The sequence below is a fragment of the Gadus chalcogrammus genome, unplaced genomic scaffold, assembly GCF_026213295.1.
Source record: "Gadus chalcogrammus isolate NIFS_2021 unplaced genomic scaffold, NIFS_Gcha_1.0 GACHA126, whole genome shotgun sequence".
In the NCBI taxonomy this organism is placed as follows: domain Eukaryota; kingdom Metazoa; phylum Chordata; class Actinopteri; order Gadiformes; family Gadidae; genus Gadus; species Gadus chalcogrammus.
The window spans coordinates 1-70,219 of NW_026613561.1; the positions used below are offsets into that span (position 1 = coordinate 1).

The 70,219-nt window shown below is 45.3% G+C and overlaps 2 protein-coding genes, 1 long non-coding RNA gene, 1 other non-coding gene and 1 pseudogene across 7 annotated transcripts; 4 read left to right on the top strand and 1 right to left on the bottom strand.

Moving 5' to 3' along the window:
- Positions 1 to 17,421: 17,421 nt before the first annotated feature.
- On the bottom strand, positions 17,422 to 19,063 carry LOC130378961 (gastrula zinc finger protein XlCGF8.2DB-like). 2 transcript variants are annotated; one of them, XR_008895025.1, is made up of 2 exons: positions 18,522 to 19,063; positions 17,422 to 17,850 (listed from the first exon to the last, which is right to left on the bottom strand). XR_008895025.1 is itself a non-coding variant. In XM_056585551.1 (2 exons), the coding sequence occupies exons 1-2, from the start codon at positions 18,297 to 18,299 to the stop codon at positions 17,478 to 17,480; spliced, it is 384 nt and encodes a 127-aa protein (XP_056441526.1). In that variant the 5' UTR covers positions 18,300 to 18,351; the 3' UTR covers positions 17,422 to 17,477. The 2 variants fall into 2 exon arrangements, 1 of the variants encoding a protein (XP_056441526.1); XM_056585551.1 differs by lacking the exon at positions 18,522 to 19,063 and adding an exon at positions 18,289 to 18,351.
- A 2,095-nt stretch (positions 19,064 to 21,158) lies between these two features.
- LOC130378960 (uncharacterized) lies at positions 21,159 to 26,435 on the top strand. 3 transcript variants are annotated; one of them, XM_056585548.1, is made up of 6 exons: positions 21,159 to 21,975; positions 22,472 to 22,555; positions 23,007 to 23,063; positions 23,644 to 23,688; positions 23,881 to 24,055; positions 24,493 to 26,435. In XM_056585548.1, the coding sequence occupies exons 5-6, from the start codon at positions 23,967 to 23,969 to the stop codon at positions 25,415 to 25,417; spliced, it is 1,014 nt and encodes a 337-aa protein (XP_056441523.1). In that variant the 5' UTR covers positions 21,159 to 21,975; positions 22,472 to 22,555; positions 23,007 to 23,063; positions 23,644 to 23,688; positions 23,881 to 23,966; the 3' UTR covers positions 25,418 to 26,435. The 3 variants fall into 3 exon arrangements, with proteins under 3 accessions (XP_056441523.1, XP_056441524.1, XP_056441525.1); XM_056585549.1 differs by lacking the exon at positions 23,644 to 23,688; XM_056585550.1 differs by lacking the exons at positions 21,159 to 21,975; positions 22,472 to 22,555; positions 23,007 to 23,063 and having other exon boundaries at positions 23,508 to 23,688.
- Positions 26,436 to 27,935: 1,500 nt separating this feature from the next.
- Positions 27,936 to 28,126, top strand: LOC130378965 (U2 spliceosomal RNA). Its single transcript, XR_008895027.1, has one exon. It is a non-coding gene; the product is annotated as a U2 spliceosomal RNA (small nuclear RNA).
- Positions 28,127 to 31,097: 2,971 nt separating this feature from the next.
- Positions 31,098 to 31,233, top strand: LOC130378963 (U1 spliceosomal RNA; annotated as a pseudogene).
- Positions 31,234 to 43,911: 12,678 nt separating this feature from the next.
- Positions 43,912 to 46,081, top strand: LOC130378962 (uncharacterized). Its single transcript, XR_008895026.1, has 3 exons — positions 43,912 to 44,455; positions 44,952 to 45,035; positions 45,709 to 46,081. It is a non-coding gene; the product is annotated as an uncharacterized LOC130378962 (long non-coding RNA).
- The last annotated feature ends 24,138 nt before the right edge of the window (positions 46,082 to 70,219 follow it).

Below are 70,219 nucleotides of genomic sequence, written 5' to 3' on the forward strand. Positions count from 1 at the left end.
TATTGTCTTAACATCTCCAGCTTCCTGAATGCATCATTATGATGAAATATCAGGATTTTAAACATCTAGATGTCTCTCAAATTGGAAACATCCGAGAAACCCACAGGGTGATCTGGGGCAAACCCCAGATCACTGTGTAATTTGCGAGCCGCCTCCAAATTAGTCTCTTTGGCCCGCTGTGTCGCCCCCGGTTACCCCTCATGCAGAAAATGTGTCATGCATAGTGAGAAGCACAAATTGTCGTGAGTATTACTCGGTGTGTAGAGACTTAGCTTCTTCTTGTGTATGATTTCATCATAGGGAATGTTTTTTAACTTCAAACGCCCCCCACCCCGTTTGTTGTGGACCCCTGTGACCACCAACTCTAGCACATCATCCGTCAGACCTGTGTCGTTGCTCTGTATGACTTGGCTAATATGCTCCATAAACAAATCCGCATTGTAATCGTCACCCGTTACGAGCACCGCCTGTACATCAGAGGCCAATGAAGGGCCTCTCAGCACCACGTTTAAGACACTACCATCGGCTGCACTTTGCGAGCAGCTTGTTACGACATCCGACAGCCTCTCCCTGATCAAATCAGGGACCTCCTGTAAATTTGCAAGGGATATACTTCTCAGATCAATGGACTGTCTAACCTCAAAGCCGTTAAACCGGGGAAATAATCTGGTATGCAACTCGTCATTATCTTCCCCCGTTACAGCAGGCATCTGTGTACCATCATAAGCAGCACCATCCCCCCCACCGCTACCGTCACCGCTGTCATCATCGTCAACAACAACATCGCCATCATCGCCACCACCATCACCACCACCCCCCACGCCACCATCACCACCACCACCACCACCACCACCACCACCGACCTGTATATTCGACTCTATAGGGACCCCTGCCACAGCCGGGGGGTCCTGAAAACCCTCGCCAATCCCTTCATCACGTTGCGACCCATGCGATACATCGATCTGTGTGGATATGTATAGACTCTCTTGTGCACTATCCCAACCACCCCCCGACAGCGTTAAGTACATCTCGCGTGTTTGCCCCCGCATACAACACACCCCTCGACTCTATAGGGACCCCTGCCGCAGCCGGGGGGTACTGAAAACCCTCGCCAATCCCTTCATCACGTTGCGACCCATGCGATACATCGATCTGTGTGGATATGTATAGACTCTCTTGTGCACTATCCAACCACCCCCCGACAGCGTTAAGTACATCTCGCGTGTTTGCCCCCGCATACAACACACCCCTCGACTCTATAGGGACCCCTGCCGCAGCCGGGGGGGTCCTGAAAACCCTCGCCAATCCCTTCATCATGTTGCGACCCATGCAATACATCGATCTGTGTGGATATGTATAGACTCTCTTGTGCACTATCCAACCACCCCCCGACAGCGTTAAGTACATCTCGCGTGTTTGCCCCCGCATACAACACACCCCTTGTGTCTAAATCTCCTGGCGCCTCTAGCCCCACCACGTCATCTAGACATGGTTCGTTCGAAACATTTATCTGTGCTGTCTGATATAGAGCATTAGCCATACTACGCCCCCATGCATCAGCTGCAATTAACACCTGTCTAGTATGTCCTACGGCCGTATCGCCGGATGCATCATACCTCATTGCCATCTCTTCAAGTTCTAAATCCATAATGCTACCCCCACTATCAGATCTACGCCGTCTCTTGGGATTACCATCTATAGATTTGAATTTCCTTTTTCTAGGACTAATGGCGTTATGCATAGTGTACGGCTATAGTTTTTTAATGCCGATAGATATAAAATAAATAAAATAAAATAAAATAAAATATATATATATAAAAATTATATAAAAAAAAAAACGTTAATTAGTCAGGTATTAAAAGAAAAAAAGTTTTATTACATGCAGTTTAAAACAAAAAAAATACCCTCTCCACAAGATAAAAGAAAAAAAACAAAAACAAAAACACAAATCAAATAATAGCATTCACCGTAAGCTTTGCTAGTGTGTCATTCATCACAACCATCTCGGTACACATTGCCCGATTGGCATTGACGTTAGCTTCGCTAGCAGATCCCAATAACCATAATTTTCGACGGGTTTTAGAAGCTCTTAACAGCGCTTCTGAGCTAATTCTCGCTATGTCCTGCGTGTTGCCACGCACAGCTGCCTCGACCGCCGAATGCTTACGTCCATTACTGGTCTCAGCGTTTGGGGCTTCAGCAGTCATACGATCACGCACATTTTCTTCCCTGATAGCGATGAAGGACTGCTTCGTCTGCTCTTCGAGAGCCTGATATCTATCGTCACCACGTTTACTCTGACGACCAATGGCTAAGGAGTTTACAGCCACCGTTGCAGTTAACACGGCTAATTTATCAGCAAATTCTTTACGCAATTTAGAATCTCGCACCGCTGCAAGGTATTCAGCACTAGCAATTGCGGGACCGGCTGGTAGCTGCGACCCCGCTACCTCATGAGCGATGGGACTCACGATACACGGAGGGTTGCGGATAGGGTCTTGAATGGTGTGTAGGGATCCAGATGCAGGATCTGCAGGCTGGTGGTGTTGTACAGGCTCTGCACTGGTGGTAGCCTCTACGGATGTAGCTGGAGAGTCGACCCACAGAGATGGAGTGAAGTCGATATGTTCCAGCAGCGATGAATCCCAGGACGAGCCCAGGACGTCGTCAAGACCAGCCCAATCATTGACGATCAGCCCTGCTAGTGGCGCACACTGGGGATCTCCATGGGCTAATTTGTAATAGAAAAAAGAAAAGAAATCAGTATCATTCCCATCACACTCTATAGAATATACACATACTTTTTTTTTTCATTTAATTTCCTACCGTGTTGTATAGTCCCATCCGGTTGCACTGTGACGGTCTCTGTAGGCGACGCCGACACATGCACATCCACTTCCCCAATCACTTGGTGGTTGGTATCAGCCCATACAGCACCATGTTGCACGATTTGTGGGTTTATAACGGCCTGAATAACCTGATTATAATTCTCCGGAGCTAGACCGCCGTGGGTGGCGTCCTTGCGGGCCTTTTTATAAGGAATTTGTAGCTGTTCTATGGTCTGCGGTGAGCAGGGTATAGCCCCGCCTATTCCCGCCGCCCTTTTCAAATTCTTCTTGGATAGCCGACTTGGAGTTGGTCCGGGGGTTCGCTGATTGACTTTTGCAACGATAGGTACTAAACGTGGATCAACAACAAAATACAAAAAGTATTCAGGGGTTAGTTTTGTTTGTTTCAGATGTTAAATTAATAGATATTTTATTTTGATGATACACATATAGATATACTAATGGCGGACGTATTAACAACTTACCAAAACTACCGCTTGTCAGTGCATTAGTCTGATCGGCTAGAATCGGTCTTTCAATGTTGAGCCGAATATCCTGCAACCCTGTTACACATTGGGAAAACACAAATTTAATAGTTGTTCTACATGAATATACCATAGTAACTAATAATAATAATGATAGAGAGAGTGTTATGGATCTATATATAACACACTACTATAAAAACAAACAAACATACTTCCACGTGGACCCTGCGGCTGGCTCACGCTCTCACCGCCGGGACCGCAAATCGCTGTGAAGTAATCGCTGCTTCGGTCAGATATAAACAGCTGATTCACATAGACATAGACATAATATAATCATGATACACTCATATGAATACTTACAGTCAGTCGGCATAGTACTGCAGGACGGATCGTTGTTGTTGTTGTTTTTTTCTTCCAGCTGCTACGACGCGTTTACTAGCTTAGAATAGTACGTCTAACGTCTGGGGTCATAGGCCGTTCTCTCCCGTGTCAATGGGGCCCGCATATTTATGCCTGATAAACGCCCATCTGTATCATTCGCACCTAGGCCCCCGACGTCATAGACTCCCGACCAATAGGCACTGATCACACACATACTTCGGTACCGCGGGCCTACGCCCACTCGTCCGACCTTATACTGATAAATAAAGTTAATCCAAATACGGATGAAAAATTACTAAACTATCTTAATAGTATCATGATATCACCTAATATATTGTCAATGTGAACCAAAGTCGGTTTCGTAATATAGTGGGATAGAATATAAAAAGCACATTATTACGTCTCACACACACACACACACACACACACACACACACACACACACACACACACACACACACACACACACATCATATCACTCTGTATAGTACCAGGGTGTCGGTTTCGTAATATAGTGGGATAGAATATAAAAAGCACATTATTACGTCACACACACACACACACACACACACACACACACACACACACACACACACACACACACACACACACACACACACACACACACACACACACACACACCAAATCACTCTACATACATCAAACAGCACTTGTTTTCCAGTACCAACGACTCTCCCCCGTAATCAGCATGGGGGTTGTGTTGTCGTCAAGCATGTGTAACAATCGCAGCTTTTGCATTTCCTCCAGACATTAAGGCCACGAAATATACAACCCCTCATTGTTCAAAGGCATTGAATTACACTTTTATCCTACACTACTTACAAACACATCTGTTATAAGAATTGTATCATATAATGCTACTGCTGTCCACATATTGTTAATAGAATCATAGCCCATGAAACATCTGTTGACACACTCTCTCACACACACACACACACACACACACACACACACACACACACACACACACACACACACACACACACACACACACACACACACACACACACTCACCCACACATCAAATCACTCTACATACATCAAACAGCCTGTGTCTTCCAGTGCCAACGACTCTGCATCCCTTCCTCCATCAAGGGCCTCACGCCGCAGTCCACCTAGACGACCGGCTGTCCTTCCAACGCCCGGTGATCTTCCTTTTAACACCCCTACAGTTCAGCCGATTCGGCTACGCATATCCCTAGCACACCCCACACACACACACACACACACACACACACACACACACACACACACACACACACATACACATACACATACACACACACACACACACACACACACACACACACACACACACACACACACACACACACACACACACACACACTAATCACACCTCTGTCTATACAGATCCCGCACCCCAGCGACCCCTACAGGTTCACCACTGGCATTACACGGATCATCCCTACACGAAGGGGTTTATGGTTTATGACCCGTCATAAACCATAAACAGGAAGTACCTCTGTGAATAGGGGTCCCCCCTTCACCCCCACCCCCTCCCCAAACCGGAAGTGAGTTCAGATAGGAATGGATCCCAATAGCACTTAATATAGACTACTAAGGCTCAAGCTGTTCCTCACTTTTGTGTTTTCTTGAGCAAACTTTTGTTAAAACTGAAGCAGACAAATACATACAAACATCACAAAGACATGAAGCTGACAAAGACAAACAACATGCATGACAAAAACACAGATTATCTGAACATGAACAACCACTAAAGGGTATGTAAACTGATTGTGTTAGATTGGAACTGATTATGGTTTAAAAGATTGGCCTCGATATTGAACATAGAGCAGAATGGATACTACAAAGTTAATTTTAACAGCAATATAAATAATAATAAATAAAAAGCGAACAAAGGAACTTCAAGTAAATCTGCAAAGTGCCTTTTTTTTTAACGATATAAATAAATAGATAGTGCTTAATGAAGCACTTTAAAAAACACACACAAAGACAAAGACAAACACACACAAACAAGCCTCTTTCTCTCTCTTACAGATGGCACAGGAACAGTGGCATCACAGAGGTAAGTTATTCACACACACACACACACACACACACACACACACACACACACACACACACACACATACACACACGCATTTCCAGGTATTTACACAGTCCTCCTGTCCAACTCTGCATCCACGACACTCTTAAAGTGTTCAAAGTTGTCATACACCACATTGTAAAAGCCAGGGGTAGTGGACTTCCTAGTGGATGGACAGTAGGAAAACATTTTCTGCATGCTTCCAGCCACTTTGTCCTTGAAAGGGTTGTACCTCTTCCACTGTCCACCACAGTTTGGCATGTGGCAAGCCCCACATGGCCTTGAGGACTTGTTAGGCATGAATGTCTTCACTGTTGGTGCAGGAGGGACAAGGCTCTGGCTGCAGGATGGCCCACGAAACAGGACGGAGGGGGCCTGTGGCTGTGCGGGGAGGACCAGCAGTATGGGTGCTGCCGACACAGGGGGTGGGCCGTAGGTCAACGCAGCAGGTGGCCTCGGCTGGAGGTGGGTGGGCGCAGGAGGCCTCGGCAGAATGGGGGTGAGCGCAGCAGGCTTCAGCCGGGTGGAGGACGACAAACCCAGTGGGCTGAACGGGCCGGTTCGCTGGAGTCACAGGCTCATCAACAAATAATCTGGAAATATAAAATACACATGTGATCAGTATTGATATGACGTGTGTGCTATTTGCTTTCCACAGCCAACAGGTGAAACAAAGTGCTTATGACAACTTAGCTCCGCTTCTCACCACGTCTCTTTCCAGCCTGGTGATGGATGTGCCGGTACTGGACCTGAGGCCGGTCTGGCGGAGCAGTCGCTCCTTCTGCCACTTCAGCAGCTCGTTCTGCTCTCCCTGCTGGCAGTACTGGAACAGCAGCCACACCAGCCAGCCGACATCATTCTCCACAAGCCACCTGAAGGTCTGACCGGCGTGCTTCCCGAACGTGATGACCAGCTGACCTTTCCAAAGGTCTCTGCTGTCTTGAGATCCAGCCATTTAGGGTCAACAACAGTGCTGCTGCGGGCCTCTGCCACAGACCTTGCTGCCTCTGTACAGTACAGCCTGGCCTCTCCTAGCCGGTACAAAATGATGTTGGGGTACTGGTGTAGCTGTTGATGGCTGACCAGCGATGGTTTAGTGGCCAAGCTCTTCCCGCAGACATCACAGGTAAAGGTCTCCCTGGCGTCTGCATGGATCTTCAGATGACTCGCCAGGTTGGACTTTTCACCGAATGTCTTGTCGCACACGGTGCACTGATGTGTAGGCATGTTCCATCTGGTACTGTAAAACATGAATAAATGAGTAAAACTAAAAGCAGATCATTTAGATTGACAATATGTAGCCCTTTATTATACAGAAATCTGCTGTTGGTGTATTAGCCTAGGACAACAAGCTCGCCAGATTGTCAAGAGATTAACACGGTCGCCAAATTGCTTCATGTTACAATTACTCTCGCATCAGCTGTTGTCTCAACAGTCACATTTACCCTTATTAACACATATCCACATCAAATTGACCAAGAAAACGTTGATTGTCGCCGAAAAGCAACAAGTTTGCAGGTATGCGACGTAGCCCTTACTATTGTAAACAGTGTCGTTAGCCGCGCCTAGCTATCGTCACAAAACACACATTAATCAGCTTATTATTTCAACAACCCTTGGGTGAATATAGTAATGCCATACACCGTTGGAAAGCTTAGATTGCCACGATTAAAACGAGACTTCCCACGGGTAATATGGTTGCTCACCGACAAAACGGCGATAGGTTGACTAAAGTCTACCCAGCAGCTAAAAACGTAACCTCTACGTCTTCCCTTTATACACAACGACCGTGTTATGACACGGTCGTATGAGGGGCCGTTTAGGACATAACTAATTGAGACACTCTCACACACATACCTATGAAACACTCTTACACTCACTACTGAAACACTCACACATACATACATACTCGTCTGAAACACTTACACATACATATGAGAAACACACACGCATACATACATACCTCTGTGGCATATACACATACATATGAAATGCTTACATTCATACAAGTGAAACATTTATACGTATCTATCTGAAACACTCATGCAAGCACATATTTGTGTAAATGTTTCAAATGTATGAATACGTTTTTCAGTTATATGTATGTATGCTCTTACATGAGGATGTGCAAGCGTTTCACATGTAGTATTCATACCAGTAATTTCAGTAGTGACGGTGAGAGCGTTTCAATAGTGAATGTAAGAGTGTTTCAAAGGTATGTGTGCATGAAATTCCAAGGTCAAGGTCGGCATTTAAACCGGAAGGCGGGAACAAAGAGTGTCGGTTTCTAAGCCAACGGTGAAGAGCGTGACATTTCAGCCAATCTAAACCAACGGTGAAGAGCGTGACTGACATTTCAGGTTTTTTGGCTCAGATTGGCGCGCTCTGGCTGTTCAAAAATGCACTCTTTGTTCCCGCCTTCCGGTTTAAATGCCGACCTTGACCTTGGAATTTCATGCACACATACCTATGAAACACTCTTACATTCACTATTGAAACACTCTCACCGTCACTACTGAAATTACTGGTATGAATACTACATGTGAAACGCTTGCACATCCTCATGTAAGAGCATACATACATATAACTGAAAAACGTATTCATACATTTGAAACATTTATACAAATATGTGCTTGCATGAGTGTTTCAGATAGATACGCATAAATGTTTCACTTGTATGAATGTAAGCATTTCATATGTATGTGTATATGCCACAGAGGTATGTATGTATGCGTGTGTGTTTCTCATATGTATGTGTAAGTGTTTCAGACGAGTATGTATGTATGTGTGAGTGTTTCAGTAGTGAGTGTAAGAGTGTTTCATAGGTATGTGTGTGAGAGTGTCTCAATTAGTTATGTCCTAAACGGCCCCTCATACGGTCGAAATCTTTTCGCTTTCTACAAAATCGAAACAGCTTAATACAAAGCGTAAAGAAAAAAAGGTCTAATTATTAACTAGCAAACGATGCAGGGGATAAAATGTACCTGAGTGAATCCTCCGTTGACTGCTGCACCGGGGAATACCACGTGCTGTAAGCTATTTTCTTTTTCAACTCGAGCTCATTGGCTGCAATAGAGTTCCGGGTGTTATAGATATATATTTATTTGTCATTGGACAGAAGTACAACGAAATTCAGTGCACTCACGTACTGGTCTAATTTAAAAAGGTAACATAATAAATAATAAATAAAGAAAGAAAATACATTCAACATTTCGTTCACTCACTGCTTCACCTGTAGTCTCATATAAGCCTCCACTGCTCCAAACTCTATTTGTGAAACATGCAGACGGAATAGTGAGACTGCCAGCAGGCAGCAGCAAAGAGATGTAGCGACCTCGGTTTATTTCTCCAGCTTTCACAGACACACAGGCCGTTTCTCAATTCGTAGCACGCGTACTACGGACTCGATGACTTGCTAGCACGTACTTGGCAAGTCTGTACTTCAAGCACATACTTGCGAGCACGCGAGTACGTACCTGCAATTGGAACAGCAGCGGACTCGATGACGTCACCACCTCTGCTCGTCCGTTAACTGTGCTACGGCCTCATTTAGGCATATACTACTGAACAATATAAACAAATGATGTAAAACAAAATCCCAGCCTCTTTCATTTTCAAATAGAATGTAAATATTCTGAATGAATAACAATTGAAAAGATATGAGTGTCCTGTCATGTGTATAAGCTATACACACACACACGACCTTACATATATATATTGATATATTATTATTATTATTATATTAGGCCTATATATTATATATTATATAAATATATATATAAGTTAAGAGTAACTTAAGCTACAGTTGTAACTTGTGCGTCTTCTCCATATTGTCCGCCCTCGTACTGCTGCGAGTGCGAAATGCATCCTGGGATTTATAGCGGGAGCAAGCACACACGAGCCACCTCCGATGCATGCTCGGTGAAACGGCGATATCGAGCACGCATCCAGAACACTTCCGGGTTTTACGACAGTACTCGCTTGATGCGTGCTTCGAATTGGAACAGTGCTCGGGCAACGACTGATGACGTTTCACGAGTCCACGAGCACACGAGCACGCACAAGTACGCGAATTGAGAAACGGCTACAAACACGCACACAGATTGCTTGGTCTTTTTTTTGTTTCGTCGTTGTCTGTTAAACCGCCAAGTGGAGCGACGTGTCTGGGAAGCTAGCCTCTTGGTCTGAGCATGTGTGTGCATCGCTTCTCTGCCTTTTGGCTAAGACAGTGATCCCCTCCGTTATCTGTTTATATATTGCCTATTTAGTGGCAATTATATAGCAGGTTAGGAGGATATTGCACCATCTTTTTGGTAAAGTGGGGTCAATTACCAGTTGCTGATACCCTTTACCAAGAAGACCATTGTCCAGTTCGTTTAAACGATAAGGTAAGTGGATTTTATTGTTGCCTATATTACTTTGTTTACTCACTGTTTTATTGCTTTTAACCTCTTAAATTTTTAAGAGTGTGGTGTCTCCATCATGTCGGTTAACCCTTCCGGCATGAGGAGGCACCACAGTGTACGTTTTAAATTTAAGTCGATTAATGGAATTTTAATTCAGATGTCGCGGCTTGATTTTTCAAGGAAGCACATCCAAGGAATCCTGAAGTTTACCGGAAACGACTTGAATTGTATTGTTACTCTGCCCTTTAACAAAGGATTCGATGTTAGCTTCGCAGCCGCAACAACCCTCAAAGAATTTTGGACACGCTACGACACGGTAAAAGACCAGTTCTCAGCATTTGAAGTGGAGAGACTAAATGACGATTCCATTAAAACTTAGGGTTAAGAAATTAACCAAGGTTTTCTGATATATGAGTGAGGTATCTCACTATGGGACACGCCCCTCGCGCTGTCCCCCAGAAGCAATTTTACACTACGCCAGTCGTGACTGGCCAACAGACGTGACGTCTGCCTGCAGAGGAGGGGCTCCCTCCTACTACATAAGCCCCGTCGTCACGTCATCTCTTCAGTCTAGGCAAAACACCTCTTCCTCGCTCCGGGCAAGGAGGGTGGTCTGGTGAGATACCTCACTCATATATCAGAAAACCTTGGTTAATTTCTTAACCCTAAGTTTTCTTTCAATATTCATTCGGTATCTCACTATGGGATATAGTAACTCCCGTATTGCCAAAGAAGTACCAGTGCAAACCCATCAAACAGGCATGTTCACCGATCCAACGCTCAAGACTGTGTGAGACAGATTAGGCGCAGTAACATCCAACCTGTAGAAAGTGTGAGGCGTCGCCCAGCTGGCAGCCACACATATCTCTTCCACTGAGACCCCCTGAAACAGTGCCCAGGATGCGGACATGCCGCGAGTCGAATGTGCGCGCAGGCCGATAGGGGGTTCCAAACCCACGCTACTATAAGACATGGCTATAGCCCCCACGATCCAGTGTGATAAACGCTGCTTCGAGAGAGGCTTCCCCATATGTGACGTAGCACATGATACAAACAGCTGCTCCGATTTCCTGAATCCAGCCGTCCTATCAACATAGACGCGTAAAGCCCGCACCGGGCAGAGCGCATTCAGCCGCTCCTGCTCCTGGGAGGAGAAAGGGGGAGAATGGAAAGCCAACAGCTCAATAGGGCGGTATGACAACGCAGAGTCGAATACCTTGGGAACAAACGCAGGGTTCGGCTTTAATAGAACCTTTGAGTTCCCCCGCAAAAACTGCATACACGTCGGGCTAACCGACAGCGCATGGATGTCACTAGTGCGTTTAGCCGAGGCCAACGCGAGCAACAAAGCCGTCTTAAACGAGAGCGTCTTAAGCTCTACCTGTTGTAAGGGCTCAAACGGTGGGCGTGACAGTGCATCAAGCACCGTAGATAAATCCCAAGGAGCAGCCAAGCTCTGCGACACCGGCCGAAGACGGCGTGCACCTTTCATAAACCGGCAAACGATAGGGTGCTGACCTGCCGATTTGTCCCCAAAACCTATGTGACAAGCCGATATAGCGGCCAAGTACACTTTGACAGTGGAGAAAGCCCGGCCTTTATCCAGCAAATCCTGTAGAAATGTCAGAATAACAGGCACGGGACTCTGGAAAGCTATTTCCCCAGCTTTCGCGCACCAATCCTCGAACGCACGCCATTTCCCTTCATATGCGCTACGCGTGGAGGAAGCCCTGGCGCCCTGGATAGTCGTAATGACATTCAATGGGAGTCCAGCCGTCGTTAGGTTCATCCTTTCACGGGCCAGGCCCATAGAGCCATGCGCTCCGGATGAGGATGGAAGATTTCCCCCTGCGCTTGCGTCAGGAGGTCCCTTCGTAAAGGCAGAGGCCAAGGCTGGCCGCACAGCAACTGGACTATTTCCGCCAACCAATATTTCCCCGGCCAACGGGGGGCTATAAGGATCAGCGCATGACCCTTCTCTCGCACCCTGGCGAGAGTAGGAATGATCAGTTCTAATGGGGGGAAAGCGTACAGGAGGACGCGCGGCCACTCGTATGCCAAAGCATCCAGCCCCATTGGGGCGCTCTGACCGGTTAGGGAATAGAACAGAGGGCACTGAGTGTTCTCCTCTGATGCAAAGAGATCGACCTCTGCTCGACCGTATTTCTCCCATATCTGGTTCACGACCACGACGTGGAGTTTCCAGTCCTTGTAGCGAGGGTCGCCCCTGGACATTAAATCTGCTCCCCAGTTCCGCGCGCCCGGCACGTGTGTTGCTCTCAGCGACAACAGGTGGGCGTTGCCCCAAATGATCAGTCTGTGTGCCAACGTGTGCATTTGAGGGGAGCGCAGCCCCCCCTGACGGTTTATATACGCCACCACCGTGGTGTTGTCCGTCCTGACTAGAACATGTTGCCCTCTCAGAAAGGGAAGAAAATGTTTCAGCGCCAGTGACACCGCCTGAAGTTCCAGGCAGTTTATGTGAACAAACTGCATATGTGAGCTCCACGTGCCATTTACTGATCTGCCCTCGTATACGGCTCCCCAGCCCGCCCGAGAGGCATCCGTTGAAAGGACCTTCCTCGCCAGGACAGTTCCCATGGTAACGCCTGTAGTCAGAAAGTACGCGCGTCCCCAAGGGCGCAGCGCCGAGACGCACGCCATGGAGATCAAAACCCGGCGATGGCCATGGCACGTCGGGTTCAGTCTGAGTGATGCAACACATCGCTGAACCAGCCTCATATGGAGGCGGCCAAGTGGGACTACTACCAGCGCCGACGCCATCAGACCCAATAGTCTGAGGCACGTTCTGAACTTCAACATCGTCCCCCTGCGAAAAAGTGCCAGACAAGCCTGAAAGGCTTCCACTCTCTCCGCGGATAGACGTGCTTTGAACGTCACTGAATCGAGGCACAAGCCTATGAACGTTATGCTTTGAGTAGGGACCAAAACACTCTTTTTCACGTTTATTGTGAAACCCAGGGACACTAGGTGCGATATGAGCACGCTGGTCTGCGCCTGAGCCTCCTGGGGCGACTGTGTGGCTAGAAGCCAGTCGTCTATGTATGTTGCCAAACGCATTCCCTTCAACCTGAGGGGCGCGATGGCAGCCTCCGTGCATTTCACAAACACCCGTGGACTTAACGAAAGGCCGAACGGGAGAACCAAATACTCGTACGTTACGCCCTGGAAGGCGAACCTGAGATATTTCCTGTGAGGGGGATAAATGGCGATATGGAAATAAGCGTCCCTCAGATCTATGCTTGTGAACCAGCCTCCCGGGCGCACGAAGCGTATGAGAGCGGCGTGTGTCAGCATCCTGAAACTGTACTGTCTCATGTATCTGTTCAGAGCGCGTAAATCTAATATCGGCCGGAGGCCCCCTCCCTTCTTCGGGACTAGAAAGTACCTCGAGTAAAAACCGCTTTGGTTTTTCTCCGGTGGCACTACCCGAATTGCCCTTTTGTTTCTTAGAGAGGTGATTTCCTCCTGTAGAACCTGAGCTTTCTCTCCACGGGCCTGCGACTGCAGTATCCCGTTGAAACGGGGAGGAGTGGACGCAAATTGGAGCCTGTAGCCGGCGGTTACAGTTTTTATAACCCAATCCGACGCACCACATGCCCGCCACTGTTGAGCCCGGCCAGCCAGCGGTCCCAGCGTCGCTGGTTCCGCTGTCGTGCCGGCCCGAACGGGCGTGGTGGGTTGCGCACCGGAGCGCACGCCCACCAGGCACCGTCTTATTACGTTCTGTTCCTTTTTTATGTTTATCATTTTTTTCATTTTTTTTGTTTTCACAAGCAGCTGCGCCCTCGGCTTGGAGCCTGGATGCGCGCTGGCAAACATTTTTAATGAATAATGATTTGGGGAAGGGGGACACATGTGTGATGTTGGGCACTGGTGTGTGCTTGAACACATGCATGTGTCTGCGAGACACTGCTGCGGCTCCACCGAGCTCTCTGCAGGTCCGACCCTTCTCTCCTTCGCGTCGTGAACTGTGAAGGCTGTATGGCCTTCTGCACGCCTTTTGCAGGGCTTGGAACATGCCCTCTGTAACCCTTCTTGGAACCGGGTTTGGAACAGAACACCTAGGGGGGACGGCGACGGCGTCTGGCCGGGCCTGCCGCACCCCCCTGGTCGCAGCGCCTCAGGTAGCGCGCCGTTTCTTCCCGGCCCCCTGAGTAGCCGAAGGGGCTGCACGGCCACCTGGCGCCACCCCGGGCGCGGGTGGCTTCCTCGCCCACGCGCCACTGTGCTCCGGCGGCTTGTTCTGGCCCCGGCCGGCCCTGTGGGTTGGGTGGGGCTGACGCTTCTGGCCGCGGTAAGCCGGCGGAGGAGCGCAGGGCTGGGTGAACACCTGGCCAGGTGCGTTGGCAGGGAAAGGCGCTCTTCTGGGAAGACACAGTCGCAGCGCCTCACCCTCCCTCTTTTTTTCCTCCCAGCGTTTCAGCATGACATCATACGCCGGGCCAAACAGGCCTTTCGGGTCCACGGGCACGTCGAGGAGTTGGGTTTTTTCCCTCAGAGAGAGACTGGACAGGTTCAGCCACCTCGCCCTCTCCTGAGCGACCATCAGCGCCATGGCCCTTCCGGACGCCTGGACAGCGCTCCTGTGAAGGCGCAGGCACAGGTCCGTCACCACGCACAGTTCATCCCAAAGGGCTGGGGTGGGTGACGAGGACATGTCGAGCTCCAGCTCAGCCTGGTAGGCCAGCAGCAGCGACGACGCGTTGAGCGCCTTCACCGTCGTCGCCATCGCCTTGTAGCCCTTCTCGGTCATTGATGACTGGAAGGAGTCGGCTCTGGACGGCAGTGTAGGGCTCGCTGAAGTCATGGCGGACTTCTGCGTGGGGTGGAGGTGCGACGCCAGCAGTGGTTCAACCGGAGGAAGATGGGAGAACCCCTTTTCCTCCATACCGGCCCAATCCAAACCCGATCCACCCTGGACGGGGATCTTGGCTGAGAGAGGCTTGCCCCAAGACCGGGTCGCTTCCTCCAGGCACTCGGGAAAGGCCGGAAGTAGCAGACTGGTTGAAGCCTTCGCCTTCGGGAGTCGCTTGCCCTCGTACCGAGATGTGGCGGTCTCCACCGGGGCCTCCGGCCACTCGATGTTTAGCCGCGCAGCCGCCCTCTTGCAGGCCTCGTGTAGGTCCATGCTCACGGCCGGGTTCGGGGAGGGGGTGCACGCACCGCCCACCACCATAGGCGACGCGGTGCGCGGGGAAAAGGAATCATCATCCTCGTCCTCATCAGAGCCGAGGCTAATGGATTCCCCCCCCGACTCGGAGTGATCGCCCTCGGCTTCGTCGGGCCCTTCCAGCAGGTTAGCCTCGAAAGCGTCGGGCTGAATCAACTCCAGCGGCTGGGAGGCGTCGGTGAGGTCCACCTCCGATCCCCAGCTGGTTCCCAGTGGGGCGGAGAGCCCCTGGGAACCTCCCGCTAGCTCCGGTAGTGGAGGGTCGGTTACCCCCATTACCGGATCATCTGTGCTGAGCTTCGCCTGCTTAGTCAGCCGGCGTTTGCGGGTTTTATTTGAAAACCGTGCGCAATGCTCGCAGGTAGGCGGGAATGCAAGGGCAGCCTTGGCATGTTCCAGCCCAAGGCAGCGAATGCAGGCGGTGTGGCTATCCGCTCCCGACATTTTGTTCCCGCACGCGCAGAACTTTGTCGGAGGCTTCCCCGAGCCCTCGGTTAGGGTAGGTTCAACCTCTGACTGCATGTTCTCGCCTTCCGTTTATGCCGGCTGCTGTTTGGTGACAGGTCAGCCTGGACACGGGTGTAGCTAGTGTAGATGCTAGCAGCTAGTATGGATACTAGCAGAGGCTACTGTTTGGTGACAGACTAGCTTACTTCTTCAATCTCACAGAGGTCAGAGGTAGCGATAGGCTAGCGTTCGGTGACCGAGGGGTTAGCTCGCTCAGTGAACAGTGTGCTAGTCCGTCTACGACTTCTGTCTGCGAGGTGCTTCTAGGAGCGAGAAGAGGTTAAAGACTGAAGAGATGACGTGACGACGGGGCTTATGTAGTAGGAGGGAGCCCCTCCTCTGCAGGCAGACGTCACGTCTGTTGGCCAGTCACGACTGGCGTAGTGTAAAATTGCTTCTGGGGGACAGCGCGAGGGGCGTGTCCCATAGTGAGATACCGAATGAATATTGAAAGAAAACCGTAATCGTCAGGATGTTCAATGAAACTGTAAATGCTGATGATATTTGTATATGGCTGGCAACAGTGGCATCACAGAGGTAAGTTATTCACACACACACACACACACACACACACACACACACACACACAGACACAGACACAGACACACACACACACACACACACACACACACACACACACACACACACACACACACACACACACACACACACACACAGTCCTCCTTTCCAACTCTGCATCCACGACACTCTTAAAGAGTTCAAAGTTGTCATACACCACATTGTCGAAGCCAGGGGTAGTGGACTTCCTAGTGGATGGACAGTAGGAAAACATTTTCTGCATGCTTCCAGCCACTTTGTCCTTGAAAGGGTTGTACCTCTTCCACTGTCCACCACAGTTTGGCATGTGGCAAGCCCCACATGGCCTTGAGGACTTGTTAGGCATGAATGCCTTCACTGTTGGTGCAGGAGGGACAAAGCTCTGGCTGCAGGATGTCCCACGAAACAGGACGGAGGGGGCCTGTGGCTGTGCGGGGAAGACCTGCAGTATGGGTGCTGCCGACACAGGGGGTGGGCCGTAGGTCAACGCAGCGGGTGGCCTCGGCTGGAGGTGGGTGGGCGCAGAAGGCCTCGGCAGAATGGGGGTGAGCGCAGCAGGCTTCGGCCGGGTGGAGGACGACAACCCAGTGGGCTGAACGGGTCGGTTCGCGGGAGTCACAGGCTGTGGCTCAGCAACAAATAATCTGGAAACATAAAATACACATGTGATCAGTATTGATATGACGTGTGTGCTATTTGCTTTCCACAGCCAACAGGTGAAACAAAGTGCTTATGACAACTTACCTCCGCTTCTCACCACGTCTCTTTCCAGCCTCGTGATGGATGAGCCGGTACTGGACCTGAGGCCGGTCTGGCGGAGGGAGGGATGTTGGCAGCGCAGGAGCCTCCGGGAACGGTGCGTCCGACAGCACTTTCAGGTGAGGAGTCACCTTGTGGCCGAAGGAGCGGTCGCTCCTTCTGCCAATTCAGCAGCTCGTTCTGCTCTCCCTGCTGGCAGTACTGGAACAGCAGCCACACCAGCCAGCCGACATCATTCTCCACAAGCCACCTGAAGGTCTGACCGGCGTACTACCCGAACGTGAGGACCAGCTGACCTTTCCACAGCTCAGCCCCCGACCTCTTGGCAGCCGCCTCTGCTGTCTTGAGATCCAGCCATTTAGGGTCAACAACAGTGCTGCTGCGGGCCTCTGCCACAGACCTTGCTGCCTCTGTACAGTACAGCCTGGCCTCTCCTTGCCGGTACAAAATGATGTTGGGGTACTGGTGTAGCTGTTGATGGCTGACCAGCGATGGTTTAGTGGCCAAGCTCTTTCCGCAGACATCACAGGTAAAGGTCTCCCTGGCGATGGCATGGATCTTCAGATGACTCACCAGGTTGGACTTTTCACTGAATGTCTTGTCGCACACGGTGCACTGATGTGTAGGCTCCTCCATGTTCCATCTGGTTCAGTAAAACATGAATAAATGAGTACAACAAGCAGATCATTTAGATTGACAATATGTAGCCCTTTATTATACAGAAATGTGCTGTTGGTGTATTAGCCTAGGACAACACGCTCGCCAGATTGTTATCTATGTTGTTAGAAATGAGCTACTGTTTACCAGGTATGCAGCGCATCCCATGCAACAAGAGATTAACACGGTCGCCAAATTGCTTCATGTTACAATTACTCTCGCATCAGCGGTTGTCTAAACAGTCACATTTACCCATATTAACACATATCCACATCAAATTGTCCAAAAAAACGTTGATTGTCGCCGAAAAGCAACAAGTTTGCAGGTATGCGACGTATGCCCTTACTCATTGTAAACAGTGTCGTTAGCCGCGCCTAGCTATCGTTACAAAACACACATTAATCAGCTTATTATTTCAACGAACCCTGGGTACATATAGTCATGCCATACACCGTTGGAAAGCTTAGATTACCACGATTAAAAGGAGCACCCACGAGTAATATGGTTGCTCGCAGACAAAACGGCGATAGGTTGACTGAAGTCTACCCAGCAGCTAAAAACGTAACCTCTACGTCTTCCCTTTATACACAACGACCGTTTTATGACACGGTGGAAATCTTTTCTCTTTCTACAAAATCGAAACAGCTTAATACAAACCTTAAAAAAAAGGTCTAATTATCAACTAGCAAACGGTGAAGGGGATACAATTTACCTGAGTGAAACCACGTGCTGTAAGCTATTTTCTTTTTCAACTCGAGCTCATTGGCTGCAATGGCTGCAATAGAGTTCCGGGTGTTGACGTTGTTGGGGCGGGGAAAACGTGGGCACCACCATTTTGGCAGTATTCGGCAGACTGGCGCTCTTGTGGTGGAGCAGACATGGTCGATAACTGTTGTGCACCAGGTTGCACAAATAAACGAGGCAAAAATAAATGTACGTCGTTCTACCGCATTCCTAAAGATGCGGAGAGGCGAGCTAAGTGGATCAGCGCCATTAAAAGAGCCAGGAGCAAGCAAAAAAAGACTGAAAAATGGGACCCCCCGGCTGTTGGATTCCGCTTGTGCAGCGATCACTTCATATCAGGTAAGTTACAGAATACAAAGCTTGGCAGCTTAGCGTCATTATTTAATAGGCTATAATTGTGGTCAGGCGCGTATCAGACGCGGGGGATGAGTACGATGCATCCCCCTCACTTCTATTGGAAGACCATTCCATCCCCTCCACTTTTGTTCGTCAAATCCTCACAAAAATCAGCTTTTCTAATAAAAAATAGTAAACGTTCGCCTGTTGTATGCAATTTAAAATGGTTGCTATGATTGCATCCCTCTGTATCAAATGATCACTCTGTAAATCCCAGCGCTACAATTGACGTTACGTAGACTAAACAGCTCGCGCAGCCTGCAGAAAGCGCTGGCAGCGGTGCTCCCGAGACCCGACTGCCTGAGAGCTCAGCGCGGTGACCGCGGTCATTCAAGCAGTTTCTCACAGATTGCTGTGCCTAACTGTTCGTGCTGCATACTGACTTGACGCCTTCAATGAAAAGGTAGAATTGAATCACTGTTTTAGATCAGCATCATTCACTGCCTGTAATGAAGGCAACATTTTCAGGCATATTAAGCGATTAAAGCGATTAAGCGATTAATTATTAATCATTAATAGATGCAAGGTTCATGGCTCTCTATTCAAGAGCTAGTTACCTCCTAGCATGAGATCCCATTCATTCTTCCGACGGGAACTAAGCCTACTTTAGTTTTAAAACTGTTTTATTTTTTCGTGCAATATAGCCAATGATGCCGAAAACTAAAAGAAAAAGACAGGGGACTATAGACGGCTTTTTCAAGAGAAAACAAGTAAGTTGACTTCTCTCCCTCTGCAGACACTGACGTGCTTGCAAGTTGCAAGCTATAGGCTATCTGTTTCGAGTGCTACTGTGGTAGAAATTACTGATTATATTCTGTGATTATTATGAGGTCTTTTATGCTTAATAGTGGAAAACACACGGTGCCTAGGTGTCTGGGTTTAGAACAGATGGAGCCCCCCTAAAAAGGAGCAGGGCTATCTTTGCAGACCATTTGTTGTCTATTTTCTGACCATTCAGGGTAAAGTGGATTTATGACTGAATGGAGGCAGACACCTCAAGGAGAAGCTGTTCTGTTTGTGTGTATAAAAAGACGCCGCAGTTTGTGAACGAGAGTGACTTTGCAAACCCACTCAGGCTGTTGTCGTTGTTGTTTTTCTGCACGATAAAGTCTTTTGTCAATTCTTGCTCCGGACCCCTCGTTTTCATTCTACTCTCTCTCTTGAATTAGTCTAAGTGTTTTATATCTCGGTTAATCTTCAATACTACCGCGGTTGGGATGCACAGGTTTGACTAGGGCTACAGGTAGCCTTTACGGAGAGTAGAGATCCTCGTGCGATTCGTCATTTTCAAACCTTGAGAAAACGCACTTCAATCTACAAGGTGTATCACTGAAAATATACACAAAGTATGTGTCACAGCAATCAACTTAGGCCTACTGGTTTAATGAATGTGAATGAATGCTGTGATACACGAAAATCCGGAGAATTGTGCGATTCGCTTTCTCAGCACACTTGAACGTGAAATGTCCTCAACAGTGTGTGTCAAGGGTTCATCTTGTTTTCTTAGAACATTAGAAGCATGCAAGTGCGTTCCATTCGATCAGACACGTTTTATTTTCAGTTAGGCTACTGTATAATCAGTAAGACCACACCATAAACACATAAGCCCAACATTATACATAGATCATAGATAGGTCTCAGCATGAAATGGAGAACATTTGAAGTTGAACTTGACCACTGGTTTGACAGCCTGCACTCTGTGTGTCACTACATAATAACATCACTACATACAAGTAACAAACGCTCTAGCCAAATGTCATTAGAGCTACAGTTATTGAACATTCATGCAACAGCCTCAAGTGGCTTTACAAATGTGTTTTGTCTCTGCTCATTATGACAAACTAATTGTTCTGCAATCATTTTCCTGTCCAACAGATCCAGCTTGTGCTTTTGAACATAACACACGGTTACACTGTTGAGACATGTTTGTGTCATTGTACTTCGCATCCATGTTTTCAGCCTTCAGAGGCTGCTGAAGCTCCTTTCAGCTTTATCACACTGTGTGTGTGTGTGTGTGTGTGTGTGTGTGTGTGTGTGTGTGTGTGTGTGTGTGTGTGTGTGTGTGTGTGTGTGTGTGTGTGTGTGTGTGTGTGTGTGTGTGTGTGTGTGTGTGTGTATCAAACAAACACACAATGAGTCACACACACACACACACACACACACACACACACACACACACACACACACACACACACACACAGTGTATCTGCTCGCATTTCTTCCATTTTGTAGGCCTAGATGTATGTAAAAGTTCATATAATTGATCATCGCTATTTGGAATGATTATTTCTTCGCCTATTCCAGAACACCCCCACTTTTGGAAAGCTTGATACGCCCCTGATTGTGGTTTCGGATCAGTTTAATACTACAGTGTGCACAGTGATCTGGGAGCAGCTTTATGAGGCTGTGCTTCTGCATGGACATGTACAGCATCATAAATCCCCTGCATGTTAATGGGTTGATGTGCAATGAGATAGATGAACAGCAATGCTGAACAGTGCATGATACAGCCAGCACAGTTAAATGACACAAAGAAATAAATAACACTATTTATTTAGCTTCTATTTCTACTCAGGGAAGATTCAAAGTGAGCAATCAAACCCTGGTTGGATGTGTCATTTAGCCCTTTGAGTGTGGTGTATGTGATAATGCGTAGCATAGCTCAGGGCAGACATTGTAGGCATCAGCTCTAGCCAAAGGCCAGGTTCAATGAAGTGGACTGAAATATGTTCCCAACTGAATGGTGCTTTGGCTGTGCAGTTCACATGCACAGTTTGTCCACATGCACCTATTCATCCCCCAGCGATTGTAGCCCAGCTTCTTTTAGGTTTTAGATTTTAGATATGTTAAGTTTAAGTCTACCTTCCTTTTTTTACGTGAACTTGCCTCACTGTTTAAATAATGTCTGCCTCTGACTCATCAATTGTTTACTTATATTCCTCAGGGCCCGAAAGGACCAAGAGGTGAAAGGGTAAGCCACTATCAAACTCATTAATTATGACAAGATGCATGACAATGCCATGTTTGCTGGATAGAAACTTTCATGAAGTTTATCGGGTTGATATATGATGACGCCGATTGACCTTTCAACTTGAATAGGCCACACCCCTTTGTTTACATCAGGCACAGCCTAAAGCCCTCCGCTGTGATAATATAACAAATAATAATGGACGAATCTCTGCTGCACGACGGCTGAAAATAACCTGAACTACAAATATTTGTTGTATATTATTTTTTTCTGACTTTGGCTCACATATCCAGACCAAATTCATATTTATCTTTTCTAAACTTTATTAACAATAATAAAACAATTTAGTAAAAGGACATGACGCTTTTATTCAAGTTGAGACCAAACCGAGCTCCACAGCCGAACAGAGCTGGGACTCTGGCAGCTTCCCAGCAGACACGGTGGCTGTGTGTCAATCAGTGGTAATCAACGGAGACTAACCCAAGGCCTTCCTCCACAGGGACCCCAGGGCCCTGACGGGAGGGACGGCAGACCTGGCAACCCCGGCCCTGCTGGGCCCCCAGGACCCCCTGGCCTCGGCGGAGTAAGTATCCTATAGGGGCCGACTTGGTCAACTGCTGGGTGGGGGGACTGAAGGTGGATGTTGGTTCTAAAATGTGACTGTGTGGGGGACTGAAGGTGGATGTTGGTTCTAAAATGCTGCTGGGTGGGGGAACTGAAGATGGATGTTGGTTCTAAAGTGTTCCTAGGTGGGGGAACTGAATGTTGATGAAGGCCTCTCAGTAAATAAGGTTAACCGGCTGGTATATCCTATTGTAACCGTAAGGTATAGAAGCTACAGGAAGATGCTGATTTGCTGTTCATCTGTTTGATAAACGATCAAGCCCTTAAACTCACCTGACCCAAATTCTGGCACAATTATAGCAATGGAACAGACAATAACCTATGAATTAGAAAATAAGTATATTGTATTGTATGAATTTTTATATGTATATTTTGTCTCTTATTCTGGTTTTTATTTTTCATTCCAACAGAACTTTGCTGCTCAGTATGATCACAACAAAGGCGCTGATATTGGTCCCGGCCCCATGGTGAACACACACACACACACACACACACACACACACACACACACACACACACACACACACACACACACACACACACACACACACACACACACACACAAACTCAGACACACACACACACACGCACAAACTCTGAGACACACACACCTGCAGTTTTGTGGTAACTCTCCAACAATAACACTATGTATTCACACATACACATCACCACACAGAACTACCAATAAGAACCCATCGAAGTCTGAAGACCTTTCCATGTCAGAGCACACCTGTCAAATAGGTTTCCGCTACAGTGTTCACTGTCATTCCCAATCCATGGATTATTCCCATGGAGTTCTGGGATTTATGCCACTTTATGGCATGCATTCTCACCTTAGCTTTCAGTCCAGTCAATGGACTCATCGTCAAAGAAATACTTCCACGCATTTCTGGACTACTGTAAGTGTGGTTTTATAACACAAAACCCTTTCTGTTGTATAGCATTCTGTCCTCAGCGGCATATCTTACTCACAGCCCACAACATGCACAGCCACTGGTGTTGGACATTGCTGTTGTTTGACCTTTGATTTCTTTCCTCTATCTCCAGGGAATGATGGGAATGAAAGGCCAACCTGGACTTCCCGGCCCCCCTGTAAGTACCCCCTCACCACCCACTCACACACACACACACACACACACACACACACACATAGCTAGTTGATTTATAGCATGCAATTCGTGGGGCTGACAATGTCCTGTTTTTTATGCTGCTAAGCTAGCAAGTGCTAACGTAGTAGTAAACAAACCCAAGTTCGACGCTGAAATGTTTCTATTTATTTTGTAGGGAGAAGGAGTGATAATCCCTTGAGTCCGGACTTTGTTCCATCTCTTTTCAACTACGTTCCATCTCCAGAGAAGAGGAAAAGAAAAATGAGACTGGAGGTTTTCAACAGACGACAGGGAGCAAAGCTACAGAAGATGGAGCAGACAAAGCTATCTGCGAAAGCCATCCCTCCCAGGTGAATATTTAAGTTCCTTAACCTGGTCAACCCCACTTCCATGGACTTGGGAAAATTATAAACCAATTTTTTTTTGTACAATTCATTGTAGGTTTAATAACACCCAATGAGCTAAAAAACATAACATCTGTGACTGGGCTGAAATCATCACACACCTATACCGACTTGCATTTGGCAGCCACTGACTATGCATGTGATTGTCACTGTCATTGTCAATATCCCTGTCATTGTCTTTCTATTCATTTATTTTATTACATTGTTTATTTATCATATACCGACTATAAAGCACTTTTGGATGTAAATGTGCTATACAAATACAATTTACTTACTTTCTTACTAACGAAAGCTAGTATACTGCAGAAAACAGAGAGTGACTGACAAAAGAATGACAAACTGTCATCAGTAGTGACAGTGTATACTACTTTTGTTTTCACCAGAGCATCAACAGATTGTCCCCAAGACTGCAACAAGGATCCTACTGCAGAGCAAAGTCCCACCACAGAGCCTTTGAAGGAATCTACCCATGAAGAACCTGGAAACGATGTCCAGCCTGTTCTCCATGAGGAGGATCCAGCAACCCCACCATGCACCACTGAAACCTGTGGTAAACGCGTCCAATCTCTTGAGCAAGAATGCCAAGCTCTGAGGACTGAAAATATGTTGTTGAAGGAAAAAATGAATAGGACTACACTGAATGAGATGAGCTTGCATAACGATGATAAAAGGGTTCATACTCTCACTGGTTTATCAGCATTCTCCATTCTCATGACAATTTTTCATATTGTGGCTCCTTTTCTCCAACTTAAATCTAGTTTAACATGTTTTCAGCAGTACATGTTAACTTTAATTAAGCTTAGAATGAACTTGTCCTTTGAGTTTTTGGCTTTTTATTTTGACATTGACTCAACCACTGTTTCAAAGCTCTTCAAACACTGCATTAGTGTGATGCATTGTAGACTGGTGCCAAGTCTGGTGTTGTGGCCTGACAGAGAATACTTAAGAAAATCTCTTCCATATGCATTTCGAAACCGTAGCTTTGAAAAGACAGTTTGCATTATAGATTGTTTTGAAATATTTCTAGAGAAACCCAGTAGATTGCTAGCCAGTGCTCAGTGTTACTCATCATACAAATCACACCACACAATGAAATATTTAATTGCAATTTGCCCTCGAGGTTCCATTTGTTTCATTTCCGCTGGATGGGGAGGTCGCACAAGTGATACGTTTATCACAGAACAAAGTCACTTTTTATCTCATTTGCTCCCAGGGGACGTAGTTTTAGCGGACAGAGGTTGTCTGGTTAAAGAGTCCATTGAGAGATGCCAAGCTGAATTAAAAATTCCAGCATTTAATCGTGGATAGAAGCAGTTAGATCCTGCTGACTTGGAGAACACCAGACGTCTAGCCTCTCTTAGGATACATATTGAAAGAGTGATAGGAGTTCTCCGTCAAAAGTACACAGTCTTGCAAAGCACTGTCCCCATGTTTCACGGACATAGACAGGGAAAATGATGTGGCCTACCTTGACAAGATGGTGAGCGTGTGTTGTGCACTTACAAATGTGTCTGAATCTGTGGTGTCCTTCCAGTGATGGGGATGTACAGTAAATTGAACTGATGTGACTGGCTACAGATGTGCTCAACCAGCAAATAAACCTTTGTGACTCACACTTCTTGCTTGCTTGTCGTGACATTATTTTTAATCACTCGCTATTCTGATGCGATCACATCGTTTCTCTTTGCAGATCAAGCTGCACATCCACCCATTCTAACTTGAGTTCCACCCAAACAGATATTTGTTCTGGTGTGTTTTATATGAATGACCCACCCATGTTTCATATCCCTGATTGCTACAGATATCTAATACAAATTATGGGGAAGAGAACAATATTGGTTTAACAACTGTTTATTCATAAATAACAGTACAGTATCAGCTACTACAAACAACTCATTTCACAGTCTCCTCACTAAGGTTTTCTTCTTTGGGCATTGATCACTTTTCGGCAGATGGGACATACCCACTGTTTTGGGACCCTTTTCATGCGAAGGCAGGTCTGGTGAAACTTTTTAACTGAACAAAAACCTGACGCACAGACCACCATGTTCCCTGCTTCTGGCTCAGGGCAGTAGCACCACTGTTGTTGACTATGATCAGCAAATGCTGCTGCTGCTGGTGCTGGTTTCTGTGCAGAAAAACACTTTACTGCCTAATTAACAGAAAGGTCCTTTGCAGAAAATGGGCACTTAATTTCTATGACACCTGAACCACAGCAGCTACAGGAAACGTATCCATCAGGTGAGGCCCCAATGCAGGGGTGAAATCCTGAATCCAGCTGTTCCTACCATGACATTCGTGTGTGAGAGGCGATGACGCATTTCATAGTATTTTCCTTGCCAAGTCCTCGTGTTGACATCCCCAACTGAAGAAAACAACAATAACATTAGTTTTGGACAATAGTAATGCCACCCCACATTGGTACCGCCCTGCTCTTTCAAAAGGATACTACCTACTTGGTTTAACACTCCTGCTTTTTAAGAATAGTACTTCCTGGATTTACCCTCCCTGTTATTGTACCTACTTCACATTCATTTGATTGTACACCATCTGGAAATGACCATTTTACACACAGGAGCAGTTACACACTGCATGCCCTGTTTTACCCTAATCCTTCTATGCTCATGAATACCTGGTAGCCTCACTGGTGAAACTATGGGACTTTTGGGTAGCATATTTGTCTTATTAGAGACACTGCAGGCTTTCTGACGTCTGTCTTTGTGGCTGCTCTGAAGGTAGTTATATCTATCCGGATACTGCAGATCTGGGACGTCTTCTTCAGCGGAGATGCTTTTGAAAAGCACCCCGGGGGCATTGTATGGGTCGGTAATATTTAACCTATTTAATTTTTGCCTATAGAGCTCGATGTCATGCAAATTAAAGTGAGATGAGTACTCCGATGGCTTGAAAGCTTCGGCGCCGGGTCATTTTAAGGAAGATCTTTAAGGGCGGCGCTTGATTTTACTGACAAAATGGCGTTCCGAACACCGGTGGTCACGTGGGTTCAGGAACTCGATATCATGCAAGCACTTTGTTTTCTTTTTATTTTGTTCTAAACCACAATTGCATGCTTTAAACATGACACGGGGCCAACAGTAAAGGCGTTTTTTCAGCCAACTCCCTGTTAGCCAGTTTACCTTGTCATACATGGAGCAATTTAAAATGCTCCTTACCGTAGCACCAACGAGCTGTGTGGTTTTCACAGTAGGTTTTGGTCTGCCCTCTGCTTTCACTCGTAGTCAGTTCACGATAGCTGTCCAATGAAGGCGGTGACTGGCCAGAGTGTTGTGTCAAGTGACTGAAGTGCAAAATTCTACCCTATCGGTCACTGGTTCACGGGTGGGACTTATCTGCCATAAGGATCAATTGAAACGGAAAATAAACACGAGCCGCCTGGGGTTCACTCGATTTACATTGAAGTCAATGGGAATAGTGGCGCTGTTGTGACTCACATAATTGATTTCAGGAAAACAGCTCGTCTTCGTGAGTATTTCTGTTTCAAAGCACTGAAAATGGGATTGTTGTAAGATTTGTGGTTTATTTATTTTTTTAAAAAATTTTGGTGAAGCACTGCTTCACCTGTAGTCTTATAGAAGCCTCCACTGCTCCAAACTCTATTTGTGAAACATGCAGACGGCCTAGTGAGACTGCCAGCAGGCAGCAGCAAAGAGATGTAGCGACCTCGGTTTATTTCTTCAGCTTTCACATACACACAAACACGCACACAGGGTGCTTGGTCTTTTTTTTGTTTTGTCGTTGTCTGTTAAACCGCCAAGTGGAGCGACGTGTCTGGGAAGCTGGCCTCTTGGTCTGAGCCTGTGGCGGCATCGCTTCTCGGCCTTTTGGCTAAGATCAAGTGTAGTATCTGTTCTTATCAGTTTAATATCTGATACGTCCCCTACCCGGGGACCATATATTAAATTGATTTTTGGAACTGGGAGATGGAAAAAGGGCTTGCTCCGTCCACTCCACGCATCGACCTGGTATTGCAGTACCTCCAGGACCGGTGCACCCCTCTCTCACTGTGAAAAACAAAACTAAACTCCTCCTGAGTCCAGAGAGTAGTGGTGCCGACTCCCGAGATGATGCCTCATGAAACGTCAAAGCCTCGCAGCCAGATGAACCATCAAAGTGGTTCGACCTCGAAGCTTCAAATTAGTACGCTAGGGACACCTAGTGGTGAATTAAATTATGATGAAAGAAAGAGTTTCCTGTGATGATGTGATGTTTGCTTCGTACAACATCACAACGTTTAAGAATTAAAGTCATTTCAGTGATACGTGTGAGTTTGCCGTTCATAAATATCTCCCGAGCTCATGGTAGAGAACAAATCATTTGACCTAGATTTTAAGTCATCCCGGGCAAAATAGATTGTCTCAGTAGCCTACTAATAATTGTAATAATAGAACTGCATGATGACTGAGAATGAGTGTGATTAATTACATAGCCATAAAAGTGATCTTGGAACTGGGTAGGGTCTTCTTTTTGTAAAAATGTGCCAATTGTGAACCCATATCGCGCAACAGCCCGAGATGAAGCCTCGAACGTCACGCGCTACGTCATTTCGCCTATGTGATACGGAGCTTCGCTGGGGGAGGAGCCGAGGTACTCGACACACGCCCCGATGCCTCGACGCAAACCATAACATCACTACCTGAGAGTACACCCGTCCGCCTGTAGACAATAAAGTGTCATTTACAATTCATAAACGCACTGTTTACAATTATTCCAACGATATTCTGTTGTTTAAGAAAGAAAAAAGGATTCTTTCTGTGGCGGGTCGATAACTCGGATCTCCAGGTTTCCTTTCGTTATGCTTCCATCACGCTGATTTCAGATTCGCCTGTCATCGTGTGACCGGTGGTCTACAGTGTTTATTAAAGTCTAGACATCTCCGAATGCTTTGCAACCGTTCTCCACGGGAACAAGCGTGGGCATCGTTCAGCCCACCTGAACGTGTACAACTCATACTTACCTGGCAAGGGAGATACCACGATCAAGAAGGTGGTTCACTTGGCGCCCACTTACCTTGCTTGGTGTAGACAGAAAGATCCTTGCAAAAGCCCTTTTTTTCCGCCTGCAACAAGTGTCTGGGCAGATTGTGGGGGAAGAGCAGACATGTGCAATACCTGGAAGATGCATGAGTGAAAGTCTTGCCTTAGTCAGAGATTCCTACCTCTACGCATATGACCGCAGACTGCCATTATGTATATCCGCCTTAGATTTGGAAAAAGCATTTGACAAGGTTAGCCATACCTTCCTCAGGAAAGTCCTGGTTAAACTTGGTTTTGGGCCTCAGCTTAGAGCTTGGATTGACTTGCTGTATACTGACTGCTTAAGCAAGGTTGTTATCAATGGTCACTCCACTGACACCTTTGAAGTTTGCTCAGGAGTAAGACAGGGATGCCCATTGTCTGTTATGTTGTTTATATTTGCCATGGAGCCCTTGGCTCGGGCTATAAAGGAAGACCCTTCTATTCATGGTCTCCAAGTCCCTGGAAGCGGGGGACAGGAAGCCAAGCTAGCCGTGTATATGGATGATCTAACAATATTATGCACAGACAATAAGTCAATACTCAAAGTGCTATATTGCTGTGACCAATTCTCCGCCGCCTCTAGTGCCAAACTCAATAGGTCAAAAAGTGAAATCTTGTATCTTAATTGGCCTGAACCTAATTTTAACCACGGCCTGGTCCAAAGGGATGAGAGAATTAAGATTCTTGGACTAGAGATTGGGCAAAATATGGAAAATATTAATTGGGAGAAAAAACTACCAATGATTAAAGGTAAACTGCTCCAATGGGAACAAAGAAATCTCACCTTTACGGGGAAAGTACTGGTGATCAACTCAGAAATTGTTGCTTCTCTCACTTACCTTGCCGCAACAATTCCAGCCCCCAAGCATGTAATGACAGCCCTGAGAAGATGCATTTTTCAGTTTGTATGGGGAGCGCAGCAAGAGAGAATTAGACGAGAGATAATGTATAGACCATTGCAGAAAGGGGGTCAAAATGTCCCTGATCTAGCAAAGAAAATGGAGGCTCTATTCCTGACGCCCATATTGCAGGCAGTACTAAACAAAAATAGGAGGAGCCTATGGCCAAATTTCGCCATGTTCTGGGTAGGCCATCAAGTCCTAAGGAAAGTGGGGTTAAGACCGTGCCTAAAAAGACCTCATGCAGAGAAGAGACCTCCGCTGTATGAAAGGGTGGTGACCTTTGTAAAGTCGGGAAAGTGGCGGGATGTTGGCCAGGTAGACCGAGCCTTTGTGGAGAGTTGTTTGAGCCCCGAACGGTCAAGACTGGTTACTGTTGGCGTGCTGGCTGAAACCAGCTGCCTTAGGGTGTGGAGAAATGTCAATTCACCTTTTTTGTTCAATGCATATAGAGAGCTCGCTTGGCAGGCAGTTCAGAGGTGTCTCCCTACACGAGACTTTCTGAAGAGACGGGGGTCATCTAAGAGTGCAAGATGTCCCAGGGTGGGGTGTGGTGGAGATGAGGATGTTTCACATTTGTTGTGGTCATGTGGGGTGGCCCGGAGGGTTTGGCGCTTATTGGGGCCATGGCTGGGTGACCTGTTTAGAGTCCCAACGGAATCAGATGTCCTGTATGGGGTTATAAAGAGTGGTGACGGTAAGGGCTGGGAAAGATGGTGGGCCTTGATTAATTGCACAAAAGAGTCGATGTGGAGGTGTCGTAACCTAATGGTGTACAAGAGCCTTTTGTTTTCAGCGGAATCAATCGTTAATTTGAGCATGACCTTGGTCAAGGATTATGTGTGGAGGGACAAGGAACGATATGGAATTGTGGTATGTAAGGAACTCTGGAAAATAGAGAACACTGAGTTATGTAGAATTTTGTGTTAACATTTGAATGCGTTGACCTTGCTGTAAAATGTAACTATTTTGCTTGTTAACCTTTGAATGTGTTTTGACCTTGAAACCATGTTGTAAAATGTAACTCTGTGCCTGACTTAAATAAACGCCTAAAAATTGAATTGGTTCACCCATAGCGAGGCTCAGCCATTGCACTGAGGCTGTTGCTGACCCGTGCGAATTCCCCAAATGTGGGAATCTCGATTGCATAATTTCTGGTAGTGGGGGACTGCGTTCGCGCTCTCCCCTGATCATGTTGTTCTAAAGAAATAATAGCTATGAATGGCTTCATCGCGCTGACTAATGCCGTCCATCCCACGTTTTGCAACGCTACGTTTATTCAAAAGATCACGCAAACGATCACGCCCAAGCAGTGTAATGCATTACATTCAGATGTGGAACTCTGAGTCTGGAATAACGTAGTCATTCATTCATTCATTTCTTTCATTCATTATGGATCAAATTATTGTTTCTGTACAAGTCCCGTCTCTGGCCACAGCAGCGCTCCCACTCATTATGGGTTCCTCCTGTATAAAAGTTTGTATGGACAGTCACAAGACAATAATTGCTTACGGCCATACCACCCTGAGCACGCGCGATCTCGTCTGATCTCGGAGGCTAAGCAGGGTCAACTCGAGCTCATTGGCTGCAATAGAGTTCCGGGTGTTGACGTTGTTGGGGCGGGGAAAACGTGGGCACCACCATTTTGGCAGTATTCGGCAGACTGGCGCTCTTGTGGTGGAGCAGACATGGTCGATAACTGTTGTGCACCAGGTTGCACAAATAAACGAGGCAAAAATAAATGTACGTCGTTCTACCGCATTCCTAAAGATGCGGAGAGGCGAGCTAAGTGGATCAGCGCCATTAAAAGAGCCAGGAGCAAGCAAAAAAAGACTGAAAAATGGGACCCCCCGGCTGTTGGATTCCGCTTGTGCAGCGATCACTTCATATCAGGTAAGTTACAGAATACAAAGCTTGGCAGCTTAGCGTCATTATTTAATAGGCTATAATTGTGGTCAGGCGCGTATCAGACGCGGGGGACGAGTACGATGCATCCCCCTCACTTCTATTGGAAGGCCATTCCATCCCCTCCACTTTTGTTCGTCAAATCCTCACAAAAATCAGCTTTTCTAATAAAAAATAGTAAACGTTCGCCTGTTGTATGCAATTTAAAATGGTTGCTATGATTGCATCCCTCTGTATCAAATGATCACTCTGTAAATCCCAGCGCTACAATTGACGTTACGTAGACTAAACAGCTCGCGCAGCCTGCAGAAAGCGCTGGCAGCGGTGCTCCCGAGACCCGACTGCCTGAGAGCTCAGCGCGGTGACCGCGGTCATTCAAGCAGTTTCTCACAGATTGCTGTGCCTAACTGTTCGTGCTGCATACTGACTTGACGCCTTCAATGAAAAGGTAGAATTGAATCACTGTTTTAGATCAGCATCATTCACTGCCTGTAATGAAGGCAACATTTTCAGGCATATTAAGCGATTAAAGCGATTAAGCGATTAATTATTAATCATTAATAGATGCAAAGGTTCATGGCTCTCTATTCAAGAGCTAGTTACCTCCTAGCATGAGATCCCATTCATTCTTCCGACGGGAACTAAGCCTACTTTAGTTTTAAAACTGTTTTATTTTTTCGTGCAATATAGCCAATGATGCCGAAAACTAAAAGAAAAAGACAGGGGACTATAGACGGCTTTTTCAAGAGAAAACAAGTAAGTTGACTTCTCTCCCTCTGCAGACACTGACGTGCTTGCAAGTTGCAAGCTATAGGCTATCTGTTTCGAGTGCTACCGCGGTTGGGATGCACAGGTTTGACTAGGGCTACAGCAGTGGCGGCTGCTGGTCTTTTAAAGAGGGGAAGCTCATTTTTGGCCTACATCAAAATAGTTGTCAATTTATTTATACCTCAATTCGGCCCTCCGTTCCTTTTCAAGAAAATGGTCTGTGACCCTGTTAAATTAATAATGGAAGCAATTTCGCCAACAAATACCAAGAAATGTGTTGCAGTTTGTCATGAGACTTCACTTGCAAAATCCGCGATGGGACTGTCACTGAACTCAGATAGTGAAGTGACTGTGTATATCTCAAAATAGCTGTCAATCAAAAAGTGATTCAGACTTTCGACTGATCCTCCAATCATAACGCGGAAGCCCAGCGTCCAGGCTAGCCCAGGCCAGCCCACTGCTCCATCCACCCCCAGAGACGCTGAGCGTCCGGGGGCGGGACAAATCTGGGCATTTATCCAATGACTGTCGAGTTTCGAGGCAATGAAAAAAACTGTTCCATGCAGTCTCATTGAAGTGAATGGACGCTCGGCTTCTACGGTCTATTGCATTGACATTACGGGAATGTATGAGAAGTTAACAAAATCGAGTCAGTCTTGGATAAGATTCTTATCGAACTTGTCTTCGACATGAACGTATTTTAACGAATTTGTAGTCAATGAAATGTTAACACAATACATATTTGACAATTTAATGTTCGAAATTTTAGGGGAAGCTGAGCTTCCCTTGCAGTCTTAGAGAAATCGCCACTGGGCTACAGGTAGCCTTTACGGAGAGTAGAGATCCTCGTGCGATTCGTCATTTTCAAACCTTGAGAAAACGCACTTCAATCTACAAGGTGTATCACTGAAAATATACACAAAGTATGTGTCACAGCAATCAACTTAGGCCTACTGGTTTAATGAATGTGAATGAATGCTGTGATACACGAAAATCCGGAGAATTGTGCGATTCGCTTTCTCAGCACACTTGAACGTGAAATGTCCTCAACAGTGTGTGTCAAGGGTTCATCTTGTTTTCTTAGAACATTAGAAGCATGCAAGTGCGTTCCATTCGATCAGACACGTTTTATTTTCAGTTAGGCTACTGTATAATCAGTAAGACCACACCATAAACACATAAGCCCAACATTATACATAGATCATAGATAGGTCTCAGCATGAAATGGAGAACATTTGAAGTTGAACTTGACCACTGGTTTGACAGCCTGCACTCTGTGTGTCACTACATAATAACATCACTACATACAAGTAACAAACGCTCTAGCCAAATGTCATTAGAGCTACAGTTATTGAACATTCATGCAACAGCCTCAAGTGGCTTTACAAATGTGTTTTGTCTCTGCTCATTATGACAAACTAATTGTTCTCCCATAAAGACTCGATCACTGATAAGTATGAACAGGATTTATTTAAATAACGACATGGGAATATTTTGCATGGTAAATCTTTGGCATGAGCCCCGTCACTGATCCAGGGTGACGTGCGGACTCGGCGTATCCTGCCAGGACTAGCAGGGGCGGAGCCTTCCCCTGGACAAGTAGACTGAGGCCGACCTGGTGGTGGTGGGGTGGATGGAGGTGCGTCGAACGAAGACCTGAGCAGCAAAGACATATGTTAGACTACTCTTTATAGAGCAGGTGTAGGCAGGTGATTGGTAGCTGGTGATTGGTGATTGGCGGCCAGCCGCGCGTGATTTGAGTCCTCCTGGTAGAACTACCAGCAAGCTTACATTTCTCCCATAAAGACTCGATCACTGATAAGTATGAACAGGATTTATTTAAATAACGACATGGGAATATTTTGCATGGTAAATCTTTGGCATGAGCCCCGTCACTGATCCAGGGTGACGTGCGGACTCGGCGTATCCTGCCAGGACTAGCAGGGGCGGAGCCTTCCCCAAAAGAGAGGACGTAGGCCTACGCCGGAAATAGGTGATAACTCGGCATGTCCTGCCGGGACTGGCAGGGGCGGAGCCGACCCCAAAAATAGAATAGCGAAAGGAGGTAATGAGACCATACATACCCGCGTAGAAGAAGTGGACAAGGATCTATACTGCTTCTGGAAGATAAAAGGCATACCCAATATACGACATATTAAGAGTCAATCATACATACCGTAAAACGATAAGCTTAAAACCGTCAGCGAGATCGATGAATCACGTAAAAGCAGTTGACTTGAAATACCTCAGCGAGATCAATTAAAATTTAGAGCACTCTGCAGCTGTTACGCAGCGAGCCACGAGTGCTTTCGTGCTGTACCAACTGCCGTGGTCGATTCACTCTCCGGGGTCGCTGCGTGACCTGAGTGCTTTCGCGTTGAACCACCGATGTGGTCAACGAACTCACGAGTGCCCTTGATGTGCCACCGACGTGGTCACGCACTCACCGGTGTTGTTGCAGCAAGTATTGTGAACTTTCATGTTGAACACCGACGTGGTCAACGAAATCACGAGTGCCCTTGATGTGCCACCGACGTGGTCACGCACTCACCGGTGTTGCTGCAGCAAATATTGTGTACTTCCGTGTTGAACACCGACGTGTTCAATGAACTCCGAGTGCCCTGCACTTGAGTGTTTGATATTATGCCACCGACGTGGTAATTAAATTTGCATGTGCCCGAGTTGTGCCCACCGACGTGGTCAACGCACTACCAGGGTTGCTGCAGCGAACGTGGAGTTCTGAGTTGTACCGCACCGACGTGCGCAACGAACTCACGAGTGCTTGGGTTGTTCCCACCGACGTGGGAAACGCACTCACCGGGGTTGCTGCAACAAACTAGAGTTCTGAGTTGTACCGCACCGACGTGCGCAACGAACTCACGAGTGCTTGAGTTGTTCCCACCGACGTGAGCAACGCACTCACCGGGGTTACTGCAGTCAAACCATGAGTATTAGATAACGTGCCACCGACGTGGTCATACTCACGAGTGCCCGAGTTGTTACCACCGACGTGGTCAACGCACTCACCGGGGTTGCCGCTGCAACCTTGAGTTTTATTTTCCTATGTACGCCACCGACGTGACAGCGAACTCAAGAGTGTTTTCTAGATGATCCACCGACGTGGTCACACTCGCCGGGGTTGCTGCAGGTTAACCTGAGTTATGAAACCGAATTTTGCTTTATGAATTTAGTACCCGATAACCACCACCGCCGGTAGTTGCAATAGTGTTGCTTTTGGCAATGAAAATTATGACTAAGTCGTCATCAACAAACCTTTATCGCGTGAGAAAAACGAGACTGGACGCAACGTGGATGCTGGGCATGTGACAATAGCAGTGATTAAATGCATAGTACAATATAGTTGGCGAATAAAACAAGACTAAAAAGTGTTTTACGAAAATAAGACCGCTAAAATGTCTCTTCATTTTCGTTGACCTAAACTAGGCGATAAAGACTTATAACGTTATTTTGTTCGACTGGAACTTCAACTGTTCCAGACATAACATCAATTTTCAACCATTTACCTTATTTAACAAAACTACGCACTTGTAACTTCGATAATATCTAAATGGAATTACGATAACACTGGAAAGAGTATGAATGTAACTAAAACTAATAAAAACTAAAATGACAGCTTGACACAAGACTAGACCAACACTAGAAAGGAAACAGGCCACCAAAAACAGCTATGGTTGCAAACGTGTGAAACCTGTCTTAACCGACGTTAGAGAGCATCGTGTGCGCTTGAAGAAAGAACCTTGAATTCTACCGGATGTAGGACGTCGAGTTGTGTTGTACCGCACAGACGTGTGCAACGAACTCACGACTAGTGCCTGAGTTGTGCCCCAGTTGTGCGTTGACGTGGTCAACGCACTCACCGGGGTTACTGCAGTCAACCATGAGTAATAGATAACGTGCCGCCGACGTGGTCATAGTCACGAGTGCCCGAGTGGTTACCGCTGCGCTTTGGTCAACGCACTCACCGGGGTCGCCGCTGCGAACCTTGAGTTTTATTTTTTCCATGATATGCCACCAACGTGACACCGAACTCAAAGAGTGTTTTCTAGATGATCCACCGACGTGGTCGAACTTGCCGGGGTTGCTGCAGGTTAACCTTAAGTTATATAGCCGATTTTGCTTTATGAGTTTAGTACCTGATAACCACCACCACCAGTAGTTGCAAATAGTGTTGCTTTTGACACCGAAAATTATGACTAAATGTCGTCATCAACAAACCTTTATCGCGTGAGGAAAACAATGCTGGTCATATGACAATACTATAATTAAATGCGTAGTGCAATGTTGTTGGCGAATACGAACGAGACTGAAAGTGTTTTTACAAAATAAGACTGCTAAAATGTCTTCATTTCCGTTGACCTAAACTAGGCGATAAACTGTAATAACGTTTTGTCCAAACGGAACTTCAACTGTTTAAGACATAACATCAATTTTCGACCGTTTACCTTATTTAACAAATCTACGCACTTGTATCTTTGATGATACCTAAACGGAATTTCAATATGTTGCATATTCTTGAAGAAAGTTGTCCAATCCCGGGATGCTTTTAACTGACTTCATTTATTATAAAGTCGGCGTGTTTCGGTATGGTAACTGAAGCTTAACGGAGGGAATTGTATCTAACGCGTGAGAGAGGAAAATACCGTGATCTACTTCAAGCCCCCGGGCATAGGCCCGGGGTGGCTCTCTGCCGTCTACCTATTGATCTCTGGCCTCTCGAGTTCGAAACCACCCGCTAGAGAGGACGTCAAGTGGGCGTGGCCTAGTGGGCGTGGCCGGGGTGACGTAAAGGCTTCGGCTCCTTCTATAGTGGAGCAGCCTTCAATAAGGTTTTGCTCCCCTTGTGGCTATGTGAGGGAAATGCAGCTTCTTAAAATACTTACACATATCACAAGAAAGAGTATGAACGTGTCTAAACTAATAAAAACAAAAGTGACACCTTGACACAAAGACTAAGACTAGAATGGAAACAGGCCGCCAAAAACAGCTGTAGTAGCAAACGTGATAAACCTGCCTTAACCGACGTTAGAGCATCGTGTGCGCTTGAAGGAAGAACCATGAATTCGACCGGATGTAGGATTCGTAAGCTGTGGAAGACCGCCTTCCCAGCCGTTTGATAGACACGACCGGCAACCCTTGTTCAGCTTTTTAGATGAAAAATGCCTTGCAGAGAAGGTGACATCAGCGAAAGTTAGGCCCCGTGTAGGGGAAAAAGTCTGAGTAGGAGACATGTACGCATTTGCGCATAAACCCAAGAACGCATAAACCCGAGAACGCATAAACCCGTAAAACGCATGAACCCGTAGAACGCATGAACCCGTAGAACACATGAACCCGTAGAACACATGAACCCGTAGAACACATGAACCCGTAGAACACATGAACCCGTAGAACACATGAACCCGTAGAACACATGAACCCGTAGAACACATGAACCCGTAGAACACATGAACCCGTAGAACACATGAACCCGTAGAACGCTGTGAGAAACACTGACTCGAGTAATATGTTAAAATAAGGATGAAAACTCCCAGAAAGAGCACACTAATCTATTCAAAATATCGAGTGAGTTGGAGTGGCCAACACACATAAATAATTGTAATACACCAAAATTGTTAATTGACATACATGGCTAAACAAGCAAATGAAAAATTAAATACCCCGTGTAGGGGAAAAAGTCTGAGTAAGAGACGTGTACGCATGAACGCATGAACCCGGGAACGCATGAACCCGTAGAACTGTGAGAAAACACCGTCTCGAGTAATATGTTAAAATAAGGATGAAATCTCCCAGCTCTGAGAGAGCACACTAATCTTTTTGAGATATCGAGTGCGTTGGAGTGGCCTACACGCGTAAATAATTGTAATAGGCCTACACCAACATTGTTAACTGTCATACGTAGCTAAACGAGCAAATGAAAAATGAAATACCAACGCGACTGAAACTATTAACAATAAGACTATAAATAATAATATAAAATGATACCATAATGTACCCGTTCTTTGTCTTTGGATCTTTTGAATAAATTGAACGATATGTGAATCGCATTGCGAGCAGAGGAACGTGAGAGTTAGTGAGCAGCAGCTTAACCAATCTAAAAGGCCCTTCGTCAATAAAAACCTTTTAATAATAATCAGTTACCACAGTGCCTAAAACCCATCAACTTCATTCATATTAAAGTGAAGGGAAAAACCTCAGACACAAGGAGTTAACCGAACAGTGCACGGTATAAAGATAATTATGAACCTTTGATTGCGGACGTAGAGTTCTGTGTTGTACCACACCGACGTGTGCAACGAACTCAACGAATTCAACCGGATGTAAAATCCGTATGCTGTGGAAGACCACCTTCCCAGCCGTTTTGACGCTGCTTTGTTATCGCAAAACATGGTTATACGTTAACGCCGCCATGCTTTGCCCCACAGAACGCTAGCTGCTACGATAGCGTAAAGCTCGAACAGCGCAGACGACTCTGACCCGAGGGCGAACATACCAGCTTCGACTGGCCATCCCTCAGCAAACCATTGCCCTTGGAATAAACCCCCTAACCCAACCGAGGGAGCCGCAACCTGAAGCTGGACTGTAGAGCTGTGAGAGAAAATACGCTGCGGGGGCTAACGCGGGGACTGCAGTAGCCATGGTAGCAGGGCACGTGCCAGGTGCGTAGCCTGTGAAGGCGGAGCAAGCCGAGCCTGATGGTTGCTGGAAGTAGAAAGGCGCCGTGGCGACCGACGACAGCGGGTTGGGGGCCTGGACCCGTCCGGGAGTTCCGCATGGCGTTTCGACGGCGTCCATCCTGGCGCCAATGCTTTGCACCAACTCGGCGAGGGTTTGTAGAACCAGGCGGATGTCCGTGTTGGGAACTTGTTGGTGGTGTTGTTGAGGATACCGGGGACCGAAAAAACGGCTTTCTGCGCTCGCTTGCCGGGACCAGAAGTAGTAGGCCGACCAGCACGAATCCGAAGTTATAACCTCTTGGTGTGTATTAACCGACGTAGCAACTAAGCGACGCGATAATCAGAAGCACAGTAAAGCAGCAATATGCGTCGAACGAAGACCTGAGCAGCAAAGACATATGTTAGACTACTCTTTATAGAGCAGGTGTAGGCAGGTGATTGGTAGCTGGTGATTGGTGATTGGCGGCCAGCCGCGCGTGATTTGAGTCCTCCTGGTAGAACTACCAGCAAGCTTACATTTCTGCAATCATTTTCCTGTCCAACAGATCCAGCTTGTGCTTTTGAACATAACACACGGTTACACTGTTGAGACAAGTTTGTGTCATTGTACTTCGCATCCATGTTTTCAGCCTTCAGAGGCTGCTGAAGCTCCTTTCAGCTTTATCACACTGTGTGTGTGTGTGTGTGTGTGTGTGTGTGTGTGTGTGTGTGTGTGTGTGTGTGTGTGTGTGTGTGTGTGTGTGTGTGTGTGTGTGTGTGTCAAACAAACACACAATGAGACACACACACACACACACACACACACACACACACACACACAGTGTATCTGCTCGCATTTCTTCCATTTTGTAGGCCTAGATGTATGTAAAAGTTCATATAATTGTTCATCGCTATTTGGAATGATTATTTCTTCGCCTATTCCAGAACACCCCCACTTTTGGAAAGCTTGATACGCCCCTGATTGTGGTTTCGGATCAGTTTAATACTACAGTGTGCACAGTGATCTGGGAGCAGCTTTATGAGGCTGTGCTTCTGCATGGACATGTGAGGAGCTCTTTTCCAAAACGCTATAAATCCATTTGTATAGTTTTTAGGATAATTACATTTTTTACCTTGACCCACATATTTTGTTAATATTCAATTTAACCTGTTAAAATGGTTTGTTGACTCAGTTTGAACATGTTGTACAATGATTTTTAAATCAAACCACAACATTGTTGATTATAAATTCAAATATATATTTTTTTTTTCAAAACGCTATAAATCCATCAATTTGAAAAAGGAAGCTGTAAATCAATTGATGGTTAATGTATTTTTATTTTAAAAACAAGAGAAAATACAACATACGATATCATCATCTCACACTATAAATTAATATAAATAAATAAATAACCGCCAAATAAAATAAATAGTAACAAACTAAATAGTAAAATAAATACAATTTCACGTTTATTGTCCACCACATATAATAAAAACACACACATACAAATACCACTAATTAATAAAAATACAACAATGTAAAAAATAAATTCATATCATTTAGTAACGCATTTAGGCTAATAGTCATTCAGTGCCGAACCTGTAAAAAGTAATGATAGTATTGATAATAAATTGATTAAATTAATTTGAGTCTGTGAGAGGACACAGAGAGAGAGAGAGAGTGAGAGACAGAGAGATTCATCACTTGCGCATGAATCACTCTGCATCTTCATCACTCTGGCCTGCATTGTCAGTCACCTGATACAGTGCATCGTCATAAAAAGCCCTCACCACATCAGACACACCCATTGCTCCTAATAGTGCCAGCACATCGCACTTCTTTGCGCCTTTCACAGAGGTCTGCTTTGGAAGTAACGCAGGTTTCAGGTCAGCCCATCGCTTGCCCCGCTTTAATACGCTATGGAAACAAGGCTCCCCATTGTAAGCCATCTTTAAACCAACCTTGTTGGTACTCAAATCAAGTATGCGTGCTTCGCTGATTTTAAAGCTCCTATTTGACTTAACACACACTTTTGTGGCTGACCTGTAATCAAACGCCTTCCAGTCTGTGCCATAAACGTGAACGTTGCCGAATTGCTGCAGGATGGCATGGTATTCCTGTGGTAGCAGAATTGTATCAATTTTCCTGATCTTCTGCTCAATTCTGCCAAAGACTCTGTCTGCTGGGAGATAGCTGTGACCCCTTACTGGAAAAGTGTACTCTATGCCAAGGTTGGGAAAAGACTGGCGAAGTTCCATGAGCATGGACACCATGTTCATGTTTTTGTTTTGGCCGTAACATGAGTCACTGAACAGCCGAAGTCCCCTTGACCTGCTGACTTTGTGCCGAAGTCGAACCTTGAGGCAGTCACTCAGCGCGGATGCAATCATGTTACTGTCCTTTCTACCCTCATTTTCCTGCCACACGTAGAGATGGACATCATCTTTTGTCTGGTGACTCTTCTCTCCGTGGTGCACAACCACACCAAACAGATACAGGTACATCTGCCGTGAGTAATAGGCCTGTCCTATTGAGGTTTTTGGAAGGACCATGTTTTGCATCATATCGAAACAGAGGGTCACATGATCTTCAGCAACCCTGCCTAACAGGTCATAAAACACACGAGCTCTGCGACGATGCAAGATGAATGATGCAGATTCCATCTTCTTCTCTGTCTCGGTTAGGTTTGGATCTTTCATCCTGATCTTAAACTTGGAACAATCAGAGCATGCATCTAGCTGGGTGACCGAAGCCAAGATTGAAATCCTTTGAGAACACTGAATAATAGAGGGAGTAGCTGGTCTGAGCATGGTTCTGAGCCTCAAAGAGCTTATGCATCTTGTGCACATTCTGGTCACTGGGGAGATACTTGCGGCCTGGTGCTCCTCTCCGCCCATAATGGCTGGCCCTGCAGGTGAAAGACTGGATGTGCTCAACAATGAGTTGCCTTCTCCTGCTGTGCTCCTCACTGTGCCGTGCACCACCTCTTCTCTCTGGGCGAGCCTCAGCAGTCTCTGCATAATATTGAGCCACCCCGGGACACACGGTCTTTGCTGATGCCTGTGAAAGTAATTATTTAGATTGTTAATACAATGATTGGAGCCAGTGGCGGTTTTAGGTACGGGCGAACCAGGCAGCCGCACAGGGCGGCATATGTGTGGGGGGCGCCAAGTAACATGGGGGGCTCCACGAGCAGTAAAAAATAAATTGCGCTGCGTAGCGGTTATCAATGAAGTACTACATAACATTGTGTTGGGAATAGGTATTTTGGCGCCCCCTCTGGCTGCAGGCGCACACCTGCTCGTTGAGAAGGTGCCGTGCGCAGACGGAATGACCCCCCCCCAGGGGAGCAACACGCGCACCTAACTCTAGCCCGGGAGAGGAGCGACATGCGCGCCTCCTTTCCATGTCAGTAGGCCTCCTTTCCATGTCACGTATTTACAGCAAAATATAATTTTGTCTAAGGCAGAAACCTACAAAACGGTATTAAACTAGACATTTCTAAAAAACGAAATTGTACTCACCAAGCACTTTAATGAAGCTTGCCTTGCAAACGGGCACCTTCTCCGGGTGACTGCCGCACAAGAGACTGTATTTAACCGATATTTTCCGGTCTTTTCGCTTGTTTACGTCCTTGATTTTCGTACGCCGCCTGTTCACTTTCATTATGTCCAGGAGATCAAGTATGGCCCTGTCCTGGTCAACCTTGTTTGGTTTGTTATAAAACTTGTTAAAGTTCATCATCAGGTCGTCCGGTGACAGCTTCTCGGCCTGACAGGTCGCAGTAGCCGTGTGTTGACATCCAACAGTAGGCGTTAACCCGCAACCTGAGTGACGAACCTTCTTTTCTAGTTGTTTTTTGTGGTTTTCTTTGTCCAGTCTGCGTTTTCTACCCCCGGGTGTAGGTCTCACTGGCTCATCCTGGCCATCAAACGTGTTATCATAGTTTGAACTCATTTTGAAGACTGAGACGGAATGAAACCGCCACTGAAGTCCGTTCACGATACACACACACACACACACACACACACACACTCTACCCCGGGAAAGGAGCAACACGCGCATCTAACTCCCGGGAAAGGAGCAACACGCGCATCTAACTCCCGGGAAAAGAGCGACACAGACACAGACACAGACACACACACACACACACACACACACACACACACACACACACACACACACACACACACACACACACACACACACACACACACACACACACACTATAGTTTGAACTCATTTTGAAGACTGATCCGTGTTCGATTGCCTAGAACGCTAACCGAATTCAGATTGGTCGAGAGGATATATCGCATTTAGGCAAAAAATAGGTTTGGCGCTTGTCGTGGTTTGGAAAAGAACGGCATCTTGTGATACATTTTAAACAAGTAAATATAGCGATTTTGCATTCAACGTTGATGGAGCAGTGAATAAGTTCAGTACACAACAAAATGGCATGACAAACTCATTTTTTTTAAATTTGGCGTTTATCGCGTTTTGGAAAAGAGCTCCTCATGTACAGCATCATAAATCCCCTGCATGTTAATGGGTTGATGTGCAATGAGATAGATGAACAGCAATGCTGAACAGTGCATGATACAGCCAGCACAGTTAAATGACACAAAGAAATAAATAACACTATTTATTTAGCTTCTATTTCTACTCAGGGAAGATTCAAAGTGAGCAATCAAACCCTGGTTGGATGTGTCATTTAGCCCTTTGAGTGTGGTGTATGTGATAATGCGTAGCATAGCTCAGGGCAGACATTGTAGGCATCAGCTCTAGCCAAAGGCCAGGTTTAATGAAGTGGACTGAAATATGTTCCCACCTGAATGGTGCTTTGGCTGTGCAGTTCACATGCACAGTTTGTCCACATGCACCTATTCATCCCCCAGCGATTGTAGCCCAGCTTCTTTTAGGTTTTAGATTTTAGATATGTTAAGTTTAAGTCTACCTTCCTTTTTTTACGTGAACTTGCCTCACTGTTTAAATAATGTCTGCCTCTGACTCATCAATTGTTTACTTATATTCCTCAGGGCCCGAAAGGACCAAGAGGTGAAAGGGTAAGCCACTATCAAACTCATTAATTATGACAAGATGCATGACAATGCCATGTTTGCTGGATAGAAACTTTCATGAAGTTTATCGGGTTGATATATGATGACGCCAATTGACCTTTCAACTTGAATAGGCCACACCCCTTTGTTTACATCAGGCACAGCCTAAAGCCCTCCGCTGTGATAATATAACAAATAATAATGGACCAATCTCTGCTGCACGACGGCTGAAAATAACCTGAACTACAAATATTTGTTGTATATTATTTTTTTCTGACTTTGGCTCACATATCCAGACCAAATTCATATTTATCTTTTCTAAACTTTATTAACAATAATAAAACAATTTAGTAAAAGGACATGACGCTTTTATTCAAGTTGAGACCAAACCGAGCTCCACAGCCGAACAGAGCTGGGACTCTGGCAGCTTCCCAGCAGACACGGTGGCTGTGTGTCAATCAGTGGTAATCAACGGAGACTAACCCAAGGCCTTCCTCCACAGGGACCCCAGGGCCCTGACGGGAGGGACGGCAGACCTGGCAACCCCGGCCCTGCTGGGCCCCCAGGACCCCCTGGCCTCGGCGGAGTAAGTATCCTATAGGGGCCGACTTGGTCAACTGCTGGGTGGGGGGACTGAAGGTGGATGTTGGTTCTAAAATGTGACTGTGTGGGGGACTGAAGGTGGATGTTGGTTCTAAAGTGCTGCTGGGTGGGGGAACTGAAGATGGATGTTGGTTCTAAAGTGTTCCTAGGTGGGGGAACTGAATGTTGATGAAGGCCTCTCAGTAAATAAGGTTAACCGGCTGGTATATCCTATTGTAACCGTAAGGTATAGAAGCTACAGGAAGATGCTGATTTGCTGTTCATCTGTTTGATAAACGATCAAGCCCTTAAACTCACCTGACCCAAATTCTGGCACAATTATAGCAATGGAACAGACAATTATAAATTGGGACCAGGAAAACTATTGGAATGGATTGATGTGCATAACCTGAGTTACCTTTGTCCTCTAGGGCTGGCCTCACTGGCTAAATAAAGGCCTTAAACACTTGAGCATTTTCTGGAAGCTCTTTCACCTCATGGTACAAATCATATGTAGGCCTGCTGTCACATTCCAAAAGACGACATGAACATTAGTGTCAACTAAAACTTGCAACCCATACATAACCTATGAATTAGAAAATAAGTATATTGTATTGTATGAATTTTTATATGTATATTTTGTCTCTTATTCTGGTTTTTATTTTTCACTCCAACAGAACTTTGCTGCTCAGTATGATCACAACAAAGGCGCTGATATTGGTCCCGGCCCCATGGTGAACACACACACACACACACACACACACACACACACACACACACACACACACACACACACACACACACACACACACACACACACACACACACACACACACACACACACACACACACACAAACTCAGACACACACACACACACACACACACACACACACACACACACACACACACACACACACATGCACAAACTCTGAGACACACACACCTGCAGTTTTGTGGTAACTCTCCAACAATAACACTATGTATTCACACATACACATCACCACACAGAACTACCAATAAGAACCCATCGAAGTCTGAAGACCTTTCCATGTCAGAGCCAACCCTGTCTCGTCAAAATTACGTTCCCAGAGAACTATTCGGCATTCTCAATTACGTTTGTCATAAAACGTATTTAGTCCGCGATTACGTTTTATTGAACGTATTGCAAATACGTTCGTCCTCAGCCTATTTTTTGCCATTCATTAACCTCTAGGATTATGTTTGGTTGAAACGTATCCCAGATAGGTTAAATGTCAACGTATAGCACATTATTGTCATTAAGGCATATCTTCCTTTCAGGGAACGTTTCATTTAACGTATTTTGTCTGAAAAACGTATCTTGGCTGTGGATACGTGTTATTGAACATATCGCAAATACGTTCGTTGTCAACCTATTTTTTGCCATTCATTTACCTCTAGGATTATGTTTGGTTGAAACGTATTCCAAATATGTTAAATGTCAACTAAGGATGCAAACAATTAATCGATTATCGATTAATTGTCGATAAGAGATTACTCGATTAAAATAAATTACTTGCAATTAATCGCATTTTAACCCGTAATTCCCCAACCGTCCACGTGAGGGCGCACTTGACGCCAGACGTACTTGACGCACACGCGGGAACACAAGCGGGAACACGAGCAAAGCAGGGCCGTGTTCCAATACCCATACTTCCATGAATATACTTAAAGGAAGTATACTATCCGCACTGGCTACTACGTACATTTTTCAGATGCGAGTGCTGTTCCAAATCGAGTACTCCGTGGTGCACTAACCGGAAATTACGATCACGACTGCCGCCGTGGCTCCTCCCCCGCAATAAACATCCCGCTTTGAACGGTGAACTCTTTACGCCTAGCAGCTATAAAAAGCTATAAAAACTACAAAATGACTATATTAATGCAGGCTATGTGGAAAATGCGCCGACTTTGGCTCAGCCTGGCTCCGCCTCTTCTGCTACGTAGCTAAGAAGGCTGCCGTTGAGTACGGGGAGTGTCCTTCGATCCACACTTCACGATTAGCCCGTTTTGAGTACGGCATCCGGGTCCTTGAAGTATACTTCTTTTCGCCGGATCTGAATTGGAGTACTGCGTACTCAAATTTTGGCTAGTAAGTACGGACAGTACGGGTATTGGAACACGGCAGGACGGAGTGCAGTATGGAGCCACTTTAAGTTGGTTAATGACGACAAAGACGCCAAATGCACAATATGTGGAAGTATTCTAAAGTACAACAACTAAACGACTTTGTTGAATTACCACCTAAATGTGTCACATTCAGAAGGAAATTCAGCTTCTCAGAAGAATTGCCACTTATCAATTAATCGATCATCGATCGATAAGATGAAACAACTATCGATTAATGAATTACTCGATAATTTGCATCCCTAATGTCAACGTATAGCACATTATTGTCATTAAGGCATATTTCCCTTTCGGGAAACGTTTCATTTAACGTTATTTTGTCCCTGATTACGTCTTATTGAACATATTGCAAATAGGTTCGTTCTCAACATTTTTGTTGTTATTTATTTAAGCTACCTCTTGGATTACAGGCTACATTTAATTGAAACGTATCCTTAATAGCAGGGCTCTAAAGTGCGACCAATTTGGTCGCACATGCGACCTAATTTCTCAATGGTGCGACTAAAAAAAATCGGAGGTCGCACCGGTGCAACCAGCCGTTCAAAAAGAAAAAACCTCTGCGACTCTGAAAGGACCATATCATGGTCTAAACCAATCAGAGATAATGAAGAGCGGGACCCCCCTCTGATTGGCTGTGGTCCAGATATTCCTGTTTATTCAACTTCATTTAAGAATACTCGTCAGAATTTTACGATTTTCACAGGCTGCAATATTGCATCTGTCAGTTGTCAAATTTGCTGAACAAAATGTTAAACTTCAATAATTGTTCATAGTCAACTTATATCGTGCATTTATTTAAGCTCTCAACAGCATAACCATACAGCTTCGCCACATCGGCGGGAAAACACGGCACACGCAAAGTAGGCTACATCCATGGAATCAGCCGTTCAAAACCAGTCTGCATGAATCGTATGACAATTGGATGGCAGGGGATGCGGACAAGGTATACACCGCAGGGGAGAACATGAGAGCCCCAGCTCGCCGCATAGTAGCCTGGGTGCTTTAAGCATGGAATAAGCTGGATACGGAGTGGGTGAAAAACGATGTGTGTGTGTGTGTGTGTGTGTTTGTGTGTCACTCTGTTCGAGCCTGCATGAGAGTTCAATGTTGTCATTAGCTGTGTTACGTCTTTCTGACCAATCGCAGTTCAAGGCCGACCTGGGCTGTACCACTTCGGGAGGGGGCGCTCAGTTACTCCCCTCTAGACAAAACCGAATTGGTTGCGACGTTGACCCGGCGCCGCCCGAAACGTTAACGGGCCACGGGGAATTCTCCCAACTCTCCCGATTACCACTCTGCGTGTGCGTGCGTGCGTGCCTGTGTGTGTGTGCAGGCTTATTCAATTGCCTGGTAAACATATAGGCCTACGGTAATATTCATACTGGTTTAAATAATGCATTTGATAGTAGGCTATTTCCCATCGTTGCTGAGCAAGAGTTTTGTTCGAAAGTTCAGTGATAGAAAACAAATAATAGCCCGGGCTATTGCCAAAGATCAAGAAGGCCAAACTACATGAGTTGGCCATCAGAGGGGCATGTGACTGCAATTGAGGATAGTCCATAAGACCTGGAGCCATGAGATGTTCAGTTTGAAGTTTCAGTTTAAAACACTTGCACTTTTAATTTAGATTTTCTTTTTATTTCATTTATCTTCAGATGTTTAAAGTTTAAATTGCAGCTCAGTAAAGCACTTACAGCACCAAAATGTTTCAGTGAAATTACCTTTCTTGTGCAAATATTCAAATAAAGGACATTATGTTGACCAGATTCTTAGTTCATCATTTACAAGTCAATAGTGCCTATATGGACAGCTATTTATAAAACGTGAACCTGTGAAACTGCAGTGTTGAATGCGATATGGTCGACAATTTGGGTGCACCTAACTTTTGTGCTGGTGCACCTAAGAAAAAAAGTTAGGCGCACCAGTGCAACCAGTGAAAAATGTTAGTTTAGAGCCCTGCTTAATAGGCTACGTTAAATTTCGATAACACATTATTGTCAGCATATAGGCATAGGTCTACCTCTCGGGGAAGCGTACGTTTGATTGTAATGTTAATAGTCCAACATTATATCAACATGTCACAAGAGGAGAAATTAGCTGCTGACGGGGTAACTGTAGGAGCGGGGGTTGCTTTGTTGATTTCTTTATCTAGGGCTATAGCTGTGGTCAAAGCGGGAAGTGTGCGTTGTCTGGGCGGCTGCCTGAACTGAGCTGCAGGAAATTATGTTACCACGTTTCTTCATTCATTCATGAAGGCTATACCGGTGAACGGTGACGTCAGACTCACGCCCACCTACAAACCAATCAATGTCCAGTATCAGCCTGTCCTCTCGGAAAATACGACCACGTAGGTGGTTTGTTCCGCCACAGATTACGACCCATTGGAATTTATCCAAAACGAGCGAACGAGGCCCTCTACATGTGCGGGCAACCCTTTCTCATCAAAATTACGTTCCCAGAGAACTATTCAGCATTCTCAATTACGTTTGTCTAAAAAACGTATTTTGTCCGTGATTACGTTTTATTGAACATATTATAATGACCTCGCCGGTGACATAACGATGTCGAGTCATTAGTAATTGTAGGAACTTTTAATGGACCAAAACCAGGTCACTGAAACCCGTAACCAACGGCAGAAATCCCACCCAAAACAAACCCCAGTTACCCCGGCAACCCCCAACACGGTCTCACTCACGTGCAGGCCCCCACCCTCGTGTTCTTCCAAGGCCCTCCCCCAGCTGACCTAATGATTCGCCCCCACACACACACACACAAGCACACACACGCACGCACAGACACAGACACAGACACACACACGCACACACGCACACACGCACACGGTGCATTTCGCTGCTAAAACAACAACAAAAAAATATTCCCTCAAATAGTATTACTTTCAAAACGTTGGCCAAAATGGCCAATAATATCATTTTTTATTTGGGATGCTTCTAGGACATTTTGGGTGGATTTTGAACGGTATGTGGGGGGCACGTTTTTTGCAGGACCTGGCAACTTAGTCAATCAGAAGCATGTAAATATCTTCACGGTGGCGTAAGAGGACGAACAAGGTGTCCTTCAACATCTACGCTTCCAGGCGATTGCAACGGTGCCACACATGAGCATATTCGAACATTTTTAATGGTAGTAATTAGCTGTCGAAATTGGAGGCCTTAATCAATACTGAGCAGCTATTGATTTGCTTCCCGATAAAGATTAGTCACAAATGACATGTTATTTAGCATCTACACGTTGAGCTGAGTCCAATGACACCAAGAACGACACTCTAGCTAATGGTAACATGTATTTTACATGGTACACCTAGGTCTAGGACATTATCTCGGTGTAGCAAGAGGCCGAGCTTGATCTCATTGGACTCAGCTTAACGTGTAGATGCTAATTAACATGTAATTTGTCAAAAATCTCCATCGGGAAGCAAATCTATAGCTGGTCATTATTGATAAAGGCCTCCAAAATCGACAGCTAATTACTACCCCGAAACATATTCAAATATGATCATGTGTGGCACTGTTGCAATCGTCTCGAAACGTAGATGTCAAAGGACACCTTGTTTGCTCTGTTGAACCACCGGGAAGATATTTTCATACTTCTAATGGATTGATTCATATTTTAAGGTTCTCGGAGTGAGACTTTAAGTGGCTGCAGCAGAAGTGTTGAGACGAAAGATGATATCAAGAGATTTATAGAATATTCCCATTCACATTATGATTCTTCGTCGTAACATCCGACCAAACATCCTTTACATTCACAGAGCGAAGATTATGAAAGTCCAGGCTCAGCAAGTGCTCCATCTCGTTGCACCTGCACCCAGCGGCTCGCTTGCAAGATTTTGGCCTGAAGTTCTTCCCAGACCTATACCCTAACAGTCCAATATGCATATCTGAGAATCAGGCCTCTCTTCAATAATGACAAAATGTAATGAGAGAAATACAGATTCACTTTTTGTTATCTCATAAGCGGTGTGGTGCCGGCTCCTTTTGACCTTTTGACCCCAGACTTCAAAGAGGTGGCCACAGGCCAGCGCTGTCTACACACATTAAGCCACAAATGTACACCTCCATCCCGCAAAAAATGGGGCCTAGAAACTAACCTCTGTCTTATGTACATTGACTGTACTGTTGGAGGTCACGCCCCTTTTCCAGCCTTTTCGAGATAGCTAGGGATGCTAAAATGTTTACACACATTTCCCGGGGCCCCGTGAACGACATATCCGAGATTTGGAGTTCTAGCCCTTAGAGAAAAAAAGTTTTCCCAAATGGAGTGTCATTTGGACAAAGCCCCTCAGAAGTGTAGCCTGCAAGACCTAATGGTTCAGAATGTGGTGGAAAAACAGTTTTTGAGATAGGAAGGTCCTACCACCCTGAAATTTTAATACCTTATTTTAGGGCCTAACTGGGACTTCCGCACCGAAACTTGGCCCGGTCGGACCCCGAGGGCAGGAAAACTTTTTTTCTCTAAGGGCTAGAACTCCAAATCTCGGATATGTCGTTCACGGGCCCCCGGGAAATGTGTGTAAACATTTTAGCATCCCTAGCTATCTCGAAAAGGTCGGCAAAGGGGCGTGACCTCCAACAGTACAGTAAATGTACATAAGACAGAGGTTAGTTTCTAGTCCCCATTTTTTGTGGGATGGAGGTGTACATTCGTGGCTAAAGGTGTGTAGACACAGCTGGCCTGTGGCCACGTTTTTGAAGTCGGGGGTCAAAAGGTCAAAAGGAGCTGGCACCACGCCGCTTATGAGATAACAAAAAGTTAATGTGTGTTTCTCTCATAACTTTTTGTCATTATTAAAGAGAGGCCTGATTCTCAGATATGCATGTTGGATGGCTAGGGTGTAGGTCTGGGAAGAACTTCAGGCCAAAATCTTGCAAGCGAGCCGCTGGGTGAGTTGCAACGAGATGGAGCACTTGCTGAGTCATTTCCTGTAGTGCTGGAGCCACAGGTTGAAGCGTATGCGTCCTTTGAGACCCCCTTTGATATATAAGAGACGCTATACAGCTTACTTAAATGTTGTCGACTCAGTCACCTATTGCATCACTTCCTTTAGGGCTTCGGCCTCCTAATTGATCATTGTAGTAGGCTATAATTGAATGCCCTCTTTCATATATATACCTCCACCCCTGGGACGTGGCAACAATTCTCCAAATCCATATGGGGAGGGGGGGGATGCTTGTGGACAGTAGGGGTTTACCCTAGACATAAATAGGAAGTAAAATCAGGAGAAGGAATGACCTCTCACAAATATTTATTGAATAAATTGTTTCAAATAACCCTCCCTCGTTAAATCAATGAGCTTGGTGTTTTGCTTTAAAAAAAAAGTTATAGAAGAAGTCTAAACTGCAGAAAATAAACACATCCAAGCTGCCTTTTAAGGATACCTTGGAATAACTGTCTATTTTTCAACCATCGGACCCTAGTTTACGACAAAAACAACCCAATTGACGGCAGCTCCTTTGCCGCGTGGTTTTTAGAGTTATTAGAGGGGGCGGTCGATAGCAACCACCATAGCAACCATGACGGTCAAGTGACTGGATCCAGCCCCGTTGAAAAAAATAGAATACCTCCCTACACACTCAGTAGTAGATTAATGATATTTAAATTATTATTATGACCATGAAGTCTTTATTTGCATGGGTTTACATTTCGTTGTGTAGCATGGAAAAATCGGAGAAACACTCCCATTCAGAATGCATTGGTTTACATTTCGTTCTTTGGAGCACGTTTATTTTTATTGATTTATTTATTTTCCGTTTTTGAGGAGTTTTTGAGGAGATTTTTCTGCAATAATCCAAAATCCAATGGAAAACCCGTTGGCTTTTTGTCAAGGGAACCGAGGGCGACGCTCACTTCCGGGTTTGCCAACATACGTCATCCCTCTCCACCACTCTATACTGTAAAAACACATGTTCAAGTTGAATGATAATGCATGAATTTATTCTTTATTCTGCCATAGTAACACGGTAAATAAATGGCAAAAATAGGCTGAGAACGAATTCGTATTTACGATATTGTAGCGACCCTGGGACAATTAAATTGTTTGTGTGTTATGTGTTGCATTGTATTTCGTTGTCCGTTATGCCAGTTGTTCTGTGGGCATGTATTGTAATGTTCTTCTTGTCAATCAGTGTGAGGGCGAATCATTAGGTCAGCTGGGGGAGGGCCTTGGAAGAACACGAGGGTGGGGGCCTGCACGTGAGTGAGACCGTGTTGGGGGTTGCCGGGGTAACCGGGGTTTGTTTTGGGTGGGATTTCTGCCGTTGGTTACGGGTTTCAGTGACCTGGTTTTGGTCCATTAAAAGTTCCTTCAATTACTAATGACTCGACATCGTTATTTCACCGGCGAGGTCATTACAATATGTTCAATAAAACGTAATCACGGACAAAAAACGTTTTTTAGACAAATGTAATTGAGAATGCCGAATAGTTCTCTGGGAACGTAATTTTGATGAGAAAGTGTTCCCCGCACATGTAGAGGGCCTCGTTCGCTCGTTTTGGATAAATTCCAATGGGTCGTAATCTGTGGCGGAACAAACCACCTACGTGGTCGTATTTTCCGAGAGGACAGGCTGATACTGGACATTGATTGGTTTGTAGGTGGGCGTGAGTCTGACGTCACCGTTCACCGGTATAGCCTTCATGAATGAATGAAGAAACGTGTGAACATAATTTCCTGCAGCTCAGTTCAGGCAGCCGCCCAGACAACGCACACTTCCCGCTTTGACCACAGCTATAGCCCTAGATAAAGAAATCAACAAAGCAACCCCCGCTCCTACAGTTACCCCGTCAGCAGCTAATTTCTCCTCTTGTGACATGTTGATATAATGTTGGACTATTAACATTACAATCAAACGTACGCTTCCCCGAGAGGTAGACCTATGCCTATATGCTGACAATAATGTGTTATCGAAATTTAACGTAGCCTATTAAGGATACGTTTCAATTAAATGTAGCCTGTAATCCAAGAGGTAGCTTAAATAAATAACAACAAAAATGTTGAGAACGAACCTATTTGCAATATGTTCAATAAGACGTAATCAGGGACAAAATAACGTTAAATGAAACGTTTCCCGAAAGGGAAATATGCCTTAATGACAATAATGTGCTATACGTTGACATTTAACATATTTGGAATACGTTTCAACCAAACATAATCCTAGAGGTAAATGAATGGCAAAAATAGGTTGACAACGAACGTATTTGCGATATGTTCAATAACACGTATCCACAGCCAAGATACGTTTTTCAGACAAAATACGTTAAATGAAACGTTCCCTGAAAGGGAGATATGCCTTAATGACAATAATGTGCTATACGTTGACATTTAACCTATCTGGGATACGTTTCAACCAAACATAATCCTAGAGGTTAATGAATGGCAAAAAATAGGCTGAGGACGAACGTATTTGCAATACGTTCAATAAAACGTAATCGCGGACAAAATACGTTTTATGACAAACGTAATTGAGAATGCCGAATAGTTCTCTGGGAACGTAATTTTGACGAGACAGGGTTGGTCAGAGCACACCTGTCAAATAGGTTTCCGCTACAGTGTTCACTGTCATTCCCAATCCATGGATTATTCCCATGGAGTTCTGGGATTTATGCCACTTTATGGCATGCATTCTCACCTTAGCTTTCAGTCCAGTCAATGGACTCATCCTCAAAGAAATACTTCCACACATTTCTGGACTACTGTAAGTGTGGTTTTATAACACAAAACCCTTTCTGTTGTATAGCATTCTGTCCTCAGCGGCATATCTTACTCACAGCCCACAACATGCATAGCCACTGGTGTTGGACATTGCTGTTGTTTGACCTTTGATTTCTTTCCTCTATCTCCAGGGAATGATGGGAATGAAAGGCCAACCTGGACTTCCCGGCCCCCCTGTAAGTACCCCCTCACCACCCACTCACACACACACACACACACACATAGCTAGTTGATTTATAGCATGCAATTCGTGGGGCTGACAATGTCCTGTTTTTTATGCTGCTAAGCTAGCAAGTGCTAACGTAGTAGTAAACAAACCCAAGTTCGACGCTGAAATGTTTCTATTTATTTTGTAGGGAGAAAGAGTGATAATCCCTTGAGTCCGGGCTTTGTTCCATCTCTTTTCAACTACGTTCCATCTCCAGAGAAGAGGAAAAGAAAAATGAGACTGGAGGTTTTCAACAGACGACAGAGAGCAAAGCTACAGAAGATGGAGCAGACAAAGCTATCTGCGAAAGCCATCCCTCCCAGGTGAATATTTAAGTTCCTTAACCTGGTCAACCCCACTTCCATGGACTTGGGAAAATTATAAACCAATTTGTTTTTGTACAATTCATTGTAGGTTTAATAACACCCAATGAGCTAAAAAACATAACATCTGTGACTGGGCTGAAATCATCACACACCTATACCGACTTGCATTTGGCAGCCACTGACTATGCATGTGATTGTCACTGTCATTGTCAATATCCCTGTCATTGTCTTTCTATTCATTTATTTTATTACATTGTTTATTTATCTTATACCGACTATAAAGCACTTTTGGATGTAAATGTGCTATACAAATACAATTTACTTACTTTCTTACTAACGAAAGCTAGTATACTGCAGAAAACAGAGAGTGACTGACAAAAGAATGGCAAACTGTCATCAGTAGTGACAGTTTATACTACTTTTGTTTTCACCAGAGCATCAACAGATTGTCCCCAAGACTGCAACAAGGATCCTACTGCAGAGCAAAGTCCCACCACAGAGCCTTTGAAGGAATCTACCCATGAAGAACCTGGAAACGATGTCCAGCCTGTTCTCCATGAGGAGGATCCAGCAACCCCACCATGCACCACTGAAACCTGTGGTAAACGCATCCAATCTCTTGAGCAAGAATCTGAGGACTGAAAATATGTTGTTGAAGGAAAAAAATGAATAGGACTACACTGAATGAGATGAGCTTGCATAACGATGATAAAAGGGTTCATACTCTCACTGGTTTATCAGCATTCTCCATTCTCATGACAATTTTTCATATTGTGGCTCCTTTTCTCCAACTTAAATCTAGTTTAACATGTTTTCAGCAGTACATGTTAACTTTAATTAAGCTTAGAATGAACTTGTCCTTTGAGTTTTTGGCTTTTTATTTTGACATTGACTCAAACACTGTTTCAAAGCTCTTCAAACACTGCATTAGTGTGATGCATTGTAGACTGGTGCCAAGTCTGGTGTTGTGGCCTGACAGAGAATACTTAAGAAAATCTCTTCCATACGCATTTCGAAACCGTAGCTTTGAAAAGACAGTTTGCATTATAGATTGTTTTGAAATATTTCTAGAGAAACCCAGTAGATTGCTAGCCAGTGCTCAGTGTTACTCATCATACAAATCACACCACACAATGAAATATTTAATTGCAATTTGCCCTCGAGGTTCCATTTGTTTCATTTCCGCTGGATGGGGAGGTCGCACAAGTGATAAGTTTATTACAGAACAAAGTGACTTTTTATCTAATTTGCTCCCAGGGGACGTAGTTTTAGCGGACAGAGGTTGTCTGGTTAAAGAGTCCATTGAGAGATGCCAAGCTGAATTAAAAATTCCAGCATTTACTCGTGGATAGAAGCAGTTAGATCCTGCTGACTTGGAGAACACCAGACGTCTAGCCTCTCTTAGGATACATATTGAAAGAGTGATAGGAGTTCTCCGTCAAAAGTACACAGTCTTGCAAAGCACTGTCCCCATATGTTTCACGGACATAGACAGGGAAAATGATGTGACCTACCTTGACAAGATGGTGAGCGTGTGTTGTGCACTTACAAATGTGTCTGAATCTGTGGTGTCCTTCCAGTGATGGGGATGTACAGTAAATTGAACTGATGTGACTGGCTACAGATGTGCTCAACCAGCAAATAAACCTTTGTGACTCACACTTCTTGCTTGCTTGTCGTGACATTATTTTAATCACTCGCTATTCTGATGCCATCACATCGTTTCTCTTTGCAGATCAAGCTGCACATCCACCCATTCTAACTTGAGTTCCACCCAAACAGATATTTGTTCTGGTGTGTTTTATATGAATGACCCACCAATGTTTCATATCCCTGATTGCTACAGATATTTAATACAAATTATGGGGAAGAGAACAATATTGGTTTAACAACTGTTTATTCATAAATAACAGTACAGTATCAGCTACTACAAACAACTCATTTCACAGTCTCCTCACTAAGGTTTTCTTCTTTGGGCATTGATCACTTTTCGGCGGATGGGACATACCCACTGTTTTGGGACCCTTTTCATGCGAAGGCAGGTCTGGTGAAACTTTGGTAACACTTTATTTGAAGGTGTATACATAAGACTGTCATAAGACTGTCATTACACTGTCATAACCATGACATGACACCTGTCATGAACATTATGAATAGTTATGACTGTTGTCATAAAGTGTCATTCGGTCAATTATGTCACGTTTAATGCAACATTCACATTGTATGAGATGTCTTTGTTATGACAACCTGACATAAGCTGAGACAAAATAACTTGTCGATTGTCTTTGTTATGACAACCTGACATAAGCTGAGACAAAATAACTTGTCGATGTCTTTGTTATGACAACCTGACAAGCTGAGACAAAATAACTTGTCGATGTCTTTGTTATGACAACCTGACATTAACGAAGACAAAATATCTTGTCGATGTCTTGGTTATGTCGACTTGACATTAACCAATAACATGACCTGTCATAAACATGTCATAGTAGGCTTCATAATCAAATGTAAAGAAACTATTTCGATTTATGTAAGATTACATTAAACTGTCATATGCGGAATGTTTTGACATTGACTGTCATGAGACCTTCATTGTACTGTCATGAATGATTCTGTTTGCCTCAAGTAGTGAAACAATTTGGACAGTTCAATAACACGTCATGAAGCGTTATTACACTGTCTTATGCCTTTACAACAGGCTCATGAATGATTCTGTTGGCCTCAAGTAAAGTGAAACAATTTGGACATTTCAATAATATGTCATGAAGCGTTATTACACTGTCTAATGCCTTTACAACAGGCTCATGAATGATTCTGTTGGCCTCAAGTAAAGTGAAACAATTTGGACATTTCAATAATATGTCATTAAAAGTTACTACACTGGCTAATTTTGACATTGATTGTCATGAGACCTTTATTATACTGTCATGAATTATTCCCTTTACCTCAGTGAAACAATTTGGACTTTTCAGTAAATGTTATTACACTTAATTACACACACAACAGTGTGCAGTAGTCACAGCTTCATAAATGTAACATGAAGCATTTGGGTATTACATGAGGAAATGCCTAAACAAAAGCAATATAAGTCAAGACAGTCTCTTTTATTTACATTAAGACACAAAACAAAAAATGTATACAGTTGTGGCCAAAATGAAATAAGAACCACTTAAAAAAAAAGCACTTTCCCGTCCTTAAATGAACAAGTATGGGAACAAAAGTTACATTAAAATAAATAATATTTTAAACGGCTGCTCAAAATAGATAAAAAACCATAAACACCAGATGTTTTGGTGAGGCGATTGTGAGGAGATATTCACTGATTTGAACAAACTTTCAGTGTTGCTCATGCCCCTTTGAACCTAGAACCCATGCCCCTTTGAACCTAAAACCCAAACCATTAAGTATATTTGTACATTATCGGGAGGAGCTTGCCCTTTTTTTTGTTTTCAGTTATGACCTCTGCCATATCCTTTGTAATAGCATTCCTGCAGCGCTCTGCGAAGTCGGCTATCTTATCATCGTGCTCTCTATTGAGCTCTTTGAAACGATCCGGGAAGGTGAGGAACAGCTCTGCAATCACAGCAGTCCTGGCAATTCTCCCATAAAGACTCGATCACTGATAAGTATGAACAGGATTTATTTAAATAACGACATGGGAATATTTTGCATGGTAAATCTTTGGCATGAGCCCCGTCACTGATCCAGGGTGACGTGCAGACTCGGCGTATCCTGCCAGGACTAGCAGGGGCGGAGCCTTCCCCTGGACAAGTAGACTGAGGCCGACCTGGTGGTGGTGGGGTGGATGGAGGTGCGTCGAACGAAGACCTGAGCAGCAAAGACATATGTTAGACTACTCTTTATAGAGCAGGTGTAGGCAGGTGATTGGTAGCTGGTGATTGGTGGCCAGCCGCGCGTGATTTGAGTCCTCCTGGTAGAACTACCAGCAAGCTTAACATTTCTCCCATAAAGACTCGATCACTGATAAGTATGAACAGGATTTATTTAAATAACGACATGGGAATATTTCGCATGGTAAATCTTTGGCATGAGCCCCGTCACTGATCCAGGGTGACGTGCGGACTCGGCGTATCCTGCCAGGACTAGCAGGGGCGGAGCCTTCCCCAAAAGAGAGGACGTAGGCCTACGCCGGAAATAGGTGATAACTCGGCATGTCCTGCCGGGACTGGCAGGGGCGGAGCCGACCCCAAAAATAGAATAGCGAAAGGGGGTAATGAGACCATACATACCCGCGTAGAAGAAGTGGACAAGGATCTATACTGCTTCTGGAAGATAAAAGGCATACCCAATATACGACATATTAAGAGTCAATCATACATACCGTAAAACGATAAGCTTAAAACCGTCAGCGAGATCGATGAATCACGTAAAAGCAGTTGACTTAAAATACCTCAGCGAGATCAATTAATATTTAGAGCACTCTGCAGCTGTTACGCAGCGAGCCACGAGTGCTTTCGTGCTGTACCAACTGCCGTGGTCGATTCACTCTCCGGGGTCGCTGCGTGACCCGAGTGCTTTCGCGTTGAACCACCGATGTGGTCAACGAACTCACGAGTGCCCTTGATGTGCCACCGACGTGGTCACGCACTCACCGGTGTTGCTGCAGCAAATATTGTGAACTTCCATGTTGAACACCGACGTGATCAATGAACTCACGAGTGCCCTTGCTGTGCCACCGACGTGGTCACGCACTCACCGGTGTTGCTGCAGCAAATATTGTGTACTTCCGTGTTAAACACCGACGTGTTCAATGAACTCCGAGAGCCCTGCACTTGAGTGTTTGATATTATGCCACCGACGTGGTAATTAAAGGTGCATGTGCCCGAGTTGTGCCCACCGACGTGGTCAACGCACTACCGGGGTTGCTGCAGCAAACGTGGAGTTCTGTGTTGTACCGCACCGACGTGCGCAACGAACTCACGAGTGCTTGAGTTATTCCCACCGACGTGGGCAACGCACTCACCGGGGTTGCTGCAACGAACGTAGAGTTCTGTGTTGTACCGCACCGACGTGCGCAACGAACTCACGAGTGCTTGAGTTTTTCCCACCGACGTGAGCAACGCACTCACCGGGGTTACTGCAGTCAAACCATGAGTATTAGATAACGTGCCAACCGACGTGGTCATACTCACGAGTGCCCGAGTTGTTACCACCGACGTGGTCAACGCACTCACCGGGGTTGCCGCTGCAACCTTGAGTTTTATTTTCCTATGTACGCCACTGACGTGACAGCGAACTCAAGAGTGTTTTCTAGATGATCCACCGACGTGGTCACACTCGCCGGGGTTGCTGCAGGTTAACCTGAGTTATGAAACCGAATTTTGCTTTCTGAATTTAGTACCTGATAACCACCACCGCCGGTAGTTGCAAATAGTGTTGCTTTTGACAACGAAAATTAGTGTCGTCATCAACAAACCTTTATCGCGTGAGAAAAACGAGACTGGACGCAACGTGGATGCTGGGCATGTGACAATAGCAGTGATTAAATGCATAGTACAATATAGTTGGCGAATAAAACAAGACTAAAAAGTGTTTTACGAAAATAAGACTGCTAAAATGTCTCTTCATTTTCGTTGACCTAAACTAGGCGATAAAGACTTATAACGTTATTTTGTTCATCTGGAACTTCAACTGTTCCAGACATAACATCAATTTTCAACCATTTACCTTATTTAACAAAACTACGCACTTGTAACTTCGATAATATCTAAATGGAATTACGATAACACTGGAAAGAGTATGAATGTAACTAAAACTAATAAAAACTAAAATGACAGCTTGACACAAGACTAGACCAACACTAGAAAGGAAACAGGCCACCAAAAACAGCTATGGTTGCAAACGTGTAAAACCTGTCTTAACCGACGTTAGAGAGCATCGTGTGCGCTTGAAGAAAGAACCTTGAATTCGACCGGATGTAGGACGTCGAGTTCTGTGTTGTACCGCACAGACATGTGCAACGAACTCACGACTAGTGCCTGAGTTGTGCCCGAGTTGTGCGTTGACATGGTCAACGCACTCACCGGGGTTACTGCAGTCAACCATGAGTAATAGATAACGTGCCGCCGACGTGGTCATAGTCACGAGTGCCCGAGTTGTTACCGCTGCGCTTTGGTCAACGCACTCACCGGGGTCGCCGCTGCGAACCTTGAGTTTTATTTTTTCCATGATATGCCACCAACGTGACACCGAACTCAGAGTGTTTTCTAGATGATCCACCGACGTGGTCGAACTTGCCGGGGTTGCTGCAGGTTAACCTTGAGTTATATAGCCGAATTTTGCTTTATGAGTTTAGTACCTGATAACCACCACCACCACCAGTAGTTGCAAATAGTGTTGCTTTTGACACCGAAAGTTATGACTAAATGTCGTCATCAACAAACCTTTATCGCGTGAGGAAAACAATGCTGGTCATATGACAATAACTATAATTAAATACGTAGTGCAATGTTGTTGGCGAATACAAACGAGACTGAAAGTGTTTTACAAAATAAGACTGCTAAAATGTCTTCATTTCCGTTGACCTAAACTAGGCGATAAACTGTAATAACGTTTTGTCCAAACGGAACTTCAACTGTTTAAGACATAACAACATAAATTTTCGACCGTTTACCTTATTTAACAAATCTACGCACTTGTATCTTTGATAATACCTAAACGGAATTTCAATATGTTGCATATTCTTGAAGAAAGTTGTCCAATCCCGGGATGCTTTTAACTGACTTCATTTATTATAAAGTCGGCATGTTTCGGTATGGTAACTGAAGCTTAACGGAGGGAATTGTATCTAACGCGTGTGAGAGGAAAATACCGTGATCTACTTCAAGCCCCCGGGCTTAGGCCCGGGGTGGCTCTCTGCCGTCTACCTATTGATCTCTGGCCTCTCGAGTTCGAAACCACCCGCTAGAGAGGACGTCAAGTGGGCGTGGCCTAGTGGGCGTGGGCCGGGGTGACGTAAAGGCTTCGGCTCCTTCTGTGGTGGAGCAGCCTTCAATAAGGTCTTGCTCCCCTTGTGGCTATGTGAGGGAAATGCAGCTTCTTAAAATACTTATCACATATCACTAGAAAGAGTATGAACGTGTCTAAACTAATAAAAACAAAAGTGACACCTTGACACAAAGACTAAAACTAAAATGGAAACAGGCCGCCAAAAACAGCTGTAGTAGCAAACGTGATAAACCTGCCTTAACCGACGTTAGAGCATCGTGTGCGCTTGAAGGAAGAACCATGAATTCGACCGGATGTAGGATTCGTAAGCTGTGGAAGACCGCCTTCCCAGCCGTTTGATAGACGCGACCGGCAACCCTTGTTCAGCGGCTGTGGTCGCCGCTCCAATCCGGAAGGAGTGGCCAATGTAGAGGGGAGATGGTGGGCCGCACCCTTCTACCACCGACGCGAGATTGACTCTGAACCACCCTTTAGTCATTGGCAGGCCGCAAATAAACAGGTGATTCGGGGACGTGCGTTGCCGAAGCTTGAGATAAAGGAACATGGAAGCGTAAGGACAGAGAGTTGTTGATTCTTGAAATGATAATAGTAACAGCTGCTCCTAGGCTATCGCTTTTAGATGAAAAAATGCCTTGCAGAGAAGGTGACATCAGCGAAAGTCAGGCCCCGTGTAGGGGAAAAAGTCTGAGTAGGAGACGTGTACGCATTTACGCATAAACCCAAGAACACATAAACCCGTAAAACGCATAAACCCGTAAAACGCATGAACCCGTAGAACGCATGAACCCGTAGAACACATGAACCCGTAGAACACATGAACCCGTAGAACGCTGTGAGAAACACTGACTCGAGTAATATGTTAAAATAAGGATGAAAACTCCCAGAGAGAGCACACTATCGAGTGAGTTGGAGTGGCCAACACACATAAATAATTGTAATACACCAAAATTGTTAACTGACATACATGGCTAACAAGCAAATGAAAAATTAAATACCCCGTGTAGGGGAAAAAAGTCTGAGTAGGAGACGTGTACGCATGAACGCATGAACCCGAGAACGCATGAACCCGTAGAACTGTGAGAAAACACCGTCTCGAGTAATATGTTAAAATAAGGATGAAATCTCCCAGCTCTGAGAGAGCACACTAATCTTTTGAAATATCGAGTGAGTTGGAGTGGCCTACACCGCGTAAATAATTGTAATAGGCCTACACCAACATTGTTAACTGTCATACGTAGCTAAACGAGCAAATGAAAAATTAAATACCAACACGACTGAAGCTATTAACAATAAGACTATAAATAATAATATAAAATGATACCATAATGTACCTGTTCTTTGTCTTTGGATCTTTTGAATAAATTGAACGATATGTGAATCGCATTGAGAGCAGAGGAACGTGAGAGTTAGTGAGCAGCAGCTGAACCAATCTAAAAGGCCCTTCGTCAATAGAAACCTTTTAGTAATAATCAGTTGCCACAGTGCCTAAAACCCATCAACTTCATTCATGTTAAAGTGAAGGGAAAAACCTCAGACACAAGGAGTTAACCGAACAGTGCACGGTATAAAGATAATTATGAACCTTTGATTGCGAACGTAGAGTTCTGTGTTGTACCACACCGACGTGTGCAACGAACTCAACGAATTCAACCGGATGTAAAATCCGTATGCTGTGGAAGACCACCTTCCCAGCCGTTTTGACGCTGCTTTGTTATCGCAAAACATGGTTATACGTTAACCGCCGCCATGCTTTGCCCCACAGAACGCTAGCTGCTACGATAGGGTAAAGCCATCCCTCAGCAAACCATTGCCCTTGGAAGAAACCCCCTAACCGCACCGAGGGAGCCGCATCCTGAAGCTGGACTGGTAGAGCTGTGAGAGAAAATACGCTGCGGGGGCTAACGCGGGGACTGCAGTAGCCATGGTAGCAGGGCACGTGCCAGGTGCGTAGCCTGTGAAGGCGGAGGAAGCCGAGCCTGATGGTTGCTGGAAGTAGAAAGGCGCCGTGGCGACCGACGACAGCGGGTTGGGGGCCTGGACCCGTCCGGGAGTTCCGCATGGCGTTTCGACGGCGTCCATCCTGGCGCCAATGCTTTGCACCAACTCGGCGAGGGTTTGTAGAACCAGGCGGATGTCCGTGTTGGAACTTGTTGGTGGTGTTGTTGAGGATACCGGGACCGAAAAGAACGGCTTTCTGCGCTCGCTTGCCGGGACCAGAAGTAGTAGGCCGACCAGCACGAATCCGAAGTTATGACCTCTTGGTGTGTATTAACCGACGCAGCAACTAAGCGACGAGATATGCGAGATAATCAGAAGCACAGTAAAGCAGCAGCATGCGTCGAACGAAGACCTGAGCAGCAAAGACATATGTTAGACTACTCTTTATAGAGCAGGTGTAGGCAGGTGATTGGTAGCTGGTGATTGGTGATTGGCGGCCAGCCGCGCGTGATTTGAGTCCTCCTGGTAGAACTACCAGCAAGCTTAACATTTTAGAATCAGTAGGGAACGTGTTGCATGCGAGTTAATGAATGCGTTAATACTAGACCACTAGATATCTACTAGACTACACCCACTGCTGGTCCTCCACCAACACCACCCACCACAGCGGACCTCAGTCCTCACCAACCCATTTATAGTAACTCACCCATATCAGGATTCCTGCCCTCGACCACGCCCCCAGCAGAACCATTACCCAACGTGTATTGATCCCTAGCTCACCTGACATAGTCCAATGGTCCCCACTGACCCCAGCCTCTCCCCCCCCCCCCCCCCCTCTCCACCTCCTTCCTTTTGTTCTAGACCATCAAATGTAGATCAACCCAGGCCCCCCCCCCACCAAACCATTGGTACCCCCCCCTATCCTAACGGGAAAGCCATCCCTGTGGGCTCTGGCCATTAGGAAGCCTCTTATCATTATTGGGGATTCTAACATCGCCCCTATCCCCACATTTAAACGGTCGGAGGTTCAGGCCCACAGTTTCCCGGGAGCGACCCTCAGACACCTCACTGTGGTCCTGCTTAGATTCCCCACCCCCAGGCCTGGCATCAGACCGGTGGTCTTTCGGTAGACATAAACAACGGTCTTAGGGAACAAGCCGTCACCGTTATCAAAGACATCGACGACTCGTTGGAACAGCCAGAGCTAAAGTCCCTCAGGCCCGTTTCGTCATTCCTCTCCTCTCTGTTTCAATCGAGCTATCCGTTCACCAGCTCCACTGCACTGAGGCCTTCAGCAGCTTTGTGAGAGACAGCATAGAGGAGGTGGACCCCCGTTGCGGTCACCTTAAACAACGGTCTCTCCTTCAACTCCAGACGACCCAGGACAGCGTCCATTGGGCTCCGGGGACGGGGGTTAGGGCTATGCTAACCATAACCCTAACCCTTACCCTCTTATTCATTGGAGGCTTCTTTTATGTGAAAGGATGGTATGGATGTGTGAATGGTTTTACTATGTCTTATTTATCTTTATTTATATTCCTATTTATTAATTTAATCTATTTTGCACTTATCTGCGAGCACTTATCTTTACCCTGTGTGTTTTTAATACTTGCATGATTTTACCATGTTTTATGCTTTTACCATGTTTTTTTTTATATATATATATATATATATATATATATATATATATATATATGCATATGTGTGTGCAATTTTGGGGTTCCTTTATTTTTCACCCATGACTTCTACTGAGATTGCAGTGTGCTCCTTTTTATTCCTATATTTTGTATAAATGCGCATGATTCACTATTAATGAGAGGATGTGTATGGATGGGTCTGGATGCGTGGTGTGTGTGTGTGTGTGTGTGTGTGTGGTGTGTGTGTGGTGTGTGTGTGTGTGTGTGTGTGTGTGTGTGTGTGTGTGTGTGTGTGTGTGTGTGTGTGTGTGCGTGTGTGTGTGTCTCTTGTTTTGCCCTCTACCCCCAACGCCTTGCCAGGGTTGACAGATGGTATAAACTCCTCTCCATCAAACCACGCAGACGAAAAGTTGCAGTTCCCTCTTTATGGTGAGGTGAAGTAGGGTAAAACTGAGGAATGGAAGTACAGCATTTCAGTATGAGAATGACAGAATGCTGTAAAATTAGCTTAGCTACTAAGTTAGCTTGCTAACGTAAGAATATCCATCCATCTAATTTGTTTACAAAGTTTCCTTAATCTCATTATACATCAAACCCCCTTAACATATCAAAACAGATAACGTACCAACGATGCTTACAAAGGCCAACTTGAAACCAGAGGAGACGCAATTATGAAGACGAGTGTGAGTACCATGCTTTCCGATCAAGTGAATGTAGTGTAATGGAGTGCAAGGAATGCATATCAGAACGTGTTCCAGAAAAATACCAAAGTTCGCCAGTAGATGGCATCACAGGACCATCAATAGACTGAATTACACTGAAGACTGAATTACACAGGAGAAAACATACATGTAACAGAACACATGTGTTTATATATATATATATATATATATATATATATATATATATTATATATATATATATATATTTATATATATATACTCCTATGCGTGTGTGTGCGGGCGGGGTCCTCAGATCCCCCCTTTTATTTACTCTGACGTACTTTTCATCCTTTCCAATAGAAGTGTGTTTCTATGGGCCCGTTGGCTGTGTCACCGTCAGCAGTTACCAGGGACCGTCCTGCCGTCGCCTCTACCCACCACGGGACCACCACCCTCTCCGGCTACCCACCACGGGACCACCACCCTCTCCGGCTACCCACCACGGGACCACCACCGTCACCGTCAGCTGGAGGCCTACCTACACCAATCGCACCAACACCACACAGCCACACTACCACGCACACAACAGACGCACGCTACCTCCCACACCTACATCCCGTTATAAAAAAGAAAGGCTCCTCGCTGCGACGGACGGTTCAGATGATGAAGTAACTTAGCTGAACCGCCCCTCTCAGCGCATGTCACATGTATTCTGGGGAAACGGGCAGCGTGCGCGCGCACGGACACACACACAAAAACATCCCACCGAACTGTTGGAAGGGGAAGTACTTGAGGAACCGAGAGAGAGAAAGAGAAGAGAGAAGAGAGAAGAAAGAGAGAGAGAGAGAGAGAGTTTTCACTAAAGGTCCAAGATTAAATGATGCAAATAAAATAATAAAATGAATTGCTATCTATTGTTATCGTGGATATTTTTTCAACACATTTTTATACAAATCTATGTTTTCTATCAAATTTATGAACCAGCAGTTGAGTGAGTGGTCTAGCATTTGCCCTGTAGAGGGGATGTTTCGAGTTCAAGTCCTGAGTACGTCGTTGAATTCTTGGTGTTGACCTACTTTGTAATTTTCTTTACATCAGAGAAATTAGGCCTAACAATTAACTTTTACATACTAAATATGTCTTACAATATCCCTAGAACCAAAATAAAACTTGCAAAAAACCCAAAGTAATGTTAATATTAATATTAATGTTAATATTAATTGTCAGCCACATAAATTATCGACTACTGCAACTCACTCCTGGCTGGACTTCCTGCCTCTGCGATTAAACCTTTGCAGCGCATCCAGAATGCGGCAGCGCGCCTCGTGTTCAACCTACCGAAGTTCTCCCATGTGACCCCCTCTTCCGGGACCTCCACTGGCTCCCTGTAGTAGCTCGCATCAAATTTAAAACGATGGTACTGGCATACAACGCAGTTGATGGAACTGCCCCTGCCTACCTCCAAGCATTGCTAAAGCCACACACCCCAGCTCGATCCCTCCGCTCAACTACCTCAGCTGGACGTCTGGAACCGCCATCGCTAAGAGCTAGCAAAGGCAGTTCAGCAAAGTCACAAATTTTCTCGGTTTTGGGACCTCTGTGGTGGAACGAGCTCCCTGCCGTCCTCAGGACCGCAGAGTCGCTCACTATCTTCCGAAAAAGACTCAAGACTCACCTGTTTCAGAGTCCACCTCGACTCTGCATAGCCACCCTCCCCCTTCTGGCCACCATTGTACATTGTATTGTATTGTGTTGTATTTTATTATAGTACTTATCTGTGTAGCAACTGCAGTAGCTGCTATCATTGCTGTAACACGGGGAATTGGTTAGCCTAGCGATTGTTGTACTTGCACTTGGTTCTATGAACATTCTTTCTGTACCGACAGCGATATATTGTTGCACTTCTTATGACAAATGTACTTATTGTAAGTCGCTTTGGATAAAAGCGACTGCTAAATGCCCTAAATGTAAATGTAAATGTAAAGAAATTCTATTCAGGCAGGCAGCCAGTGGTTAATTTGAGCCGGATCCTGCCGGTACAAGATCCGGCACCTCTTAAGTTTGCCCTCCCTGTGTTCCGGTACTTATTTGGGCAGAACCGGTACCTCTCATAAAAAAAAAAAAAAAATAGAAACATGTTTAAAATAAAAATAATAATATGCATATGTTTAATTTACAGAACAAGTCGCATGAATTTCTTTTGTTTATTAAGATTTAACGTAATTTGAAAGTGTCGGTGAACCCCAGTAGGCAGTGTATTTGTTTTTGTTCCATTACCTGTAACCCCCGTACTAAGTCGGATCCACCCCCCCTCTGCGTTCCGGGACCTCCCACTTTACAAATTAAGCACTGGGTCAGTCAATTTGGAATATTCAAAGAAATGGAAAATAAATGGCATGAAAAGTACTTTGATTTCTCCAGTATCCTTCCTAATTTACTAATTGCGTGGGGATTGAACCCCAGACGACCGGGTGCAAGTCCGACCCGCTACCTCGAGACCAGCTCCCTATTTATGCATCCATTGTCCATATTCAATTAAAATATGCATTCAACCGATCTGCGATTTTTTGCCAGATAGCCTCCCTGTATCTATGAATGGTTACGGTGGTCCCTTTTTGAGTTATTATATCCTTGTACTCCTCATAGACCTCCACAAGCAGCTTCTGTTCCCCGCTGGAAAAGATCCCGTTCGGTCCTTTTCGGACATTTGATCCATGATTTGACATTCACGGTTCTGGGCTGGTTACATATCTTGTGAGGAAGAACACTATGCTGGGATCCTACTAGATCTCAGCACTGGTTTAGGGCCTTTCAACAATGAGGCTTATGACAGAGCCCTCAGGCGGGCCCACCAGGCTACGGCAGGCGACTGACTTCATCCTCCATCACCACACTACACTCCCTGTTAACCACCTCAGCCCCCCCACCGCTCTCATACTTTTATTTTGGTTTTTTGCATTTATTTTAGCTAAAGTTAATGTTGTATTATACCTGCTTGTGCCCGTGCCCTTCTCTCTCCTTGTGCCACTAGTTGGTATATAGGTTTGAGCACCTCCTCTAACCTAACCTTGCCAGAGCCCAGCTATAACCTATGACTTCATGCCTCATTATAAATGCATCCCCTCCGCCCGTCCCCATGGCTTCTTGTTTTGATTGGTTACCTGTTGAGCCACTCCCACTCCTGGTAACTTTCCATCCCTCCTGCCCCTCCTCCTCTCCCGATTGGCTCATACCCTGGTGAGGGATTTAGAGTTAACCCATTGGTTAATCAAACAGACGGAGCTGGTTTCCAATTTGTTTTTAGCTTATTTTTATTTTCGCCTGGTTGGCTTGGGCCTTTTTGCCTTTTGTTTTAAACCTATTAAATACTTTCTCTAACTGCTCTTGAAATACCAGTTAGCATACCCTTATTCAACCTGGTTTTTGGTGTGACAAGGGTTTGTTCTGGCCCTCTACCCTAATCCAGCTTCTCCCGGTTGCTTCGACCGGTTGGTGAGTACCCCAACATCTGTGTGTTCAGCATTTAAGTGTGTTGAAGTGTGGTTACATTTTACACACTGAAGACTACAACAC

Bases quoted from the DNA above. Each gene is read 5' to 3' on its own strand.
- LOC130378960 (XM_056585548.1), top strand. From the start codon at position 23,967: ATGAGACTGGAGGTTTTCAACAGACGACAGGGAGCAAAGCTACAGAAG. The intron at 24,056-24,492 runs GTGAATATTTAA...TGTTTTCACCAG, and splicing joins GCGAAAGCCATCCCTCCCAG to AGCATCAACAGATTGTCCCC.